The 72,089-nt window shown below is 37.6% G+C and overlaps 1 pseudogene; it reads right to left on the reverse strand.

Moving 5' to 3' along the window:
• Positions 1-31,293: 31,293 nt before the first annotated feature.
• LOC121441624 lies at positions 31,294-32,409 on the reverse strand (annotated as a pseudogene).
• Between the last annotated feature and the right edge of the window lie 39,680 nt (positions 32,410-72,089).

The raw sequence follows: 72,089 nt of genomic DNA on the forward strand, positions 1-72,089 counted from the left end.
ATAGTCTTCCAAATTCTTGAGTTGGAAAAAGTCTACCAGGTCCCTTCAGTTTGTTCTATGTTGAGTGCCATTTTATCTGTTGTTTTTATGTTTTATGCTCTCATTTGCATTGGTCCATTTGTCATGTTAAGTTGTAATTACACATTGGCTTATTTGAAAAAGAACATCACATATAATCTCTAATTCCTTTTCAACATCTTCCATTGGTCAGTTGGTGACTCTTTGTCCCTGGTACTGCATTAAACATTCTTGAAGCACTGAAGATTATTATTGTTTCATTTCTGAAATAATTACTTCTTGCAATAATTTCCCTCCCTTGTTCCTTCTCATTTAGTCAGGTTTTTTCTCTTTGTGCTCTATTAGACAATATGTCTTCATTCCCTTTTACAACTAAAAATGAGTTATTTTGTATTAGTTTTACCCTTTAGTAAAGGGTTGTGGCAGGAGTTATAATGAAATCAGAGAAGAAAACAAACCAAATTATTTATTTATATAGATATATATTATAAATGACTAACTGTATCCTTATATTCTTGTAGAATAAAACAATGGGAGGGACAAACAAGATCTTGTCATGCATATTAAGAGTTCATTAAGTTGAAAAGAACTTCACTGCAGGAAAAACTGGCAAAAGAAATTAGATATATAAAAGAAACGATACTTTAACCATTCTTCAAAACCTTGTAGTTTTAAGTGTATGGATTTCAAGGATTTAATTACATTTCCTTTTTAAAATGATGTCAAAAGTACAAACTATGTCTTAAGGATGTATTTAAAACAGAAGGTCTTATGGGATGAGAAAATAGCTCTACAGCAAATAAGAAAGACAAAGGCTCAAAATTTCATGGTTTGTACATAAAATTCTTTCCTGCTTCATTTTTTTTAAATTATTTTTCTGTATAGTATTCTCCACTTTCTGTAAATATGATAAGTCTTTTACTCAAGACCTCTAAACAGGTACCTTCTTCCAATACAGTCTCAAAATATAATGAGTCATGCAGCATGCACATTTCATGTTCTGCTTCCTCAGAATTGCATTTGTTCATTTTAGGTATTTCAAGTAATAAGTTATATTGCTGCACTATGCAAATGAACAATTACATGCATCATTGTGGATATTATGCTGATTAAACTTTTCTGAAAAAGAAGAGACTTTACGGGGGCTGGAGAGATGGCTCAGCGGTTAAGAGCATTGCCTCCTCTTCCAAAGGTCCTGAGTTCAATTCCTAGCAACCACATGGTGGCTGACAACCATCTGTAATGAGGTCTAGACAGAATATTGTATGTATAATAAATAAATAAATAAAACAAAAACAAAAAAAGAAGAGACTTTACAACTTAATAGCACTGTAGCTTCAAACTGAGTGAATTCTTATTATTTATGAATTCAAACAAACATGGTATTACTTAAAAAAATGGCAAGAACAAAATTGAGCCAATTACTGAAAAAAACTAGTTCTTCTGGCTGCCTAATTTCTGTCATTAATGAAGAAAATGAACTGCTTTATTTTAAAGTGACAGTTTTAAATGCAGCAGTCACAACCAAAATTTTCTTAGGAATTTCTTTGGCATATGTCATGATTTAATTGACTCACATTTCATAATGTATAATATAGCTAGTGTCTAAAATCTTTATTATTCTTCAATAAATATGGAAGCATAAATAATTATGATTCTCTCCAAATAAGAAAGTGCAATTTTTGAAGACTTAAGACCACTGAGATTTGTCAGAAATGGGTAAAGAAAACTTAAGCTAGTGTAGCATTATTTTGCTTTCTAATGCAGAAGTTTACTGAAAATAAGCAAATGCAGAATAGAGATGATTATAAGGCAAATTGTGTTATCTTACGTCACAAGAGAAACAGTTGTGGGATTCCTCTGTAGGCTTTACAGGAGGCAGGGAAGAAGGATCCATGAAGAGGAAGATTGAAACTCAGCCTAGTTTTATTATAATCAGCTGGACTAAGACTTCAGGAGTCTGGTCAGGATTATTTTACTTTAGAAATATTTAAGCACAACACAGTTTTTGATAAAAAGTATTCTAGTAAATATTTATCCCCAAGTATACAATAATCGAGTCATGCTTACACTGAGATTCTTAACAAAGCACATCTGGTTTCTTTCACAAGAATGGATACTGTTGACTCAGAGATAGTGCCCAAGATTTAGGGTCCTGGGTGCTGGACTGAGGTAAATAAAATACCTCTGGGTATCAGAATTGACCTGGTCCTAAAATAGCACAGGAGTCACCTAAACTGTTGTAAAGCAAAAGTGGCATTACTCATAAGAGTGGTGTTTATGGTCCAAAAACAGTTTTGAAGATTTAGGGGAAATGATCTTGGATAAGTGAAAACATAAATTCTTTGAGATATAGGCAGAGTCCATCTCATCAGGCAGCAAAGCATCACGAGGTTTTAAAACTCCACGCTTCCTAGCATTCCAGAAAGAATAGCTGTGCACCTTATTCCATTGAAGTGGTAAGCTGTGTCCTTACAGTTTCTGACTCTCCAGTGCTTAATTTGTGCACAAGGCCTTTTTGCCCCGAATACATCATAATTAAAATCTTTATAATATCTCCATAGTTAATTTACATGTTCCTCCCTGCATCTAAAGCATCCTAATTTTAAATACAAATATAATTGTAGAGAAGACATTTAAATTTATGGTTTTAGAATTGATGACTTATCCACTAATTTAATCTAAAAATACTGTTTTGGTTACAATTGCATATTACATAAGCTATGTGTAGGAAGGGGGTTGAATTTTGAGAAGACATAAACTGATTACTAAGAGGTTACAGCTTAGAACTTTGGAGTTTGGACTGCTTCTTTGTACTTTTGAATGGTGTTCCCAGCTTTTCAGGCTAACAGTTGCCTTTAAGTAAAGGTGTGAGATCTCACTGGAAATAAACTTTTTAAGAGTATCAGTGTCTCTGCATCCACAAATGGATTACAGAGCAGACCAGCATGACTAATATGAAATAAAAGTAATTAAGTTTGAACTTTATTTTCCCTGATTTGCAAAGCAGTATAAGTTGAAATAATCCTAAATTAAACAAAATTACATTTGCATCCTTTCTTCTACACTTGCATTGAAATATGGCTTAATAGGAAAAAATGGACCATAAAGATATACAAATACAGTCATACTGCATTCTTTTAGTAGTAGCTTTTATGATTTATGTAGAATTTGACTAAATTTAAAATATTTTAATGGGTTGCCATTGTAAATGTATCTGTATAAGATAGAAAATTTGATAAGTTTGGGGACACATGTGTTCCACTAAATCCATTAAAACAGTTTAAATAATGGCCACAGTAATAATCTCAAAAATAATTCTAATGCCTGTTAATCAACATTCAAAATCTTGGATTATTCATGCATAAAACTAATAAGCATAATACTTCATCATATAATAAAACCAAGCAAAATTTAGATGGAGAATACAGTATATAGTAGAAGATGAGAGGCTATTAGATGCTTTTCTTCACATTGCATTTAATAAGTATTCCTGAATATTCAAATTTGATTATAACTATGATTTTGTTTTCTTCTTATTCAAATGACTCAATCTCTTCTTTTACTTATAACAAAGAGATAAAAGAATAAGACCGATGCTCAACCAATGTTTGAAGAGCTTCTTAGAGAAGAGAGACAGGTTGTTAGATGTTTGAACTGCTCAGAGACCACCATGCTTTCCTGCCTGAGCACACCTAGCAGACCCTATCCAGCTGCTTGACCAAGTGGGAGTACTGAGAAGCAGGTATGCTGTCAGCTTCTTTACTCCTAACCCCAAGAGGACAAACAAATACTGGACCCAAACTGTGTGCCTGGCCACGTGGGTTAGCTCCAAATGTATGGGCGCTATTTTGTTGAGAAAGAGTGCTCATTTATTTCCCCACTACTCAGATCCAAATAATCACACAGAAACTATATTAATTGCAACACTGTTTGGCCAATGACTCCAGCCTACTTCTACCTAGCTCTTACATCTTAAATTAATCCATTTCTATCAATCTGTGTATCATCACGAGGGTGTGGCCTATCAGTAAGGTTTAAATGTGTTTTTCTCCTTTGACAGGTACTTGGCATCTACTTGACTCTGCCTACTCTCTCTATGTATCTCTTCTAGTCTGGTTATATTCTGCTAAGCCATTGGCCCAAACATCTACTTTATTAAACAATGGTAATAAAACATATTCACAGCATACAGAGGGAACCCCACATCAGATACAGGCCCTGACACTTGCTGAAACACATGCACTTCTCTGTCTAAATTTAGAAGAAGAAGAAGGCACATCAATGCCTTAAATTATCTGAAGATTGTCTGACTTTTTGTCCACAACTGACACTGAGTAATGGAAATTTGAATGGTTATGGCTTCAAAGAAAGTACAATTTGGGGGACAAGAAAGAGGCAGTGAAGCCCTTTCTTCCCAGGGTAATTTGGGTTTATATGAATTTAGGATCTAGTCATAGAAAATCACAATTCCTAACTCATTTATTTATAATAAAAGACACGCAAGCAATGATCATGCTCATACATACCTGTATAACCACAAAACTTTCCAAGATCCTGAAATAATATGTTCATCTTTGATTCCTTTATATCTCAAAAAGATAGGATAATTATTCAATTCATTTTCATTGAATGATAAATGCTAGAAATGGTGCTGATATAAGATTAGAAATGCAGAGATTTTGTTGAATGCATATTTCTGAGCCCTCTTAGAGACATAAAAGAATTAAAATAAGAATGTTTCAGCATAAAATCTTAGAGGAAAAAGTACTATATATGTGGTTTTAAGACCACATTATATACATTTTATATAGTCACACAGTTCAAAATTTATAGCAATTCATGGATATCTATTTTTAAACTCTTAAAGTAAAACAATGAAAATTTAATTATGACAAACCAATTTTCAAATGTGGGATTTAGTCATTGTGTTTCAATGCATCTAAATTTTGTAGTCTGTTAGTTTTTGTACTATGAAAAGTACTTCTGGTTATTCATGGTTGAAGAGTGGTAGCCCTGCTGTGAAAACTCTAGGAACTGAGAAATATTCCATAGGAAAAATTCCTTTAAAGAACATAAGGAATCATTTGGGAAGTTTATTCTTCATGTTGATACTTTGTTAGTTAGAAGTCTCCTCCTGATAGGAAAATTACAACTGTATGATGGGGATGGAACAAATGAAATTTTCCTCAGTTCACAGACAAAATGTAAGAGATTCAATTTTTACATGTAAGTTGTAGAAGATTTATGCCAAGGGCTATGGTGTGTACACATTTTTTCTTTCTCAGATGCCAGGGAACTCCTACACACATCATACATGTACTCTGTAAATGTGATTCCATAGTAGATAAAGAGATGACAGATACTGTTCTAAGAGCAACATGCTTTAGCTACTGAGCTAGGAAAATCTCTGCTCCCCAACTTGTCATCTCTTAACCAGATACTCAACTTTCCCCCAAGGAACTTAAAAAATATGTCAGGGGAATGATTATTTTCAGTTCTTGTGAAGGCATATCCTAAGTAATAATGGTCAGTTGCTGAAGACGAACTTTTCCACCGTTCAGAAGACTGAGAAGCCCATAGCAGACAAAAGCAGAATCAGAAATAATAAAAAAAAATCCAGGAAAAACTTACTACTAGTAGTGTTTAGTAGTTACCACCAAATAGTAGTATATTGTACAGTGCCCATAATACATTTTGTATTTGGAATATGAAATTTTATTTAACACTGCATTTGATAAAGAAAGTTATTGGGTGTCTAATATAAGTCATAATAATCTGGATGTAGGGATTTCATGTAGAGAGAGTACAAAGAATTCTCAATACATAAACATGTATCAACAAGAAAGTTATGCAATTTAAAGATTAAAAGTGCTGTCACTGTACCTGTTTGTGCTTCCATTTATGTGTGTCTGTGCTATAAATGTTCACATAACGTATTTCCATCATTAAAAAATGCTTAATAGATACTAAATGTCAAAAACGTAGTAATTTTGTGAGTTAGTTTGCAATTTTAGCAAGACTTTAGATCTTCTTGAATCTTTGCTTCTCTGTTATACTGTAATTTCAAAATATAACTGCAATAATATTCCCTATTCCTTTCTAATACATAACTCTCCGTAACAACACAGCTTCCTTTAGATTTACATGGAGTCAAGTTCCTTTTTCAACTAATCTGGATAGATTTGTGTCTTTTCTAAAAATTAAATTTATTAATATATTTTACATCCCTACCACATTTCCCCCTCCTTACTCTCCTCCAATTTCTGTACCACACTTCCACTCCACTAAATCCACTCCTCCTCTGTTTCTTTTCATAAAGGGGCAGGCCTCCCAAGGATATCAACAAAGCATGACGTATCAAGTTGCATTAAGACTAAGGGCATCCCTTTGTACAAAGTCTGAGCAAGGCAACACAGTATGAATAATAGGCTCCCAAAAGCCAGCAAATAATTAGGGATGGACTCTGTTATCACTGTTAGGAGTCCAACATGTAGAACAAACCACACTATTGTCACATACATACACACACACACACACACACACGTGTGTGTGTGTGTGTGTGTGTGTGTGTGTAGATAGGGGCTGTGCTAGGTTGGTCCCATGCAGGCTTCTTGGTTGTTTGATCAGAATCTGTGCACTCCCATATGGACTGGTTCATTGATTTTGACGGTTTTTTTGTGATGTCCTTGACCCTTCTGTGCTGTGGGATAATGCTCTTGTACACTGAAAAGATTTGTTACTCTTATTGATTTAAATAAATGCTTTTTGGTCAGTAACCAGTATAGGAAGGGCAACCAGACTAGGAGAATACTGGGAAGAGGAAAGGCAGAGACACAGTCAGCATCCATATGCAAAGGAAGCAAGATAATAATGCTTCATTAAGAAAAGGTTTCAAGTCACATTACTAAATATAGACAAGTATTATGGGTTAATTTAAGTTGCAAGATCTAGTTAATAGTATACATGAGCTAACAGGCCAGACAGTTTATAATTAATATGAGCCTCTGTGTGTTTCTTTGCGAGTGAATAGGTGTGGGAGCAGGCAGGAAAGAAACTTATGTCAGCACCTCTGGTTCCTACAATCCTTCCACCTTCTCTTTAGCAGGATTTTCTTATTTGGATATGGGTCTCTGCATATGATTCCAACAATTACTGGATGGAGACTTTCTGATCATAATTGGGGAATTAACCCATCTTTGGATAGAGCATAATATTATTAGGAATTAGTATGTTGAGAATTTTTTCTCCAATCATATTTGGTTTGATTCTAGGTCTCTGGACCATATACCTTCTTGGTCTTAGCACTCCAGGCAGTGTTAGAGATGGGCTCAATCCCCTGGCATAGGTCTCAAGCTGGTCCAAACATGGGTTAACAACCCCTACAAACTCTGTTCCACATAGTACATCACATAGGCATGACAGACTGTAGGTCAAAGGTTGTGTGGCTGGTTATAGGTCCAATTCCTCCACTGAAAGTCTTGCCTAAATACACAAGAGATGGCCAGTTAAGGCTACACATTCACCATTGCTAGAAGTCTTAACTGTGATCAACCTTGTAGATACCTGGGAGTTTCTCTTGCACAAGGTTTCTACCTGACCCCCAAATGCCCCCACCTTTAAGTTCTTTCTTTCAGTTCTCTGCCCTTCCATCTATGGCCCAACCCAGTCCTCATGTTCCCATGCCTACTTGTGCCCAGTCCACCCATGAGAGCTCTTCTATTTTCCCTTCCCAGGGAGATCCAAGAGGACTCCCTTGGTCCATCTGTGTAACCTAACCATTCTAGGGATTGTATGATGGCTATCCTTTATGTTATAGCTAATATCTACTTATAAATGAATATATACCATGTTTATTTCTCTGTGTCTGAGCAACCACACACAGGATGACTTTTTCTAATTCTATAAATTTGCCTGAAAAATGTCATGATATCACTGTTTTTAACAGCTGAGTAATACTCCATTGTTTAAATGTATCACATTTTCTTTATCTATTCTTCCATTGAGGGGTATTTATGTTCCTTCCAGATTCCAGTTATTACATATAATATTACCATGAACATAGTTGAGCAAGTGTCTTTGTGGTATGATTGAACATCATTTGAGTCTATAACTAAGAGTAGTATAGCTGGGTCTTGAGTTAGATTGATTCCCAGGTTTCAAAGAAACCTGCCATATTGATTTCCAAAGAGGCTATAAAAGTTTGTACTCCCACCAGTAATAGAAAAGTGTTTCCCTTGATCCATATACTCTCTATAATAAGCTTTCATTTTGTGGCCATTTTGCTATGTTAATCCTACTAGTTCATGATGATCAGAGGTATCTCTAAGTTCTGATATCTTCCCCAATTTCTTTATTGAGAAACTTGAAGTTCTTGTCATTCATTTGTTTCACTTGCTTGTCTAGAGTTACTCCAACACGTTTTATATTATTTCTAGTTATTATGAAGGGTGTTTTTTTCCATTGTAACTTAAAGAGTCAAGAAAAATTGATTTTACTTAATTTTTACATCTCTTTTGTGAAAGGTATCATTGTTTCTGTCTTTATCATTGACACATTTGCTTCATCAGCAAGTGGCCCTGATCCAGTACCAGTAGAACCACCCAGAGGGATCCACCACCACAGCCTACTTCAGGGTGGAGAGGATCTAAGAGCCAACTCCAGTGCTGAGGGGACCTCAGACAGGCCATACCAAGAGAAAACCCCAAGTACACAGTTAACCACAGCAAAGATCAGACCAAGCCACTCTCCTAACAGCATTTGAAAGAAGAGATGGGCAGGCGCCAATGCAAGAATTCTTCCAACAATCTGAAAAGCAACATGATAACACCAGACTCCAGTAAACATACAACAGGAAGACTTGACCACCCTAATCCAGAAGAAGTAGAAGAAATAGACTTTAAATGTAACATTATGAAAGTGATAGAGACCATTAAACAGGATGTGAAAATCTCCTTTAAAGAAATGGATGAGAAGACTAACAAAAAGTTAGAAGAAATGAATGAATCCCTCAAAGATATCCAAGAAAACCAAGAAAAAGCAACCAATCAGGTAATGGAAACAGTTCAAGACTTGAAAACTGAAATAGAGACAATAAAGAAAACAAAAATTGAGAGATGGCAGGATATGGAAAATCTGGGCAAACGAGCAGAAACTACAGAGACAAGTATAACCAACAGAATACAAGAGATAGAAGAAAGAATCTCACATTCTGAAAATACTATAGAGGAAATAAACTCACTGATCAAAGAAAACAGCAAATCCAATAAATTCTTAACACAGAACATCCAGGAAATCTGGGACACCATGAAAAGACCAAACATAAGAATAATAAGGGTAGAAAAAAAAAGAGAAGAATTACAGCTCAAAGGCCCAGAAAATATATTCAACAAAATAATAGAAGAAAACTTTCCCAATCTAGACATGGATATTCCTATGAAGGTACAAGAAGCTTACAGAACACCAAATAGACTGGACCAAAAATAAATAATAATCCCCACATCATATAATAATCAAAACACAAAACTTACAGAATAAAGAAAGAATATTAAGAGCTGCAAAGGAAAAAGGTCAAGTAACATATAAAGGTAAGCCTATCAGAATTACATCTGACTTCTCTATGGAAACCATGAAAGCCAGAAGGTCTTGGATAGATGTGCTATAGAAACTAAAAGACCATGAATGTAAGCCCATACTACTACACCCAGCCAAGCTTTCTTTCATCATCAATGGAGAAAACAAGATATTCCAGGATAAAAACAAATTTAAACAATACCATTGACACCTTTTTCCTATGCTTTCTCATTAGAAATCCAAGCAAAGCCTGGAGCTGCAATTACATTATGAATGTATTCTGTGAGAGTGATCATGTTCCTTCCATGAGAAGTATTAGTCTTACAGTCTTGCCAAATTAAGCAGGACTTACATGTTAGTATAATTGTTTTCATAATGATGTAGTGAAGACATTGAGCCATGTTGACTACAAGAGAGAAAATGTGACATAGTGACAGCCTCTATTTGCTGTCAGTTCATCCTGGGCTTCATATTATTAAAGGGTTCTATCTGCACTGTGTATCAGAACAAGTATTTTCTGTTTAACTTTCAAAATTTCTGATCCACGAATTAAAGTACAAGCAAAGGAAAAATATTTTTCTAATATAACACTAACTTTGGAGTATTGTGTGTATTAAAGTAATCAGCTACACATAATATATAGGTGTACAATAAGTTCATTTATAAGAAATTGACAAAGAAGCAAGTGTAAATCTTTTTTTTAATTTTTTTTTCTTTTCTTATGTTTTTTGAGACAAGGTTCTTTGTAGCTTTGCAGCCTGCTTTGGAACTTGTTCTGTAGACCAGGCTGGCTTTAAAATCACAGAGATCTGCCTGCTTCTGTCTCAAAAGTGCTGGGATTAATGGCATACATTAACACCTCCCTGCTGCAAGTGTACATCCTATGTTTGAACACATTTCTGGTTTTATATATAATACCTCAAAGTAAGCTATCATCATAGGACTCCACTTCCTCAGAAACTACTCAAAAAACACAAATTCTTTTATAAATTATATGTATTTGCACATCTATATAGCAGTATAATCTGTTTTCTCTTTAACCAGAATCTCACTCTGGAGACCAGAATTGTGCAGAACTCCCTGTACTGGCATATTTTGCCTCAAAAGTATGGTGATCTTTATGCTTCAGCTTTCTGAGAGTTGGGATTATAGAAATTAACTACCTACCATGCCTTATTTAACACAAGTCTTCTAGAATTTTAGAATCCCTCATCAGATTTTATCAATGAGTTGATTTTCTTTCTGATTTGATCTCATACTTTTTTCTTAACAATGATGTGTCTTTTCCACATCCAGAATCCATGATCACATATAGTAGCTAAGAAAATTTTGTTAGCATTGTTTCTTCAGTATAGAAAATTCCTGGGCTTCTTATTATAATGATGCTATGTGGGTAACCTTTAACAACAATATAAATTCAATTTTGATATTTAATATAATGCAAATGTGTCTCTTATCTCTGCTTCAATTTTAGAATAGAAATATTTTTATTTGAATGGGTTTTTTTTAACAAATTTATCACATAAAGCCAATTGGGATCATTAGAAATGGTTGAAGAATTTAAGAATTTAATGCCTTAAAAAGGGGGCATCTAAAGATGGAGAGAACCAATTACACAAAGTTGTGTTTCAACCTCTACAAAATAATATAAACACACACACAATCATATACACATATACATACATAATCATGATAAAAAATAGAGTTACAAAGAAAAAAAAAGAAAACATCAATCCCTGGAAGGGCTTACTCTAATTACATAATCTCCCCTATGAGACACATTTTCCCCACTCTCTAACAAGATGTTAAGGAAAGATTTGAGCAGCTGTAAAAGATATTTTCTCATTTTATTTAGATGAAACTTATTGCATAGTCTGAGTATATTAAAATAATAATTGAAATTAAAGATACTTTAATGTGCAAAAATACCTTTTTATTAAGATTTTGGCATCATTCCTTACATATTAAATTAATCAGATTAAAAATGGAATAGAAATGATATTTACCTTAGAAAATGTAGAAAATTATTGGAGTGGATTTTCCCCTTTTACTGCTAAAACTCTACATTTGTATCATCAGCTTTTATTCGTTATTTTCTTTTGATTGACATTTTTGTAACACAGTAATCATTCAATGCCGATATTTTGTCTGGAACTCACTATGTAGAACAAGCTGCACTTACACTCATGGCTGTTCTGTTTTGCCTGAGTGCTGGGAGGGGTTACAGGTGTGGGTCACTCCAACCTTTTTTCTCTTTTGTAGCTAGTGTATGTATATTTGTGTACCATATGGGTGTTCATGCATGGCTATGTGTGTTAACGCAGGCAAGTGTGTTCTATGGTATGTGTATCTGTGCACTTGCTTATCTGTAGGTCACCAGTCTTGGTTATCAGTCCCTAGTTTCCACCTTTTTTTGAGACAGTTTGTCTTCTTTTGTTCACTACTACAAATTCCAGAGTAACTGGCCTGAAACTTTTAGAAATTCTCCTGTGTCTGTCTGCAATCTTACTAACACTAGGATTATATAGATGCACACTACTATGTCTAGGTTCTGAGGACTCAAATTCATTTCCTCACGATCATACCACTACTGTTTTATCAAATAAGCTATCTCCTCTGCTACAGTTTCCCTTATTCTTTACTTTTATTTCTCAAATTATTGAGCTCAGCCAGTAAGCTTTGGTTCATATGTACTTTGCATTTCTAATTGGTATTTTGAGACAGGATTTCTCTGTGTAGGTTTGGAGCTGGTCCTCAAACAATGAGCTATATCCTCTGCTACAACTTCCCTTGTTCTTTACTTTTATTTTTTCAGATAAGTGAGCTCAGCCAATGAGCTCTGGTCCATATATACTTTGCATTTTTAATTTTTTTTTGTTTTGTTTTTTGGAGACAGGGTTTCTCTATATAGCTTTGGAACCTGTCCTGGAACTTCCTCTATAGACAGGACTAGTCACAAACTCAAAGAGATCTATTTGCCTCTGCTTCCCAAGTGCTGACATGCACCACCAATACATGGTTATACTTTGTAATTAATCTAGCTTCTGAATTTCATGATAACTGTATTATGAAACTTTTTACTTTTATTTCTTAATAACACCATATTATTCATCCCTTCTTAGAAGACACACTCCTCCCCCATGGTTCTTTACTAACTACTTAACTTTGTGTTCTTTCTAATTGAAACACACTCAGTTATAAATGGCAGGTATTTATCAAACTTCTCCCTTTGAAGCTCAGAGATGTATGGGGGAAGAGGAAAAGAAAGATTGTAAGAACCAGAGGTGGTTGTTTACTCCAAGGAAGCAGTATCTTCTCTTTGCTTGTTGATTTTTTCTGGGCTATCTTTTTATCTTTAGGCATCTAGATGTCCAAGGTCTCTCCACTCTTTAAAGATGAATATTTTCTGCAAAGACAAGAAAGAACAGAATCCTGCACCAATCCTTATGAGATTTTCTTACCACCTACCTATACGATTGTTACCTCTGTGGATGAGCCATCATTTCTCTTTCTCAAGAGGTTTCTCTTTTTTAAACCCAATCTTTATCCATTTTGATGGTATCCACAGCTTTTTCTCCAGTGGAAACAAGAGTGAAACCCCTTCCCCAACAAACCACATCTCCTGGTTTCCATTGTGAGGTTAACACATCCTTGAAATATACTTGCTGATTTATTCAGATTTTTTTCTATTATCTAGTGTCTCTCTGCTGCTGTTGTTCATTTCTCATTAGCATTAAGAAAATTCATGGTTAATAAAGCATTATGCAATCTATTTTGGGTGGTATTTTTCCATCCCTTTCTGTTTGTTTAGCATATCCTTTATAGTTAGTTTGATCTTTTTATAACTGACTGACCTGTAGGATGGTGTGGTTTATCTGTAATATGCTTAATATTATAATAAGAAAAAAAACTGTTTCATTTTCTTAGAGAGATATACTGGACCATTGTCTATCTTTATTTGTGTAGGTATAAACATGATGGCTTGAAGCAGTTTAGAGAAGAACTATGCCCATATTCCCATATATTGTTTATAAATGTTTCTTTACATTTAAAGGGGGATGTTCTATAGAGATCTTGGTTTATTAATACAAATTTAAGGACAGTTTTATTATATGTGTATTACTCCTTTTGGTTAAGGTATTGTGCTTTTCTAGCTCCTTTAAAATGTAATGTCTAATTATAAAATATAGGTTAATAGATAATCATCTATAATGGTCATGCTTGTAGTCATGTTAGCTAGGTTTTCTTGATGTACAGAGATGTATTTCAGACGGATAGGCATTCTTCAAACCTTTCAAAGACTACAGAATATGACAATTACTTAAAATGTTTTAAGAGTTTAAGATTTTTCATAACAATAAGACACATCTGCTCCTGGCAGCACCAATTACTCCAAGAGGAAGATGAGCATCAAAGATGCTCCTTATGGAGTTGGCTAGCTATTGGGGCAATGCACTTCTCTTGCCTGGACGTCTTGATGAACTGGGCATGCAGGACCCACAGAAAATGACTGCTGAACTTTCATAAAGATGAAATGATCCTTTGGAGTTCCTGCTTCATGAAAGAATCTGCTAAACATTCTGCAGTACATGGAATAATGTGACTGACAAACTGCCATTATAGATGAAACTGTCTTTGAAATTTCCTACTTCATGGAAAAGTCTGCTGGATATTATGGGCCTATAGACAGAAGATTGTCTGCCCCAACAATACAGAAGAACTTTGGGTAACTGTCCAGGCAGCAAGATGTCTGTCAATTCTAGAGTTTTGGAAGTTGCTTACAATGGACTTATTATTTACTGAGGTACTATTATATCCTTCTGGTGTTTTTAATGGAGCTGAGGATTGATAGTTATAGTTTTCCTTAGTTATGATAAAAGATGAAGGAGATATAAATGTTGTAACTTCAATTCTTGATTGATACCCGTTTTTGTTATATGTAATTTTACTATGTTAAAACCTTCCTTTTCATTTAAACAGAATGAAATTAAACATCCCCTTGGGGGTGATGTGGGATCCCCCTCTGTATGCTGTGAATACCATTGGCTAATAAAGAAACTGTCTTGGGCCTGTGCAGGGAACAGATCTAAGTGGGGGAAACTATTCTGAATACTGGGAGAAAGAAGGGCAGAGTCAGAGAGAAGCCATGGAGTTGCTGCCAGAAACAGACATGCTAAAACTGTGCTGGTCGGCCATGTCACCATATTGATGTACAGATTAATGGAGATATGTTAAATTAAGATGTAAGTGTTAGCAAATAAGAAGCTAGAGCTAATGGACCCAGCAGTGATTTAAATAATGTGGTTTATGTATGATTATTTAGGTTCTGGGTGGCCAGGAGCCAACAAGTGGCCCATTATAACTTGTGTCTAGTAATCCCTCAATTACAATGTCATTTATACACACTCATAGCTTTGGTCTTTGATCATTTATAGAAGTCTTCCAAAATATAAAAGTTTCCTCTTTCTTACTGGAGTTTTTGACTAATCCTCCAGGTGCATTCCATCATCAAACAACAGTATGTTTTTTTGTTTTTTGTTTGTTTTTTTTTTTTTTACAGTAGGCACTGGACTGCTTAATTTTTCTATTAAGACATGCTGTCCATAGTGACAGGGAATTACTGGGCCTTGTTTGACATTGGGGCCTGTGCAAGGCTCCCCCAAGGTGTTTCCTGGTAGTCTCAGGTTGCCTTGTCTGTTTCTTGTCAACCTACATTTATTAATCCAATGTTGGTCTTTGCCACACTTCCTACATATACCAGAAGGCTGAGTCCTCCTATTCTTGACATTCCTAGAGGAGACATTATTCCTAGGAATTCCTTGTCTACAGTTTCTTCTTAGATGTCCTATTCTTCCACATTTAAAACATTTGACATTTTTGTGTCTCCTCATACCACTGGAAATCGCTTCTCCTACACAAGCTTCAGTACTATAGTCAATTGTTTCAACATTAATTAAATACAAGATCCATTCATCTATGGGTGCTGATCTACCCTTTAAAGGCCCAAGGATCTTCTTACATTCTAAGTTGGCATTTTTAAAAGCCAAAGATTCAATAAGTACACATCTAGTTTTAGGGTCTATTACTCCTAATTCTATAGCTTTAGTAAATCTTTATAAGAAGTCAGTAAAGGGTTCTCTCTGGCCCTTTTTAGCCCTAATATATGATTCGGTTATTTTACCTAGTTCCTGAATCCTGTCCCAAGGAATTAAAGTTGCTTTATGGAGGCAAGGTGCATTCGTCGTAATGAGCCTGTTCCTAAGGATAAGAGAAATGACCCTTGCCAAGAATTTGATCTTGGGAAGTCTCAAATCATTTTGCATTCCCAGGTTGCTCTAAAAGTTTAGTCTCTTCTCTCAAACAACACTTCCAAAGCAGCTGATGTCCATTTTCTAGGACTGCTGAGATTAACTGAAGCCAATCATGTGGGGTTGCCTTAGTGCTTGAAGCCCAGGTTTATACCATTTCCCTGGCAAATGGTGAATGTAGCCCAAAAGAAATCATTGCTTGCCTTATTTCTTTTAGATTTCTCATATGTATTGGTTCCCATGCATATTCTTTGATTACCTTAGGGTACTTGGTGCCAAATGATTGTTTCAAGGAAATTACTGGACAGGCAGTTGCAACTCTATGTAAGTCATCCTAGGTTCTGGCATGTATCGATGAGGCTAAATCTCATTCTTGTACCTTCCATCCCTGCTCATCAATTTCAATAAATTCTACAATCTTTTCAAATCTTTTTACTGCTACCTTTTTAAAAGTCTGAATCTCCTGACCTAATGTCCTCACTGTCTATTCTAATGTCCTTACTGAGGATTCCAAGGTATGAAATTTGTCCAGCAAAGGTAATGTCTCATCCTTGAACATGTCATAAATTTTTAAAAGATTTCCATAGTTAGATTCTACAGCACAAATTCTTTCTGATATTTTTGTCAAATTGATGCTGTCCCTCTCCATAGCACTGTCCTATTTATAATGAGATAATATTGATAACAAAGCTAATTCCTAGAATCATATAAAGATGTAGAAGAAAAATCATATAAGCCTAGCAGAATACCTTCCATACTATTAGCAAAATAATTATTGAACCTCTGGATGTTATCAGTTATTTATTGTAATTTCTTAGATCTTACCTGTCATAAGGCAATTACAATGAATTAGAGTAGGTGTAATAATTGTTATAGGCTAGCAGGTGTATCAGTTGCAGCCATGTGGCTGATAGATACTAGCAGTCGTGAACAGCACATGTTGCTTACTTAGGTACTGAAAATAAGCTATGTTTAAAAAAATTAAGAGCAGCTATTAAGGTGATCAAACAATTTTGAGAGTTGGGGGCAATGAAAAAGAGAAAACCCAAAGTTTTTATCAGTGCTAGTTGTAGACTGTGTGCACCACAGAAATCGCAGGCAACAGTGTGTGTTGGCATGTAATGCACAGAGAGGCACAGTGAGGGTTGTGAGCCAGGGAGCACTGAGCTACAGCCTGCTGCATCTGAGGGCCAGCTAGAGTCATGTGTAGGAGAATCAGTGGCCAATGTGCCATGTGGCTGACAGACAGATCCCAAAAAGTGTGGATTGGCCCCATGTTGGGGCATCAGAAGACTATCGAAGTTACAAAAAATTCCAACACTAGTTCAGAATTATATAAAATAATAGGTTAGTTATTTACGGGAAACTCACAGATCACTGTCCTAGATCAAACTCCTCTGCACGAACTAGCAGCTGGAAGCAGGAAAGTGAGCACAGACTTTATAGTTGCATTTATAGTATAATAGACCATGCCCACGTGGGTTAATGTCTTAAAGGCTATTGGCTAAAGGAGTAGAAGGAGCTCCGACAGCAAGCTCCCATTAGTTCAGTTAAACTGTTTCAGTGAATATACCCATCATGGTCTTTCCCTCTTTGTTTATATTCTCATTCCTCCCACTTTTCAACTGGACTATGGGAGCTCAGTCCAGTACACTGATGCTGGTCTCTGTCTCTCCATCAATTGATGGATGAAGATTATATGGTAATATTTAAGATATTCTCAGTCTGACTTCAGAGCAAGGTCAATTTGGGCATGCTCTCCTCTATTGCTTAAGGTCTTAGCTGGGGTCATCCTTGTGGATTCTTGGGAATTCAGAGATACTTCTTAAGCTGTAAAACAATTCTGTGTGACCCTTAGATACATAGATATCCCTTAAGCCTTTGCTTAGTACTCCAATGGAATTATGTAAATAGAAAGTAAATAGAGATTAATTTGAGAGAAAAAAAATCTTTGTCTCGGGTGGGCTTCCATTATGAGTTGAAAACAATACTAATTTACAATAATATTATTCACAGAAGGAAGAGATGCCTCTTAAGCTTTAATTAAAGTAAATTCCTATTAGTTTTGTTTCTCCAGTGTGTTTTAAATCAAGGAATAAATGGGGCTTATGGAATGAATAATCAATGTCCATAGTATTTGCTGTTATTAGAAATGTTATTGATTCATCAAATCATCTATGAGAAGAATAACTTGAGGAGAATTTCTAATATATGATAAATTTTAGAACCTCAATAATCTCAGTTTATCTCACACTACAATTTGAAGAAGAGATTTTTTTGAGGTAAATACTTGACCAGATTGAAGTTACTATTTTAAGATAATACTTGGATCAAGAATGAATCCACATTGGCAGCAATTACAATTGAAGCAAATGCTACATTGACATTTGATATTATATGTTTACTTTAAGAAGCCACAGGACTCTGTGACTTGGTTTTTTTCCTCTGATATCATGGATTGTTAAAATTTAGTAAAATAAAGTTCATTAATAAGACATAAATTTAAAAAAAATCTTTGGTTTTCATATCTCATCTAATCTAAATATTTGTTTAAAAGATATTCCATAGTTGTCTAAATAACATCCGTTGGATTAAAATGACAGTTTCTAGAACTTCTGAGAGAATAAATATATGGGTCAGAGAAGAGATATCATATAACCAAGGCCAAAAAAGTTCTTACTGAATGAAATGTTTGTGAAATTGAAAATCAACCAAATATATTGGTTTAAATTATATCCTGAGTTTAGAATATTAAGTGAAAAAAATCATGCAGAAAAAGAATTAAAAAGAAAGTTGTTAATGCCAGACTGTGGTGGCACATGCCTTTAATCCCAGCACTCGGGAGGTAGAGGTGGGCAGATCTACCCTGATTAGTTCAAGGTCAGCCTGGTCTAAAAGAGCAAGATCCATGACAGGACAGGCTCCAAAGCTACAGAGAAACCATGGTCTCAAAAAAACAAAACAAAACAAAACAAACAAAAAAAAGAAGAAAAGAAAGAAAAGAAAGAAAGAAAGAAAGAAAGAAAGAAAGAAAGAAAGAAAGAAAGAAAGAAAAAAGTTGTTAAGAAAATAAGACAGTGCCACAACACTGGTACACACCTTTAATCCCAGCCCTCAGGAGGCAAAGGCAGGGAGGTCTCTTTGAGTTTGAGGCCAATCTGTCCTACAGAGTGAGTTTCAGGGCAAACACCAAAGCTACACAGAAAATACCTGTTTCAAAAAACAACAAAAAATCGGATGTGAAAAATCTTCTTCTCAATAATGCCTAGTGCCAACAACAGTTTATTATTAACTAAAAGTGTTTAGTAAATGTTTTCATATAAGAGAGGGAAATGAAACATCAAAATTTGCATGTATGTGTTGCAGTATTGAGAATATATGTAGCCTAGGTAATAAACACAAATAAAACACTAAAAATGACCTTAAAGATTCACAGGAAATTGGTGACCTTTCAAAATTGGTTTCTTTAGTGCAAAAATATGTTACCATTGAGAAAAAGCAACAGAGATTTTGTTCTTACTGTCTACCAAGAGCTCAGACGTTCATCACCTGTGGTAGTATAAGATAAAAAAAAAAAAAACATGAATTTTTTTTATTCTTGCAATATCTCACTGAATCCAAGCAAACATTGAATCACACACACACACACACACACACACACACACACACACACACACGCACACACACACACACCACACACTCAGACATATGGACATCATTCACATTCTATGGATTCAAAACCCATTTAATGATGGTCATATAGTTAATAAGGGGGAGACTTGGGGTGTTGGCTAGCAGAGCATGTATGATATTGAACACATAAAAAAGGACATGAGATAATCACATACCTAATAAGTAAATTCAGACAATTATGCTACTGATTAGAATAAATAAGAACTCAAACATGATATCGTATATTTTCTTTCATTTCTGGTTCAATGAAATGAAAAGGTTCACATAAAAGCATGAGCTGATAATTACTGCTATCATTTATTGTTGAGATTAATGTTGGCCTGAAAAGTTTCCTAAGTTTCAAAAGCTTATTTTTTTTTAAATCAGAATTACAAAAAGGTTCTGGTGAGTTGGATGATCTTGATTTTCTTTCTTGTCTGAATTTTTATGAATTACAAGGTAACTAAGTTTTTTTTTCTTTTTCTTTTTTTATTATTAAATTATTTTTTATTGAGAAAAGGAAAAAAAAAACATAAACAAAAAACAAGTTTCCACCTCCTCCCAGCCTCCCATTTCCCTCCCCCTCCTCCCACCCTTCTCCCCCTCTTCCCACCCTTCTCCCCCTCCCCCCACTCCTCTCCACCTCCCTCTCCAGTCCACAGAGCAGTCCGGGTTCCCTGCCCTGTGGTAAGTCCTAGGTCCTCCCCCCTCCGTCCATATCTAGGAAGGTGAACATCCAAACTGGCTAGGCTCCCACAAAGCCAGTACATTAAGTAGGATCAAAACCCCCTGTCATTGTCTTTGGCGTCTCATCAGCCCTCATTGTTCGCCATGTTCAGAGAGTCCGGTTTTATCCCAAGCTTTTTCGGTCACAGTCCAGCTGGCCTTGGTGAGCTCCCAGTAGATCAGCTCCACTGTCTCAGTGAGTGGGTGCACCCCTCATGGTCCCGACTTCTTTGCTTATGTTCTCCCTCCTTCTGCTCCTCATTGGGACCTTGGGAGCTCAGTCCAGTGCTCCAGTGTGCGTCTCTGTCTCTATCTCAATCCATCACCAGATGAAGGTTCTATGATGATATGCAAGATATTCGTCAGTATTGCTCTAGGATAGGGTCATTTCAGGTTCCCAATCCTCAGCTGCCCAAGGAACTAACTGGGAACATCATCTTGGGCACTTGGGAGCCCCTCTAGGGTCAAGTCTCTTGCCCACCCTAAAGTGGCTCCAAGATCCCATCAAAATTCTTCACAGATCTGGAGAGGACAATAATCAACTTTATATGGAAAAAACAAAAAAACCCAGGATAGCCAAAACAATCCTATACAATAAAGGATCTTCTGGAGGCTTTACCATCCCTGACTTCAAACTCTATTACAGAGCTACAGTAATGAAAACAGTGTGATACTGGCATAAAAACAGAGAAGTCGCCCAATGGAATCGTATAGAAGACCCGGATTTTATCCCACAAACTTATGAAGACCTCACTTTCGATAAAGGAGCTAAAAGTATACAATGGAAGAAAGAAAGCATCTTCAACAAATGGTGCTGGCACAACTGGATGTCAACCTGTAGAAGAATGAAAATAGACCCATATCTATCACCGTGCACAAAACTCAAGTCCAAATGGATTAAAGACCTCAATATCAGTCAGAACACACTGAACCTGATAGAAGAGAAAGTGGGAAATACCCTACAACAGATGGGCACAGGAGATTGCTTCCTATGTATAACCCCAGAAGCACAGACATTAAGGGCAACATCGAATAAATGGGACCACCTTAAACTGAGAAGCTTCTGTAAAGCAAAGGACACTGTCACTAAGACACAAAGGCAACCTACTGACTGGGAGAAGATCTTCACCAACCCCGCAACAGACAAAGGTCTGATCTCAAAAATATATAGAGAACTCAAGAAACTAGACTTTAAAATGCTAATTAACCCAATTAAAAAATGGGGCACTGAACTGAACAGAGAATTCTCAGCAGAGGAAGGTCAAATGGCCAAAAGACACTTAAGGTCGTGCTCAACTTCCTTAGCAATCAGGGAAATGCAAATCAAAACAACTTTGAGATATCATCTTACACCTGTCAGAATGGCTAAACTCAAAAACACCAAGGATAACCTTTGCTGGAGAGGCTGCGGAGGAACGGGTACCCTCATCCATTGCTGGTGGAAATGCAATCTTGTGCAACCACTGCGGAAGTCAGTGTTTTGGTTTCTCAGGAAATTCGGGATCAACCTACCCCTGGACCCAGCAATACCACTCCTGGGAATATACCCAAGAGATGCTCTATCATATGACAAAAGCATTTGTTCAACCATGTTCATAGCAGTATTATTTGTAATAGCCAGAACCTGGAAACAACCTAGATGCCCTTCAATGGAAGAATGGATGAAGAAAGTATGGAATATATACACACTAGTGTACTACGCTGCGGTAAAAAACAATGACTTCTCGAATTTTGCATGCAAATGGATGGAAATAGAAAACACTATCCTGAGTGAGATGTCCCAGACCCAAAAAGATGAACATGGGATGTACTCACTCTTAATTGGTTTCTAGCCATAAATAAGGGCCATGGAGTCTACAATAGGTGAACCTAAAGAAGCTAAGTAAGAAGGTGAACCCAAGGAAAAACATATAGTTATCCTCTTGGCTAAGGGAAGTAGACAAAATTGCCGGGGAGAAAATTGGAATCTTGGGGGTGGGGTAGGATGGGGGTAAGGGGAGATGGGGAGAGAAAAGGTAGAAGGGAAAGAGGGGGGACTTGGGGAAACAGGAGGATTTTGATAAAGGAAGGGTGGATAGGGGAGCACGGTACCTACGTTTTAAAGTGAAGAAAGAATCATTTGTAGGACCAGTAGCACTGGAAAAGTCACATATTAACAAGTTACTAGATTTGTTTTTAGCTAAAACTAGAAAGAGAGGATCATCACTCCATGGGCCATGACTTTATGAACAGTTGCTCCCTGTTTCCATGGTAACCAGAGTATCCTGACTTCCCTGAGATGCAACATCAAGTAAAATCTATAAAATTCATGTGGGAAAATGCTTTCAATCCATCAAAAGTCTCTAGTAACACTAGTATAGTCATTATGTCAAGCTGTTTTTGTGAGACACAGGACATTTTAATATTTGGTTAAAATATTTACAATGGTAAGACAAGAAATACTTTTGATTTAGAGGGCATGGCAAGGAAGAACTTCAGATACTTTACCTCGGGCTAATATCATCCAGCTATGGGAATTTGGACAATTTATCTGATCTCTGTGAATTTTGATTTCATCATACTTAACACAAGGAAAATTCCTATAATGAATATTGTTTTAAGGACTCAGGCTTAGTATTGCTAAGTTCCCAAATAATAACAAATAAGATTGGCATTATTACGGAGTTCATTTATTTTATCTTTTCATTAGCTGAATGACCATTGTTTACCAATACCATGTCAGGTCTACTCTAGACATTCAAAGTGCATTCAAAGAGAGAAGAAATAATTATTGAAATGCTTATCAATTAGTAGAGTAAAACACACAAAAACAACAAATATGAAATGTCATCATAGAAAGAAAAATTTTCATTTTAAATACAGAAAGTAAGGGAACTAGAAGGCACGCAAGTATCCAGCTGCAGAGTATTGCTCATAAATTGAGCAGATAAAAGAAAATTCCAGCTCTATCCTGGAAAACTATTATATTAATTACTTCCCAACTGCTGTGATAAAACACCATGGCCAAAAGCAACATACCGAAGAGTTTATTTTCTCTACAGTTTCAGATGGATAAGAGACCATCATGGTGGGGAGGTGTGGAAATAAATATCAGGCATGCTGTCAGGAGAAGGAAGTCAAGAGATCATATCTTTAAACAAAAGTATGAGGCAGAGAGTGAACTGGAAGGCAAACAGCATTTTAAACTTTCAGAACATGCTCCCAGTAATGTACTTTCTCTAGCAAACCTGAATTTACCAAAACCAAATCTTCCAAAGGTTGAAGACAATCAGGAGAAAATGAGTTCAAATGACTGAACATATCAGGGAAATCCTTTATTCAAATAACCACAGCTGTCACAGTACAGCAAGTACAAAGAAACAGGAAGAAGTAAGAATCTCATTTTCAAGTACAAATGTGTCAGAAAAATATTTAACTACCAGATAGAGGTGGATATGCTAAGAAGTTGTCCTGTTCTGGGACAACTGATGAGATATTTGATAGAGTAACTAAATCATGAAGAACTTAAAATTAATGTTCACTGCTAATTTGAATGCATAAAAAATGAAAACAATTCTTTGATGGATAAAATCATAATGTTTAATTTCATTGGATTGAGAAATACCTAGGAGACTAGCAAAGTTATTTTAGAGTTTGTGCGATTATATTTCAAGAGATGTTAAGATGAGGATTTTGACCTAATCAATGGATTAATCTCTTTCATGGGTTCATAATATGGTGATATTTTTTGAAAGTTGTAAAGGTAAGAGGTATGGCCTAGTTGGAGGATGTGAATCCATGTGGAAATGTCCTTGGTGACGATATCTTGTTCTGGCTCCATCTAAATTATCATTTCTATACTTGTCTATTATAATATGAGCTACTACAAATACATTCCCTAGAATGATGAACTTAACACTCTAACACTGTGAGTCAAAAATCCATCCATTTAGATTATTTTTGACAGGTATTCTGTCATAAAGCAATAATTTATGTGCTTTAATACTTCCTTAAGGGAGTTAAGGAAGCTCTGAGCAAATTGTTTGATATGGACTTGGCCAGATCAAGGACTAATACCTCAGACCCATGGAAATACCAAAATCTTCTCCCAGTATGAGGCTCGGATAGGTAGAAAAGCCTTCTTCTGGTCCATGTGTGAATGTTGCCAGAGGTTTAAAAACTAACAAGTAAAGTTTTTTCATTCCAGATTTTAATTAAATGATATTCCCTGCCTATAGTCCTATTCACTGTACTATAAAAGTTAATGTGCTGAATTTCCTGAATGCTGAGTAACAATTGAATACCGAGTAGCTGCTACAGCTCCATGAAAGAACGTACAGACCACTTGATCCTAACTCTAATGTGCATGTATCCGTGTATCTGCCATTTATTCATTCCCTCAAACCCCTAGGCATGTTTTCTGGACTTAGCCATGCAGGTTGTAGAGCCATGCAGGTTGTAGGTATTAATAAATAAAAACATGAACATGCCTATGTTCATTGTATGTTTCTAACACAAAGGAATTAGTTGTCATCAGTAAGCTAAACACAAAATTAATTATTAAAACATCAGATTAATAGCTTACACACTGTCATATAGTTTTGGCTCACCAACCTTACTGATATCTACAGTGAAAAATAGCAAAAAGTAAGGGAGAAACACATATTAAAGATACATAGTTTTGGGGCTGGAGAGATGGCTCAGTGGTTAAGAGCATTGCCTGCTCTTCCAAAGGTCCTGAGTTCAGTTCCCGGCAACCACATGGTGGCTCACAACCATCTGTAATGAGGTCTGATGCCCTCTTCTGACCTGCAGGCATACACGCAGACAGAATATGGTATACATAATAAATAAATTAAAAAAGGTACTTAAAAAAAAGATACATAATTTGTCAAGAAAAAGACCATGATTTTGAATAAGTACACAGTTCAAGCTGAAATGAATGAGACTATAACCGTTGAAGTGATGTGCACTGGGGCAACATAGAAGGTACCCTGATGTGTTATGGCAAATACTGCTTACTCTACAATGGTCCAACTTGACAAAATGTAAATTTATGTGGAAATGGAGTCTATACTCTTAATAAAACCGATAGGTTTCCTTATTCGTGGAAAGAAACTGCCTGAATAAATGTTTCCTCAGGATCAGCACTAGAGACTTCTTTAACTGTACTCCAAGGTTACCAGTTTCTATCATGAGGTGACAGTAATACTCAGTGGCATCATTCACATAGGGTACTGGTACAGTAGGTATTAAAGATACATTACTGAAAATTTATGACTTTAGAGAGTGTCTGAATACATATAGTGTTGGCCATAGACATAAGCCCTCCAAGGACACATTCAGAGGGAACTTTAAGAATGAGTGAATGTCCCCCTCCCCCCACTCCATTCCCCCTCCCTCTTGAGACTGAAGAGCAGTCCAGATTCCCTGCCCTGCAGCAAGTCCAAGGTCCTCCCACTTCTATCCAGGTCCAGGAAGGTGAGCACCCAAACAAAGCCAGGGAGAGGAGTGGGGAGAGGGGGAGGAGAGTGGAGGGAGGGGGCGATGTGTGGGAGAAGGGGGAGGGAAATGGGAAATGGGGAGGAGGCGGAAATTTTTTTCAACAACTAAAAAAAAATAAATAACAACAAAAAAACAAGGCCAGCTGGACTGGGTCTGAAAAGCATGGGATAAAACCGGACTTGCTAAACATAGCCGACAATGAGGACTGCTGAGAAGTCAAGGTCAATGACTCTGGGTTTTGATCCTACTGCACATACGGGCTTTGTAGGAACCTAGGCAGTATGGATGCTCACCTTACTAGACCTGGAAGGAGGTGGGAAGACCTTGGACTTCCCACAAGGCAGGGAACCAGGACTTCTCTTCAGGCTGATGAGGGAGGGGAACTTGATTGGGGGAGGGGGAGGGATATAGGAGGTGGTGGAGGGGAAGAGGCAGAAATCTTTAATAATTAAATAAATAAAAAAAAAGAAATATACAAAATATATTTCTCAGAAAAAAAATAAATACAAAATAAAAATAAATAAATAAAGAATGAGTGAATGTGAAGCCTAGTTCCAGTAGAAATCCCATGATGCTTTATGAACTTTGTCCTTCTATAATTAATAGCTCTTTATACTAGTAATCGCCTTCTAAATTATCTTTCTCTATTTGATCTTTAATAGTTTGAGCATAAAATTGACTAGGCGTGTGCATAAATATTTTAATGTTTGTTTTATCATTTGTCTAAATCCTTGGATTCATATTCATTAGGCTGTTTGGAAACACAAGGGGACATTATTTCCTTAAACATTTTTTCTAGTCTACTTCATTTGTATATGTGAAATACTATTAACGTTCATAAAATGGCCCAATATTGTTACATAGCTCTGGTCCTTCTTATTATCTTTTCATATTGTTCCTAATTTAAATTTGAGAACTTTTATTCAGGTTCATGGCTTTTCTTCCTTCTATATGTAGAGTCTACTAGTGAACACATTGACGTGTTTTATTTGTCATGATGGTAAATGAATTGAGGTCAGAAGACAACTTTCATGATTAGGTTCTGTTCTTTTAGATTTTGATCTCTAATGATGGGACCCATGTCATTAGGTATAATGGCAAGCATCTTTGCTGCTGAGCTATCTGTCTGGCCCTCCACCTTAATTTAATGACAAGTTCTCTTCTTAAACCAGGAACTCACAGATTTGGCTAGACTACCTGCCCAATAAGCAACAGGAGTCTTCCCTCCTTTTTCTGCCTCACATGGCTGATACTACATGTACAAAATTCTGCAAACAGCATTTTATCTGAGTGTTGTTTTTCCAAACCAAGGTCTCCATGCTTGTGGGGTAAAGCACCTTACCAACTAGGTCATTTAAGAAAAGCATGAAATAATTTTATCATCACGTCCACTGTTTTCTATCTCCTATTTTCATTCTCTTATTTCTTGCTATTTTCTTCTTCCAGTGAAATAGTACATATTGTCCACATTTTTTCCCTTTTTCATACTGTAGATCTTAATTACTTTAATATCTCTGTGAGATCACTATGTTATCTTTACCTTGTGTTTTGTGTAATGGTTAAAATATTACATCTCATTTTAAATCATGTTTCTGTAAAATGTAGTTTTGTATATGAGTTTTATTTTTGGTTTTGTGAGACAGGGTCTCTCTGTCTAACAGCCCTAGCTCTCCTGGAACTAGCTCTTTAGGTCAGGATGGCCTAAAGCTCATAGAGATCTGCCTGACTCTGCATCCCAAGTGCATGGATTAAAGGTGACTGCCACTACTACCCAGCTACAATTGTTTTGTGTCTTTTACACTTGACACCTGGATGCTTTGTGGAGGATGGTAGAACTAATGTAAAAACTATTTCATTTAAACTTACTATTGAAAATAAGTATTTTTCTCTAGGCCTTTGTGCAAGAAAAAAGGGAGACTATTTTTACTTGATGTGTGCTTGGTATTTATTCCTAGAACCACATAGGTTCCACATTCTTCTACTGTACTGTGGTCAGTATTGGGTTTGCTTATCCACTGCTTTGCTTTATGTATTCCTTGTATTTTGTCACAAAGTGGTAATCACTCTATATTTTTATCCCTTAATCAGTAGTATACTCGTGTTATTTGTTAATTGTATTTTTACCCTTGTGATGTGTAGAGAACATTAAAGAAGCCATTCCTTTATTTGTATTTTTCCAAATAAACCCAGTCCTGCATAGGTATTAACCCCTTGTTATAACGATTCTCTCATATTTTTTAGCAAATCTAATATACATTCCTGCATTTCTTTTGAGAGACAGATTTTATCTATTTTTCATCCCTTCTTTTCACTACAAATAATTATGTCAATGCCCATGAATTACAAGGTTGTTGCTTTTACTTCAGAGTATTAATGACTCTCTTTTCTATAAAAGAAGGAATACAGAAGAATCAGGTAAGGCTTCTGTGCTTTTTCCATTGCAGTTAATGTTTCCCTTTTCAAGAAGTGTATAATGAGTGACATTTTGGGGAACCTTAATTCTGCCTATTATCTGTACTTCATTATATCAAGGGTCAAGCACAAGTGAGTATTAGTTTCATTGCCATTGTACACACTTGAAGGCTTTAATTTACATAGACAATACATGGTCTTAAGCAATTTTTTAAATTTATTTATTTATTAAAGATTTCTGTCTCTTCCCCGCCATCTCCTCCCATTTCCCTCCCCCTCCCCCAATCAAGCCCCCCTCCCTCGTCAGCCCGAAGAGCAATCAGGGTTCCCTGACCTGTGGTAAGTCCAAGGACCACCCACCTCCATCCAGGTCTAGTAAGTTGAGCATCCAAACTGCCTAGGCTCCCCCAAAGCCAGTACGTGCAGTAGGATCAAAAACCCATTGCCATTTTTCTTGAGTTCTCAGTAGTCCTCATTGTCCTCTATGTTCAGCGAGTCTGGTTTTATCCCAGGCTTTTTCAGAACCAGGCCAGTTGGCCTTGGTGAGTTTCCCATAGAACATCCCCATTGTCTCAAATTTTTAAATGTGCATGCTGACTTGCTCAGTCATATTGACTAATGAGGTATTCACAATAGCCATTAAATAAAACTATCCCAGAAATGTATTAACAAGTGAAGTGAACTGTTGAAGGAAAGAAGTCTATTCTTTATCACCATTGTGACTAGTAGGTTTTCCATGCCCACATTCATAAAACAACATTAATTGGACTAAGGGGGTTAAAATAAATCAACAATTAGAAATTACATAAAATGACATAAATTTTGGAGGTATATGTCATGTTAGAGTACTGATGAAGTTGGATGGGGTATTGACAGATGAATATAATTAGCATATATTACATATATATATATGATATTGTCAAATACAAAATATAAAACCTTAAATAAAAATAATGTGATTGCTGAGATCTACTTACTGGTACTTTGTGAAGATTCTTTTGTTAGTTCCTGATCTTGAGACTGAAGGCTTCACTGTTATAGCAATAAAAATTAAATGCTCATATGTACAACATTCATTGAAATCACAGGAAAACACTCTACCAGTTTTCTGAATCTGAACTAGTAGAAAATTAGATACACTGAACAGGCAGAATTTTTCATTTTTAAGATTACTATCCTCACAATCATAAAAATATCTGGATGTTTAAATGATGTTATGATCTGTGAGATACAGCTAACCTAATTTTTTATTTATTGCATTATATAATAGAAATTAAAAGTACTTATCTTGAGTCTTCTAAGCTTTTCTGATTTCAGAAATTTTGCTAAAATATTTTTTTTAATTTTGAAGTAATATTGTTTTTTTTTCAAGTTTTTGATATGCATTTATTTGTACATGGGAAAAAATACATTTAACATAAACCAAGTATGAGTGCCTTACGGCCAACAGTCTGTAGCCTCGCCTCGGATTGGACCCACACTGCACTGTCTCATTCCAACCAGTGTTCATTCGGTGGCAGTCACACAAAGCCAGCCCTCTCTCTGCACCTTACAAGTTTGTAATTGAGCTCAGGAATTTCGGGCACCCAAATAAAACGATATGTATGTACAATTCTGCTTTATTGCACAGGGTCACCAAAGACAGCAAGTGATTACACGGCCAACCACAGGACGGACGCTGATAGGCACGGATGTGTCTCTAACCACAAATGAAATAAGACACCGATCTTACTTCACCATGCAAAGGCTGTGTCGGCGGCGCCAGTGAAGTCCTGAAGGCTCACGGCACTCATGCTGTTTCTGACGGCATCAGATGAGACGCGAGGGACACAAGGGTCCCGTGGTCACGAGCCACCTGGACCACACGTGTAGCAGAAGGGCCACTTTAAAGCTTTTCAGAGAGTTCTTTAATCAGGGATGCCTAGGATGTGCAAGGTCCTAGGTTCAATCCCAGCACCATGGAAGGAGACACGCTGGCTTTCAGGACAGATCCTGGGAAAGAAATGTAACTATTTAAGATCTGTAAGTGACCTCTCCAGAACGGTGTGACTCAGCTGGACCCTGAGTCTTGTCACGCCCTTTACCCAAAATACAACTGCGGATTCCTCGGCCTCCCTGCGCTCCAGGTGTTAGTGCTGTTGCTCAGACCACACCTCTCACACTCTCTAGGGGCACAGGTAAGCCGGCTCCTAGAAAGCCAGGCCGCTGAGGAACTCTTTCCAGAGAAAGAAGGAGAGCGAGACCTGGGCAAAACCGCCCTCTGCTCTCGCCTCACTCTGCAGCACTGAGAAACCAAGGAAAAGACCTGGAATTGTATTAACAGACTCCCAAAATAAAACTTTATGGAAGTGTTTATTTTAAAGTCTAGTACCAGAGAACAGGATAGACGAACATGGCAGGTACTACTCACAAGGGACAATGTCCCCACTGGTCACCCTATATTTTGGCAATGAATTCAGTAAAAAAGCACAAGAACATTCTAGAAGGGCTTAAAAGTCACATTCTGAATTAAACAGAAAATGTTCAAAGCTAAACAGTGAAATGGAAGCTTTCATTGGCTGCACAATCCTACCAAATCTAAATAAAAAGTGTGGCTAATGGCCATCTCAACAGCACTTAGTCTCAAATCCAACAATTCATCATGGAACTACACAGCTAAGATGCTCGCCCACCGTGCAATGCTGGAGTTTAGTGAAGATCACCCCCGAGGGCGGAGAAGCAATGAAGGTGAGAGGTGGGCCTGAGAAGCCCTAGGGCAGAGCGCACGTGCTGGCTGCTGATGCCACTGTTTCTACGCCAAAGGCCTAGCAAGGCTTGCTTCCGGGAGGAAAAGGAATCTATCTGGCTGACAGCTGCCCTGAAAAGGTCATCAGACACATGGCTAGTTACCAGGTAACAGCCTAAAGCTCTTGAGTAATGATCAAACCAAAACCCTGACACCTGCCCACTGAAACCTTTTATGTTTCTGTCAATGCTTTGTTCGTAACTTATTATGGCCTGGACTTATGCCAACCGGTATTTAAGCCAATTAGGAACAAAGACAAATTGCACTCTCTTTAGGTCTAGTTGGTGGAGAATAACATTTCCTGTAGTGACCGTATCATACAATCTTTAACAAAAACTCATAGGTGGCATTGATTATTCCCCAGGAGATGAGAGAGCGATGATAATTGAGATGGGCGCCTCTGAAGAGATTGATCAGCTTCCTGTCCCGCTCGAGCCAGATTGTCTTGAAAACCATGGGGAAAGACTGGAACGGTCCGCCAATCTGAGACTGGATCCGAGCCTTCACAACATTAATTGGGAAGCTCAGGAAGCCCAGCATGGCACCCAGCACACCTCCACAGATAAAGTCGTTGACCAAATGCTCACTATTCGTGGTGGCAGTAGGCAGATGCTCTTTAATGGGCCCTCGAAGGCCAAAAAAAAAGGATATTGCTGAATCCATTTCGGAAAAGGATAGGCACAAAGCCTCGGTAATACTCTGCAATTTCGTGGCATCTCAGGGCCCAGAAGGCCTGGTAAGTGTTTGTGAACTTATCGTGATGCTTGTGGTCCTGAAGCAAAGTCTGAACCCTTTCGAATGGAGTGAGAATGGCTTCTGTTGTCCCTGCAAGCAGCGCCGCCACACTTCTGGTGGCAAACTCGGGAGCACCGCTCACGTGCTTGCGGAGCAGGCGTGACAGGTTCTCTTACAGACCAAACATAAGCGCCAGCGTGGTTGTCTTCTGCATCAGCCGGGGGAGGATCCCACGATACAAGTTTCGAAACCCATCCCTCCTCAGCTGGAGTATCGCATCCCGGGTTTTGAGGCCGTACAGCTGCTGCCGAAAGAGGATCTTCTGAACGGGGTACGTGATGGCCACGTTGTTGAACGCTGCGCAGCAGCCACAGAAATAATGCTTTATCTCACCCACGTCTGCAATGTGAGGAGACAGATCCTGGTTTGAAGAGGTCAACATTGGGGGCCTCTTATCATGCGCTTCTGAGTCCATCATGGTGGTTACGGTCTTTCTTCTCTGGGGAAACGTTTTAACCTGTGACATCGACCGAGCCTGGCACTGATGACGACATCTTTCTGGTAACCTTCCCAACGTCCTCCATTGTTAGCCTTCTCTCTTCTGGAGTCAATACTGACAGCTGCATTCCCCACGGCCAAGGGCGCCCGCCCGCAGGACGGCCGGCGAGGGAGCGAGCCCGCGCCCGTGCAGGCGCAGACCAGCTGAAGTAAATACTGTTACAATTAGGTGGTATTAGTATTTAACACAAATTCATTGTGTATAGGAAATAATTTGTCATAAATATGTTAGAATGAGCAGTGTTTTCCTATTGAAAACATTACAATTTACTATGCTTTAGTGCTTTCAAATATTTTATCTCACAACTTTGCTACTTTTCTCATTAATGTGATAACATTTTTGATAAAAGAAAATAAACAATGTAATGGTTTGTTTTGACTCATAATGTGAGGGAATAAAGTTCATCATTTTATAGATGACATGGTGCTAGGAGTATAATGTGAATGTTATGTGCCTAGAATCAGGAAAAAATGATTAACAGTGGTACCTATCTTGCTTTTTTCTGTCTTTATGCTTAACTTTCTCAGAACTCAGCCCATATTTCGCCCGTTCACAGTGAGTTTCCTCTTCTCAGATAAACCTTCATATATTCTAAATCTTGTCAAATTGACAATCAAGATTAATCATCATGGATCAGGGCAGGTAGCTCAGTGGACAAAGTATGCGTTGTATGTTCACAAGTGCCTGAGTTGAAATCCTGGCACCAAAATAAAAGCCAGCCACTCTTGCTGAAATGGCAAGGTCCAAGGTCCAGACTTTGTCAAAATATGCAGTGGAGAGCAGTAGAGTAGAAAACAACCAATGTTGACATCAGTTCTCCACATAACAACACATAGGAAAGTATATAAAAGGAGAAAGAGGGAGAGAGAGCAAGAGAGCGAGACTATCCATTACAATTATATACTCTGTCAAGTTAATACTCAAACACATTGCTTTAAATTATAGTGGATTCTACTTCTTGTTCTCAAATACAAACGGTCATTTAAAAATGAAAAATAAATTTAATATATTTCCATCTATGTCCAAGATTCACAAAAGTCATTCAATAGTTCAAAAACTAAAGCTTCTTCTGAGATTCAAAATCACAGTAAAATAAAAAAAGTTGCATATGCTCAATAAATAATGGTATAGAATAAATTAAAAAACAAAACAACCAAAATGAGTGGGGGGTTAAATAGAAAATCTCAAACTAAAACTCAGCTTGTCAAAAAACTAATTTTCACATTGAGCCAGCAGCCTGGTCCAGTGCAGACCTGAGACAGCAAACTCCAAGGGAGTGGAGCAAAGCCCACGAGTGCTGAGCTATCTCCAGGAACACAAAGTAACCTACAGAGTAACTAGAACTGTGACACTGACTATGCCACGAGGAACAATCTTCTGATATTTGGATTCACTGGCACCTAAAAGATTAATCAACAGAATCTCAGATAGCCCCAACCACATCTATTAGAGAAAAAGATAAGTAGAAAAGGTAAGAACATATGTAACACCATAAAGAACAACCCAAAACCAGTAAAACCTAAAGACCCTATAACAGCAAGACTTGAACAACCAAATACATATAAAGCAGAAGAAAATGACCTAAAAATAACTTCAAGTAATTCCCTCAAAGAAATGAAGGAAACGCCAAACAAAAAATTGGAAGACACCAGCAAATCCCTTAAAGAAAACCAAGAAAAAGCAAACAAACATATGAAGAATAATTATTTAAGATGTGAAAACTGAAATAGAGACAATAAAGAAAATACAAGCTGAGAGAATTATAGAAAAAGAAATCATGAGAAAATGATCAGGAACCACAAACACAAGCTTGAATAGCAGAATACAAGAGATGGAAGAGAGAATCTCAAGTGCTGAAGATACAGTAGAAGAAATAAACTCATCAATTAAAGAAAAAATAAATCCAACAAAAGTGTAACCCAAAATATCCAAAAAAATATGGGACACCATGAAAAGGCCAAATCTAAAAATAATAGATATAGAAGAATGAGAAGTTTAACTCAAAAGCACACAAAATACATTTAACAAAATCATAGAAGAAAACTTTCCCAACCTAAAGAAAGAAATGCCTATGAAGATACAAGAAGCTAACAGAACAACAAATTGACTGGATCAAAAAAAAAAAAGACCCCTTGCCACATAATAATCAAAACACTAAACATACAGAGTAAAGAAAGAATATAAACAGCCTGGCTTGGTTACTGAAGATGGCTTGTTCAGGCTCCCTATCCTCCATTACTTAAAGTCTTTGCTAGGATCACTCTTATAGATTCAAGGATGTTTCCCTTGCACCAGGTTTCTACTTCATCCTCTAAATGTCCCTAGATCCAGTCCTCTTTTCATTAGTTACTCTATTTATTGTTGTGACAAAACACTGGACAAAAACAATTTAAGAACGGAAAAGTTTGTCTTGGTTCCCAGTTTGAGGAGATCAAATCAATCATGATGGAGAAAGGGTGTTAGGAACAAAACATGACTCATTATGTCCTGTTAGGAAATGGGAAAAGGTGAATAATGATATGTGACTTACTTCACTCTCCTTTTTTCTTCATCCAAGACCTAAGTTCACAGGATTGTATCACCCACATCATGGTAAGTCTTCATTTTCACTTAAATCTCCAGAATATACCACACAGACAGTCCCAGACACATCTCCTAGGTGGATTCAAATCATATCAAATTGACAGTCAAAACTGACCATCACAATAAATTTGGGTGTAATCTTCTGATATCTTTTCTCAGGAACCAAAAAACCACATCAAATTGTTGACTATTGAGCATAAATTAAGAACTTTATAGATAATATAGTAAACATTTACGTTAATCGAGTTAGTAAACATAATTGCTTCTGTATTGTCTCTTATGTTCGTATTTAGAAAAGCATTTGATTAAGTAATCCGAGGATGAAAATTTTAGCCAGAGTATCTTTAAAATTTTGTCTTCTGTAATATTTGATTTTAAGTGACTAGGTACATTAAAATAAAATTATAAAAATGATGAGACAGTTTGAACACACTGAACAAACATGGGCTGGAGAGAATAATTTTTGAGATTATAATCAAATGCATTAATAAATTATTTCTGGCAAAGAACTATCATCATAGAAACATCACAAAAGTAGGTCAAAAACTTCTAGTAGCAGATTTTTTGGTTTTTCTACAAATTTTTTTCTATGTAACAGTCCTAACTGTTCTGGAACTAGTTCTGTATGCCAGGCTGGCCTTTAATTTACAGAGGTCCAACTGTCTCAGCCTCACAAATGCTGGAATTCAAGGTGAGCACCACCACCACTGGCTTCTAGTAGCAAATTTTTATTTACTAAGTCTTCTCTGTGAAAATTATTTGTTAAATAGAAAATTAAAATGTAATGCATGGGTTGATGAATGTTTTTTTTGTAATTTGTTATCTTAATATCAACTCACCTCATCTTACTCTTCTTAAAGAAAAAACATTTCAGAATTTTTCTTTTATTTTACTTTGTATTACTCAATAACTATAATCATTATAATATTAATTTATCTGATAATCTTCCTAAATTATCATTTCACTTTATTATTGGGCCCTTCTGTTATCTTTAGTACTTATAAATTTGCATGCCTGGTATTCTTTTCATAAAGTTGATGCAAAACATTAAATCTAACAATATGCTAATTGATACAATTTCCATGACAGAGAGGAAACCATTATTTCTGTATAAATTGTTCCCATAATACATTTTAATAAGTTAAATCACTTTTCCTTGAACCTGGACTTTCCTGTATGTTTTAGGATGAGATTGAATGTATTCTTCAGATACAGAAGATACTAAAGTGAAATTCCCAGTACAACATTGACCTAAATTTTTCTCTTAAAATCACACTTTCTTTTGAATAAGGTTAGAACTAAACAGTGTCAAAATGCTGTGGGACTTGCTCTCATAACTTTAATTAGTGATGGTAATGATAAAAAATGTCATGAAATAGAATGCATGGATATTTTGCAGGAGTCAATATAAGTGTACGTGAGCAGAATACTAGGACAAAAATCCATTGACCACCCCCATAATTATTTCTGTTGTTCATACAACACTTTCTCAATGGCCAGCCATGTGAATGATGTTGTGGTCCCAATGCTTCAACTTCACAGGATTACCAGACATAGCAAAACTCTAAGTACTTCTTGTCCAAACCATTAATTTGCCGATTGTAGGTTAAAATTTCTGTTTCTCTTGGTGTGATTTTTTTGTCTTTTCAAAATGCCTCATGTGGCTCAGGTGTACTTGAAAATGCTATGCATTTGAGGATAGCTTTGAATTGCTGATTCTTCTGACCTTGCTTCTTACATGCTGTGATTTTGAGTACTTAAAACCATTATTAGATTTGTAATACTTCTTGATTTTGCATATTTTCACTCAGAAACTTTATCCTAATTCCTCAAGCCAAATATCAAGCTAGAATCTTCCTTTGAAGGATATAGATGCCATATTACTCATTAAAGTGGACTCTACCTTGGTTTTACAAATTTGGAAGGGATTTTCAAAATAGCTTCAACAAGAACAGAGGAACACGACTCTGCTTCTATAATCACATTCTCAGTTAAGCAACCATGACCTAGTTCTCTCTTTCCCAGTCAAGTTAGAGTAGGCTTCACTGAGGTCAAAGAAGCTGATTTGATTCAAGAATGCTTACCTCTGTTGCAAGCACTTTTATCTCCTTCGTAATAATTAGTTGAGTTGCTGACTTCTGCTGGGACATACGTTGTTAGATATTGAGAAACTCAGCTATACATTCTTCATTAAAAATACATTCTTCATTAAATCTCCACTTTGCCAAATCAAAACATTTTTTTCCAAATCTGAAATATAAAGCTTTATCCTTTCCAAATCGCAAAAACTTGCGTTTTTCATAAGGGTATTTCTAGTTTTTGAAATGCCTACAAATCCTCCAGGACTATTGTCCTCTCAATTCAAAATGAATGAAAAAAATTTGCCATTTAAATATTTTTTTATCACCAGTATAAAACACGAAACAAGATTATATTCTGAGAATAGTGTGACCTTTAATTATGGAGATGAAATTTAAAAGAAGTCAAATATCAATTTAGTTAATGCATTATAGTGCTCCAGTACTGTTACAAACATAACTTTCTGCCTTCTGTATTCCTTGTTACAGGGATATTTCTCTTCTCTCTAGCTTTTAGATGCAATCCGTGATTCATAATCTTGGCTGCCTTCTAAATTCAGAGGTGAAAAGAACTGGATTACTGCACTGCATTCTGTGATACTCAAAACACTTATTTAATTCCTCTGAATATAGGCTATACCTGTAAATGTGGTAAGTTATGATTTCTGTTTTCTGGTTACATTATGTGGCAAAAGTAAAGATAATTTATAGAAGAAATACAGCTCCTAATTAGTGAAATTTTAATTAATAAATTAAATAAGATAGAGAGCCAAAATCTTAGGAAATCTTTGAAAATGTCTATTAGTAGGATTAAAGGACACATGCATCCTGTCCTATTGGACATGAAAAACAAGCTGACATGTTATAAAAAAGAGGTGTATATAGAATACTAGATGACCTATAGAACATGTAGAACCATGTCAAACAATCACTCATAATTTAGTTAGGTCAACAATTAGTAAGCAAATAAGTGTCAATGAGGATTGAAATCTTCAGATGAGGCAAAGTCTCTGGCAGGTATATTTCTTTTAGTCTGTCACGACCCTGAGCATTGAAAGCATCTAGCCCATTAATAACATGACATCTTGTGAATTTTGAACTCTAATCTTGTAGTAACTTCTTATATGATAAAGCCAAATTGAATTAATATGGAATGAGACAAAAGATCCACATTGTAAATTGCCTCATTTATTACAATATGCACACAAAGTTGTGACCACTGTCTTAGACTTTATATATAGTCCTTTTTGAATAACACACAAAAAATGATTTTCTCAGATCCTTTCACATACAGCTTAACTGTGTTTTGAATTTCTTCAAAGCAAAACACACAACTCTAAGTATTGTAATTTGTTATTTAAGGAGAAATATTTCAAATTCTCTAAAATAGATTCCAAAAAAAGATTATATTTATTTATTTTTCCAAGCTCTTAAATATAGCAATGAACTCAATAATTTCATTCCAAAGAGTCTCATATTTTTTAAGTAAGCCTAAAACATAAAATGGAAACTGCAGCATGCTGGGGTAACCCATTGGTAGCTGGGTTTTGATCAGAATGACTGTGTTTTTTCAGGTCATCTAGCATCATCTGATTTTCTATCAGAGATCTGTTGCATCAGTAGCTGTATGCCATTTTATTTTCTAGGGGCATTATAATTTTGTTAGCTCTAGTTTTGAGAACTTGCTAAAACTTTGAAGGAATGAAGTTTCCTGATATATGTGAGGACTTGCCATAATTCCATACCACAGGAAGTAGGAGGCAGACAAGGAAGGGTAGCAAGAGGAGTTTAGGAGATGCAGAGACAGAGTGAGGGCAGAAGGGGAAAGGGGGAGCAAAGATGAAACCATGAAGCTTCAAAGTTTAGAAAAGAATCACAGTGGCTTGAATTTCAAAAAGTAAACTCTAGACTTTGTGAATAAATGTCTATTTAACAAACTGTGTAACTTCTTTCAGTGCAGAAAAGAACTTGACTTTCTTTTGAAAGTATGCTATTTCTCAACTATGTTTCCATTTCTAAAGAATATTTTTAGAGAGCAGCAGAGTACCTTTAAAGCAAGATTTGTATTTTTTTGCTACAAACTGATAAGAATAATATAGATAAGACCCAATTTCATCGGCTTTGAAACAACAAACAGATACATTCATAGATTGTCGCAATTTTATCCTCAAGTATAAAGAGAATATTTCAGATAATATTAAAGATAAATTAAAATGAAGCAGGTCAATTTTTGAAATTTACGCTATAGTGTGTGCCATTCAATTAGGAAAACATAAATAGGCACAACATGATAAATATTAATGGTCTCAGCTATTGTGACATTCAAAAGAAAAATTCTTGATGGCCCAGTTTTTAATCTTACAAATCATGTATCTGATTAGACCTGATCTTCCATCTATGAGTTTCAGGTGGATAGCATGTCCAGAGAGAGGTTTATACCAAAGGGGAACCATGGTTTTCTTTTATTGAAAAAAACATAACAACAAGCTATGTGAGTAAGAGATCACATGCATGTCTTCAAAGCACAGAACTGTACTAAGAATGTGTTTTTGTGCTCCCCCCAAGTATAGCTGATAGGAGCAAGTTTACTTCAGATTATTCATTGCAACTGGCTATTGATATCTGTTTATATGCTTCTATGCACCAGCATGTTTTGATGTGTGTGGTTTTGCCAACACAAGCAGCTTGTCTGCCTTGTGAAACTTACCATTGTGATTATATACATATTCATGTGACTTTTCTTAACCCTCTCAATATAAATTGTCTGATGCTCTGAATAAAATTTTCTATTGCAAGAATCTTTAGTCTGCCTTATTTATAGTCCCCATTTTCCTAGGTCCCACCACTTCTGGAGAAGAAACAAGTAAATCCATGAACAGGGACCTGAAGTCAGCCATGAGATAAAAGAGTGGGAACCCTCACTGAAGGAGGTGAATAAGAATAACTGGATAGCAACCATGGAATACAAGTACTAACATCACAAGTGGGGATTACTAAACTCACGTAAAACCTGAGAAATCTTGGAAAGGAATCCTAGACACAAAAGAACAGAGTTAAGCATGGCTTTTTGGTAGCAGCATTTTCTTGGGTGGGAAAATGCTCTGGAAACTTGCTGGTAAGCCAAAGGCAAAGCTGCCTTATATCTATCTATGCCCATTTAGAATTTCAAAAAGAGTACTGCTGGTCAGAAAATAATTACAGATACACATTCAATAAAAACAAATACAGTTGGAAAAGACCTCTAAATGGATGACAATGTTAGATAAATGTACATTGGCTTGGGAAAGAGAGAAAAAGAACAAAGACAGTTATAAAAGGAAGTAAATGGTTTTAAAAAATAAAACAAAGTATTTAAAGGGACAGTACAAATAGTCATAGATTAAAGGAATAGAAAAAATAAGCCATGTAAAGATGGAATATATACAGAGAGTCTGGATTATGTATACTATTGTGTTTTCGTTAAATTATTTGACTGTGAATGAGTCAAGTACTAAGAGACATTTCATTGTATGGGCTGCTCACTTACACCAACATATATATTTTAAAGGTATCTTGATTTCAAAATTTGGGTCTAATGATTTGTTGATTTGGAAAAGAGGTTCTTTATTTGTTTCCACAAAGGATGAAAATCTGTGGATTGCTACCTGAAAAATATGGTTTGATGGACCAAGTCTACCCAAAAGGTCTTTGTGAGCATGCCCTAAAATTACTTCACCCAACAAAGCAGGAAGAAGTTTGGAGAGAACTATGCCCAAATTACTAAAAAAAAATTGTTTATAAATGTTTGTTTACATTTAAAGCAGATATGTGATAAAGATTTGTATTTGTGTATATCTTGGCTTATTGATAAATTTAAGGTCTTGATTAAGGAATTGTGTTTTTGCAGCTCATTTTAAAATGTAATGTGTATATGTGTCACACTTTCTTTATCCATTCTTCCATTGAGAGGCATCATCTAGGTTGTTTCTAGGTTCTGGCTATTACAAATAAAGCTGCTATAAACATAGTTGAACAAATGCTTTTGTAGTATGATTGGGCATCTCTTGGGTGTATTCCCAAGAGTGGTATATCTGGATCCTGAGGTAGGTTGACTCCCAATTTTCTGAGAAACCACAACACTGATTTCCAAAGTGGTTGCACAACTTGACATTCCTGCCAGCAATGGATGAGTGTTCCCCTTACTCCAAATTCTCTCCAGCATAGGTTATCATTGGTGTTTTTGATTTAAACATTATGACAGGTGTAAAATGGTATCTTAAAGCTGTTTGATTTGCATTTCCCTGATCGCTGAAGAAGTTGAACATGACCTTAAGTATCTTTTGTCCATTTGAACTTCTTCTGTTGAGAATTCTTTTCAGTTCAGTTCCCCATTTTTTAATTGAGTTATTTAAAATTTTTTATGTCTAATTTCTTGAGTTCCTTATATAATTTGAAGATCAGGCCTTTGTTTGATGTGGGGTTGGTGAAGATGTTCTCCCATTCTGTAGGTTGTGTTTTTGTTTTAATGACTGTGTCCTTTGCTTTAAAGAAGCTTCTCAGTTTCAGGAGGTTCCATTTATTCATAGTTGCTCTATTGTCTGTGCTACTGAAATTATATGTAGGAAGTGGTCTCCTGTGCACATATATTGCAGGCTACTTCCCACTTTCTCTTCTATGAGATTCAGTGTGGTCAGATTTATATTGAGGTCTTTACTCCATTTGGACTTGGGTTTTCTGCATGGTGATAGATGTGGATCTATTTTCATTCTTCTTCAGGGTAACATCTAGGTATGCCAGCACCATTTGTTGAAGATGTTTTCTTTCTTCCATTGTATAATTTTAGCTCCTTTGTCAAAAAACAGTTGTTGAAAGGTGTGAGGATTAATATCTGTGTCTTCGCTTCAATTCCATTGGTCAATGTCTCTGTTTTTATGCCAATACCAAGCTGTTTTCATTACTGTACCTCTGTAATAGAGTTTGTAGTCAGAGATAGTAATGACTCCAAAAGTTCCTTTATTATATAGGATTGTTTTGGCTATCCCGTTTTTTTTTGTTTTTTGTTTGTTTGTTTGTTTTTTGCTTTTCCTATAAAGTTGATTCTTTTTCTTTCTTTCTTTTCTTTTTTCTTTTTTTATTGAGAAAAGGAAAAAAAAAGTATCCACCTCCTCCCAGCCTCCCATTACCCTCCCCCTCCTACCATCCTTCTCCCCCTCCCACAAACTCCTCTTCCCCTCCCTCTCCAGTCCAAGAGCAGTCAGGGTTCCCTGATCTGTGGAAAGTCCAAGGTCCGCCCCCCTCCGTCCATGTCTAGGAAGGTGAACATCCTAACTGGCTAGGCTCCCACAAAGCCAGAACATGAAGTAGGGTCAAAACTCCGTGCCATTGTCCTTGACTTCTCATCGGTCCTCATTGATCGCCATGTTCAGAGAGTCCGGTTTTATCCCATGCTTTTTCACCACAGTCCAGCTGGCATTGGTGAGATCCCAATAGATAAGCCACATTGTCTCAGTGGGTGGGTTAACCCCTCATGGTCCTGACTTCCTTGCTCATCTTCTTCCTCCTTCCGTTCCTCATTGGGACCTTGTGAGCTCAGTCCATTGCGCCAGTGTGCGTCTCTGTCTCTATCTCCATCCATGACCAGATGAAGGTTCTATGGTGATATGCAAGATATTCGTCAGTATTGCTATAGGATAGGGGCATTTCAGGTTCCCTATCCTCAGCTGCCCAAGGGACTAACTGGGGACATCGCCTTGGGCTCCTGGGAGATACACTATGTTCAAGTCTCTTGCCAACCCTAAGGTGGCTCCCTTAACTAAGAATTGTGCTTCCATGCTCCCCATCCAACCTTCCTTTATCCCAATCATCCTGTTTCCCCAAGTTCCCCCCATCCTCCCCTTCTCTCTTTTCTCTCCCCATCTCCCCTTACCCCCATCCCACCCCACCCCCAAGATCCCAATTTTCTCCCTGGCAATTTTGTCTACTTCCCCTAGCCAAGAGGATAACTATATGATTTTCCTTGGGTTCACCTTCTTATTTAGCTTCTTTAGGTTCTCCAAATATAGACTCAGTGAACTTTATTTATGGCTAGAAACTAACTATGAGTGATTACATCCCATGTTCATCTTTTTGGGTCTGGGTTACCTCACTCAGGATAGTGTTTTCTATTTCCATCCATTTGCATGCAAAATTTGAGAAGTCATTGTTTTTTACCGCAGCATAGTATTCGACACTTTCTTCATCCATTCTTCCATTGAAGGTCATCTAGGTTGTTGCCAGTTTCTGGCTATTACAAATAATACTGCTATGAACATAGTTGAACAAATGTTTTTGTCATATGATAGGGCATCTCTTGGGTATATTCCCAGGAGTGGTATTGTTGGGTCCAGGGGTAGGTTTATCCCGAATTTCCTGAGAAACTGCCACACTGTTTTCCAAAATGGTTACAAAATTTGCATTCCCACCAGCAGTGGATGTGGGTACCACTTCCTCCACAGCCTCTCCAGCAAAGGCTATCATTGGTGTTTTTGACTTTAGCCATTCTGACAGTTGTAAGATGATATCTCAAAGTTGTTTTGATTTGCATTTCCCTGATTGCTGAGGAGGTTGAGCATGACCTTAAGTGTCTTTTGGCCATTTGAACTTCTTCTGTTGAGAATTCTCTGTTCAGTTCACTGCCCCATTTTTTAATTGGGTTAATTAGCATTTTAAAGTCTAGTTTCTTGAGTTCTCTATACCTTTTGGAGATCAGACCTTTGTCTGTTGCGGGGTTGGTGAAGATCTTCTCCCAGTCAATAGGTTGCCTTTTTGTCTTAGTGACAGTGTCCTTTGCTTTACAGAAGTTTCTCAGTTTTAGTAGGTCCCATTTTTCAATGTTGCCCTTAATGTCTGTGCTGCAGGGAATATACATAGGAAGCGATCTCCTGTGCCCATCTGTTGTAGGGGACTTCCCACCTTCTCTTCTATCAGGTTCAGTGTGTTCAGGCTGATATTGAGGTCTTTAATCCATTTGGACTTGAGTTTTGTGTATGGTGATAAATATGGGTCTATTTCCATTCTTCCAACCTAACTCTGTTAGGTTACTGTCTGATTGACCTGTCCATTGGTGAGAGAGGAGTGCTGGAGTCTCCTACTATTAATGTGTGCAGTTTGATGGCAGTCTTGAGTTTTAGTAATGTTTCTTTTATGTATGTGGGTGCTTTTATATTAGGGGCATAGATATTCAGGATTGAGTCTTCATCCTGATGAATTGTTCCTGTTTTGAGTATAAAATGACCCTCTCCATCTCTTCTGATTGATTTAAGTTTGAAGTCACCTTTGTTCGAAATTAGTATGGCAACACCTGCTTGTTTCTTAGATCCATTTGCTTGATAAGCCTTTTCCCAGCCCTTTACTCTGAGTAGGTGCCTGTCTTTGTGGTTGAGGTGTGTTTCTTGTAAACAGTAGAATGTTGGATCCTGTTTTCTTATCCAATCTCTTAGCCTGTGCCTTTTTATGGGTTAGTTGAGCCCATTGACATTAAGTGATATTAATGACCAGTGGTTGTTAACTCTGGTCACTTTTTTAGAAATAGGGTTTGTGTGTTTACTTTCTTTGAGTTGCGCTCGTGAAGGGTCTCTAGATGTCTGAGTTATTTTGATCATTGTTTGACTCCTAGATTAGTGATTTTCCTTCTATTATTTTCTGTAAGGCTGGATTTGTGGCTACGTATTGTTTAAATTTGTTTTTATCTTGGAAAATTTTGTTTTCTCCATTTATAGTGAACAAAAGCTTGGCTGGGCATAGTAGTTTGGGCTTGCATCCATGGTCTCTAAGTTTTTGCACTACATCATCTATCCAGGATCTTCTGGCTTTCATGGTTTCCATAGAGAAGTCAGGTGTAAGTCTGATAGGTTTATCTTTATAAGTTACTTGGCCTTTTTTCTTTTGTGACTCTTAATATTCTTTCTTCATTCTGTATGCTTTGTGTTTTGATTATTATATGGCGAGGGGATGTTTTATTTGATCCAGCCTATTTGGTGTTCTGTATCCTTCCTGAACCTTCATAGGTTCATCTCTCTTCAGGTTGGGAAAGTTTTCTTCTATAATTTTATTAAGTATATTTTCTAGTCCGTTGAGCTGCACTTCTTCTTCTTCTACTCCAATTATTGTTAGGTTTGGTCTTTTTATTGTGTCCCATATTTCCTGAATGTTTTGTGTTGAGAGTTTTTTGACTTGCTGTTTTCTTTGATCAGTGTGTTTATTTTCTCTATGTTATCTTCAGAATCTGAGAGTCTTTCTTCCATCTCTTGTATTCTGCTGGTTTTGCTTGTTTCTGTAGTCTCTATTCATTTACCTAGATTTTCCATGTCCTGCCAGCCCGCTGTTTGTGTTTTCTTCTTTGCCTCCATATCAGTTTTCAAGTCTTGAACTGTTTCAATTATCTGCTTGATTGTTTTTCCTTTGTTTCCTAGGGTATCATTCACTGATTTACTCAATTCCTCAAACTTTCTGTTATACTTCTCATCCATTTCTATAAGGGCATTTTTATATGCTGTTTAAGTGCCTCTATCACTGTCATAAAGTCAGTTTTTTCTACTTCTTCTTGATTAAGGTGTTCATGTCCTCCTGTTGTGAGGTCGCTGTGTTCTGATGGTTTCAAGTTGTTTTTCAGATTGTTGGGTTATTCTTGCATTGGTGCCTGCCCATCTCTTCCTCTGAATACTTCCTGATGGATCTTCTTTTACAGGATCAGGTCTTCTTGCCCACTCATGTACCTTCCCAGTGATGTCACTCCCCAGTGATGGTTCTCCTGGTGTCCAGATCGGATCTCCGTGCTGCTTGGTTACCTAGTAAACAAAGGGCGCACCCTGCTTACTGCAGGCAGGCTATGGAGACAAAGGAACTACCGCCCTCCCTTTTGCCTTCCAGATTCGGGTTCGGTCCCAGTGCTCAAGCAGGCTGAGCTGGGAGGTGCTATGCCGCCAAAGATGGAAGGGAGGGAGGGAGACAGGGGGTAGGGGGTTCTGGATGTAAGCTGGGTGGGATAGGAAGAGAGAGGAGGTATCGGGCATTATAGCCCCTGCAGGATGACCAGGAAGTGGAGGAGGGATGAGGAATGTCTGAGTTCCCTGATCCCCGATGCTGCAGCACTCACTCACCCCAATGATGGCTCTCCCGGTGCCCAGATCGAAACTCCTTGCTGCTTGGGTAGCTCGCAAACAAAGGGCACACCCTGCTTGCTGCAGGCAGGCTATGGAGACAAAGGAACTACCGCCCTCCCTTTTGCCCTCCCGATTTGGGTTTGGTCCCAGCGCCCAAGCAGGCTGAGCTGGGAGTTGCTATGCCACCAAAGAGTTATAAAGTTGATTCTTGTTCTCTCAAGGTCTGTGAAGAAATTTGCTGGGATTATGATGGGGACTGCACTGAATCTATAGATTGCCTTTGGTAGGATTGCCATTTTTACTAGGTTGATCCTACCAATCCAAGAGCATGGGAGATGTTTCCATTTTCAGGTATCCTCTTCAATTTATTTTTTCAAAGACTTAAAGTTCTTGTCAAATAGATCTTACACTTCCCTGGTTAGTATTACCCCAAGATACTTTATGCTATTTATAGCTATTTTGAGAGGTGATCTTTCTCTGATTTCCCTCTCAGCTTCTTTGTCCTTTGTGTATAGGAGAGCTACTCATTTTTTGAGTTGATCTTGTATCAGCAGTAATAAACAATGATATCTTGAATTTTGCATGCAAATGGATGGGAATAGAAAACAATTTACTTAGTGAGATAACTCAGACTCAAAAAGATGAATATGGTATGTACTCACTCATAAGAGGATTCTAGCCATAAACAAAGGACATTAAACCTATAATTCGTGATTCTAGAGAAGCCAAATAAGAAGGTGAACCCAAAGAAAAACATATATAGATCCTCCTGGAAATTGGAAGCAGACAAGATTGTCATGCAAAAGTTGAGAGCATGAGGGTGGCATGTGGGTAAGGGGAGAGGGGAAGAAGAAGGGAGAAGGGGAGAATTGGGGAGAGCTTCGGGAGTGGGATGGTTGAGATGGAGGAGGGCTGGATATGGGAGCAGAGAAAAAGATATCTTAATTAAAGGAGCCATCTTGGGGTTGGCAAGAGGCTTGGCTCTAGAGGGGTTTTCAGGTGTCCATGGTGATGTCCCTTCTAGGTCCTTGGTCATCAGGGGAGAGGGTGCCTGTGCTGGCCTTGTCCAATAGTCAGACTGATGACTATCTTGAATATCACTATAGAACTTTCATCTGGTGACAGAAGGAGATAGAGACAGAGACCTACATTGGAGTACTGGACTGAGCTCTCAAGGTCCAGTTGAAGAGCAGAAGGAGGGAGAATATGAACAAGGAAGTCAGGCTTACGTAGGGTTGTTCCACCCACTGGGACAGTGTGCCTGATCTAATGTGAGCACACCAAAGCCAGCTGGACTGGGGCTGAATAAGCATGTGAACAAACTGGACTCTCTGAATGTGGCTCACAATTGGGGGATGACTGAAAAGTCAATGATAATAGCACTGTGATCTGTCTCTACTGCATGTACTTACTTTTTGGGATCCTAGTCTGTTTGGATGCACACCTTCCTAGGCCTGGATGGAGGGGAGAGGGCCTTGGACTTCCACAGTCCAGGATACCCTGCCCTCTCTTAGGACTGGAGGGGGAGGAGAGAGGGAATGTGGTGGAGCAGGAAGGAAATAGGAGGAGTGGAGGAAGTGGAAATTTTGAATGATATTATTTATAAAGCAATAAAGAAATAAAAATGTAATATATAATTAAGAAATATAGGTTAATTGATGATCATCTATAATAGTCAAGATTGTAGTCATGTTAGATTTTCTAGATATAGAGACATATTTCAGTTAGATAGATAATCTTCAAAGCTTTCAAAAAATATGGCATTTAGAGACACATCTGCTCCTGGCAGTACCAATGTACTTCAAGAGGATGATGGGCATCAAAGAGGCTCCTCATGGAGTTTGTTCATCATTTGGGCAAAAAATTGCTTTTGCCTGGACTGCATGATGGTATGCTGTATGAACCAAATATGCAGGACCCACAGAAAAATGACTTCTGAACTTGCCTAAAGGTCAGATGGTCGTTCAGGGTTCATGATTCATGAAAGAGTCTGCCAGACATTCTGCAGGACACAGAGGAAAGTGACTAACAAACTGCCAATATTGGGGGAACTCTCTTTGAAACTTCCTGCTTCATCAAAAAGTCTGCTAGATTATACGGGTCAGTAAGTTGAAGATGGTTGCCCACAATGTTAAAGAAGAACATTGAGTGACTATCTAGACAGTGAGATGTCTCTGTCAATTCTAGAGTTTTGGAAGTTGCTTTCAATGTACTTCCTGTTTACTTAGTAATATTATAAAGACCTAATGTGGTCTTTGATGGAGTTGAAGAATAGAGAGTTAAAATTATAGTTTTCATTAGTTATGATAAAAGGTAAAGTAGATATAAATATTGTAACTGTAATTCTTGGTTGATACCTGTTTTGTTATATGTAATTTTGCTATGTTAAAGATAGAACCTTCCTTTTTATTTAGACAGAAAAGGGGAGATGAAGCTGGGCGGTGTGGCACACACCTTTAATCCCAGCACTTGGGAGGCAGAGGCAGGCGGATCTCTGTGAGTTCGAGACCAGCCTGGTCTACAAGAGCTAGTTCCAGGACAGGCTCCAAAGCCACAGAGAAACCCTGTCTCGAAAAACCAAAAAAAAAAAAAAAAGAAAAAAAAAAGAAAAGGGGAGATGTCATGAAACGTCCTTCTATATATGTATTGCTTTTATTGGTTAATGAATAACGCTGTTCAGCCAGGGGCTTAGCAGAATAAAGCTATGCAGAAAAACTAAACTGAATGCTGGGATAAAGGAGGCAGAGTCACTGAGAAGCCATGTAACTGCTGCCAGATACAGAATATTCAACTGGAGCCCACCAAAATTTTGCCAGTAGGCCACAATCTTGTGGTGATGCACAGATTAATGGAGATGGGATAGTTTAGGATACAAGAGTTAGTTAAAAATATGCTTAAGCTATTGGCCAAATGTTAGTATAAATAATATAGTGTCTGATTTATTATTTTGGGTCTAAGCAGCTGGAAATGATCTAGTGGCTTCCCAGCAACAGAAAAGGATATTAAAAAGGCATATAAAAAAGACCCATTTATTTTGGGTCACTTTGGTAAGAAACTGAGCTGTGATTAAAGTACTTAAGGAGGATAAGAATATTAATCAAGAGAAAGAAATTCATTGAATGATTATAAACTGGGTGATCAAACCTTAAAATTTGTTTAAAATGGGCAACAGAAAGAGAGAGGGAAGAAGAAGGGAAGTGGAGGGGGACTTTTCCCTGTTCAGGCAAAGTTGAAAGTAAAAAGAGCACCACAGATAACTATGGTGGTTACAACTTGAAATCTGTTATGAAATACTAGTTGCAGGCCGGGCGGTGGTGGCGCACGCCTTTAATCCCAGCACTCGGGAGGCAGAGGTAGGCGGATCTCTGTGAGTTCGAGACCAGCCTGGTCTACAGAGCAAGTTCCAGGAGAGGCTCCAAAGCCACAGAGAAACCCTGTCTCGAAAAAAAAAAAAAAAAAAGAAAAAAAGAAATACTAGTTGCAGATGTGTTACATTCATTTATTCTGTGGAATGTTTGCTTAATGATGCAAAGATATGGTGCATATGTTTAACTCTGTGAAACTGTGTTACTTTGCCTACCTAAAAACCTGATTGTTCTAAGAAAGTACTGAACAGCCAATAGCTAGGCAGTAGAAAGAATAGGTGGGACTGGCAAGCAGAGAGAATAAATGGAGAGAAAAAATTGAAGGAGAAAAGCAAGAGAAGATGATATTAAAAGTCAGGCACCCAGCCCCATAGCTGGACACAGAATAAGAAGAAAAGAAATGATATACATATTACATAAATAGAGAAAGGTAAAAGCCCAGAAGCAAAAGGTAGACAGGTTAATTTTAAATTAGGAAAATATGGCTAGAAATAAGCCAAGTTAATGGTGGATATTCATATGTAAGAATAATATTCCAAGTATTTATATAGGAGGTGGGTGGCATTCCCCCCAAAGACTAAAAGAAGTATTTATGTATTATGTGGAAGGTGATGTATGCTGTGAAAATGTTTTATTGCTATTGGTTAATAAAGAAACTGCTTTCAACCAGTAGCTTAACAGAGTAAAGCCAGGCTGAAAGAGGTATATATAGAGAGTAGGCAGAGTCAGGAAGAAGCCATATAGCTGCCCACAGGGGACATATACATCTGCCAGGGCCCACCAGAACCTTGCCGGTAAATGACATCAGTGTGGCCACACACAGATTAATATAAATTTGTTAATTTAAGATATAAGGGTTAACCAGAAATACGCTTAAGCTATTGGTCAACCAGTATTGCAAATAATATAATTTATGTCTGTTTATTGTGGGACCACGTGGGATCAAATCTTCTGCCAACATATGTATCATATGGCTCCATCATTTCTTTTAAACTTACTTACTTTCTCCCACTAAATTCTCTCCTGCAGGTATTATAACACAAGATAATTATGCTTTCGAATGGCTTTATTACAAAATAAAGCAAGGAAATACTAACTGCTTACCTTACTTTTATTGGTCAATTTGTATTCAGGGCATAGCAAGATGTTAACAGTTATATGGATTTGATCATTGCTCTACTATATTACCTTTAACTAGAATGCAGGTGGTATGCAGGGGAAAATTGAATCATGGAACAGTGTATTTAGGTGGGCTTGGTAATGGTGGGAAAAGGAAAGAATTGAAAATAACTAACACTAAAGACACCACATGTAATTCTGCTACTATAGAAGTTTCCTTAAATATATATGTGTGTGCATGTGTGTGCTTATACATATATGTGTTTATATGGCAAATAACAGAGTCCAACAACTGGTCAAATTGCAGAGAATAAGAGAATGTGGGGAGAACAACTCTAAATGGGACATTTATATCACACCCCAATCCTCCAACACTCAGAAATCATGATGAAAGAGAAGGAAGAAAGATTTTAAGAGGCAGAGAAAGGGAACTCCTGCAACAAAACAGTATTTTCCAAGCATGACAGGGCCACTGTACACAAGAAATCAATAGTGGCTATACTATGTACACAAAACCTGCACAAAATAAAAGCAGCAAAATTTCAAGCAGGGACTGAAGAGGATCTTGTAAAGTCAATTACTGTGAAGCTATTGAAACTTGAAGGCTTCTGAAAGAAGGGAAGGCAGTTTTTTTTTCCCAAGAATATGGTTCTTAAAACCTCACCCAAGCTCTGGTAGATGACCCTAATATAGACACACATAACAACATCAAGTGGATTCAGTGAGTTTAAAAATATGTTTTTACACTCTAAAAACAATGTTGAGAGACAAAAGTAATGAGTGTTAGGTGAGGTAGGAAAGGAAGTAGAAAAGAGTAATTAGGAGTGAATTTGTCTCCATCTGCTCCTGATTTGGACCTTGAGATTTCAGTCCGGTGCTCCAATGTGGGTCTCTGTCTCTGTCTCCTTTCACCGCCTGATGAAGGTTAATATTCAGAAGGATGCCTATATGTTTTTGTTTGGGTTCACATTCTTATTTAGCTTCTCTAGGATCATGAATTATGGGCTCAATGTCCTTTATTTATGGTTTGAAACCAAATATGAGTGAGTACATCCCATGTTCCTCTTTTTGGGTCTGGCTTACCTCACTCAGGATAGTGTTTTCTATTTCCGTCCATTTGTATGCAAAATTCTAAGGATTGCAAGGGGTGCACCCAACACTGAGACAATGGGGATTTTCTATCAGGAACTCACCAAGGCAAGCTGATCCTGGTCTGAAAAATCATGGGATAAATCCAGACTCACTGAATATCGCGGACAATGAGGACTACTGTGAACTCAAGAACAATGGCAATGGGTTTTTGATCCTACTGCACGTACTGGCTTTCTAGGAGCCTAGGCAGTTTGGATGCTCACCTTACTAGACCTGGGTGGAGGTGGGTGGTCCTTGGACTTCCCACAGGGCAGGGAACCCTGATTGCTCTTTGGGCTGACATGGGAGGTGGACTTGGTTGGGGGGGGGGGAGGGAAATGGGAGGCGGTGGTGGGGAGGAGGCAGACATCTTTAATAAATTAATTAAAAAAAGGAGTGAATTTGATCAAAATACATTCAATGAGTATATAAAATTCTCAAACAACAAAATGTAAATGCAAAATGTGGAAACAAGTAAGGTGGGTGATTTCTATGGCATGTAAATCACATGAAAAATTAAGCAATATACAATCACAGATGTATTGAAAAAAACTCAGAAAGAAATACACTAAGTGAAAAAATCCTAGCATATTCTTCTAGTTTACAGAATGAATTAGGAGTACAGAGGAAATATGGACAGTACTGCAGATTAAGGAAATTTAGCTTTCATTCTTAATGAAATAAGCAGATATTTCTGCCTGAGTCTTATTTTTTGTTATTATTGTTTCTTTTTTCCTGTTGTTGGATTATTGGGTATGGAACTCTTTAATCATTTATAGGCAAACCCTCTCAATTTGAAGATGAGACAAACTGTTTTTTCAAGGGAAAGTTTACAGTATGTCTAACATGTTTTTCCTGTGTTCGCACCTCCTTCAATTTCAGTTACTCCTGTATCCCATATCATAGTGATTCTAACACTTGATGATTACTAAACAAACAAATTTTGACCATTTATTTGAGTTTAAATACCAGAGCCAAAAAAGAAGGTCCCTGCACTCCTTTCTCCAGAAACCCCCAAGTCATAGTAACCATCACATGCTTAACTACTAATAGCTGTCCTGCTACAAGAGTGGTACATGCCTCTAATCTCACATGCTTGAGAGGGTAAGAGAGAAAGATCACCAATTTGGAGATTGACTAGATTACATTATGACCCTACTTAAAATTTCAAAGTACCCAATAAACTCAGAATACAGGGATCATATCTCAGAATGACAAAACTTACACATAACAAATACATAGCTGATATCATACTAAATAAGAAAAACCTAAATGTATTTTGTCTTAGGTGAAGAACAACACAAAAGTGTTCACTTTAAACACTTTTATTCAATATAGTGTTAGAAATTTCAGATAGAGTAATTCATGCAGCAGTGGAAAAAGACAGAAATTATGCTTCTTCCTCACAATAAGGTGCTATACTTATCTCACTCAATCTCATTGAATTGATAAATTTAGCATAAAAGCAGTCAATACAGAAAATAATTATATTTTATAGAATGGCAATAAATTCCCTAAGAAAAGAGGAGGGAATCATCTTACTAACAATAGCTTCAAATATCCAGGAATAAATTCAGTCAAGTAGGAGAAAGATCTCTCAGTGAAAATTACAGGCAACTAAATGAATTAATTGAAGAAGGCACTAAAAGTTAGAAAGACTGTGACTACAAGCTGAACACCTGTGTAATATCAAATTTGCTAAACACTATCATGGAAGACGGAAGTGTTCATAAGGCCCAACGCTTTCTGCAGGAATGTGATCCCCAAGAGGCTATGCATTTTCCAGTAGGAAGTCACAAACAAATGCCCACACCTGTAGCACTGAGGATACTCAGCAAATATGAAAACAAAGCAGATTTAGTTGGGAGGGGAAAAGGGTAGGGGAATAAGGCAAAAATGTTAGGGGACTAATTAGGAGATGGTTTTGAACAAAATAATGTATATGAATGTATAAAATTAACCAAATTAGAATTTTCAAGAGACCAAACCCAGATAAAACTTTGTGACCTATGATCTTATTATATATTTGCTTGTTTGTTTATCATCATTATTGTAGGTGATATTTTTTCTGAATTTATTCTAAAATTTCACATTTATATGTAACACATTTTAATCATATTCATACCCTCTTGGCTATTATGCCCTCACCTTTGTAAACTCTTCTTCACTAAAAGTCCCTTTCTCAGTTAGAATTATTTTGATGCTGTTTTACTGTGAAGAGACAGAATGACCACAGCAACACTTATACAAGAAAATCTTTAATTGGTGTGGCTTATAGTTCAGAGGTATAGTCCATTATCATCATTCTAGGACTTGGACTGCAGGCAGACAGGGTGCTAGAGAAGAAACTGAGAGGCCTACATCTTGATCCTCAGGCACAGGAAGTGAAATGGGTTATAAGACCTCAAAGCCCAACCCACAGTGACACACTTCCTCCAACAAGGTCATATCTATAGCAACAGAGCAACCTCTCCAAATAATGTCACTCTCTATAAGCTTAAGAGGGCCAATTACATTTAAATTTCCCCAGTCTCCTATCCAATTTCATATTTCTGTTTTGATTAATGACCCACTGGGTATAAGCAGGGCTATCCAGACGAATATTTGGGAGCATGGGAGACTCACAAAATTCAGCTATATAAAATGATTTTAAAATACAGAAAAGTTACTTTTTTAGGTGCTGAGGAGTTCCATCTGGATGTGTGAGTGTTTGCTATCCATGGACGAATTGTCCTGGACGAGAGCACAGACTCCCCTCCCCCAGCTCCTTCTGCAGGGCTGTCTTTCTAAAGCACGATCCAGCCCCCCCAGCATCCCCCTACAACCCTGCCCTGCTGTATGCTAGGACCAGTTCTCAAGAACAGTTTTAAGCTCCTACACTAAGGCTACCCACCCAGAGCTGTGAGTGACTGCCTACCGGGCAGGCCTCAAGGTCCCCTGTAAGGAAGCCCGGGCACCTTCAGCTTGTGGTCCAGGGTCTCCTGTGCTCTTCTGGACCCCGACCTGCCTGTCAAGTTCTTCCTTTTGTCCCTGGATCATTGGGCTACCAGGTGGCCCTGTTATGGTGCTGAGGAGTTCCATCTGTGCTAGTGAGTGTGTGCTATCCAGGGGCAGATTGTCCCGGAACAGAGCGCAAACCCCCTTCCCCCAGCTCCTTCTGCAGGGCTATCTTTCTTACACATGACCCTCCCCCTAAGCCTGCATTTTCTGCAAGGTCCTTTGCTCAGGAACAGTTTTCTGCTCCTACACTAAGACAACCCACAAAGAGAAGTGAGTGCCTGCCTACCGGGCAAGACTCAAGGACCCCCCAAAAGGGAACATGTGCACCTTCAGCTTGTCAGCAGGGTGTCCTGTGTTCTACTCGTCCCCGCCCTGCCCCCCAAGTTCCCCCTTTTGTCCTCAGGTCATTGGACTACCAGGCGTCCATGTTTTTGTACTGATGAGTTCCATCTGGATGGGACGGTTTCTTCTTAAACACTGAAGAGATACACCGAGAGAGTCAGTCAAAGCAAAGACTGGACCAAGACACCAGGCCTCTCCTGGCTCCATTTGAAGGAAGAGATGGGAAGGCGCCAATGCAAGAATTCCTCCAACAACCTGAAAGGCAACATGACATCACTAGAATCCAGGGATCCCGAAATAAGAAGAATTGTACACCCTACTCCAGAAGAATTAGAAGAAATCGACTCAAAAGTGAATTATATAAAAATAGAAGACCTTAAACAGGAGGTGAAAAACTGCCATAAACAATTAAAGATTACAAACAAAAAGGTAGAGGAAATGAATAAATCGCTCAAAGATACCCAAGAAAACCAAAAGAAACAAGAAAAAGCAATCAAACAGGTAAGGGAAACTGTTCAAGACTTGAAGAATGAAATGGAAGTAATGAAGAAAACACAAACCGAGGAAAGGATGGAGATGGAAAATCTGGGTAAACGAACAGGAACAGCAGAGACAAGTACTACCAACAGATTAAAAGAGAAAGAAGAAAGAATGTCAGACACTGAAGATACCATAGAAAAATAAACACACTGATCAAAGAAAACAACAAAACCAACAAATTCTCATAACAAAACATTCAGGAAATCTGGGACACTATAAAAAGACCAAACCTAAGAATAATTGGGATAGAAGAAGGGGAAGAAGTACAGCTCAATGGTCCAGAAAATGTATTTAATAAAATTATAGAAGAAAACTTTCCCAACCTAAAGAAAGAGATTTCTTTGAAGGTTCAAGAAGCATACAGAACACCAAATAGACTGGACCAAAAAAAAAATCTCGCCATATAATAATCAAAACACAAAACATACAGAATAAAGAGAGAATATAAAGGGTTTCAAAGGAAAAAGGTCAAGTTACTTATAAAGGTAAACCTATCAGAATTACACCTGACTTCTCTATGGAAACAATGAAAGCCAGAAGGTCCTGGATAGATGTACTTCAGAAAATAAGAGAACATGGATGCAAGCCCAGACTACTATACCCAGCCAAGTTTTCGTTTACTATAAATGGAGAAAACAAAATTTTCCAAGATAAAAACAAATTTAAACAATACGTAGCCACAAATCCAACGTTATAGAAAGTAAGAGAAGGAAAATCACAAACCAAGGATTCCAACAATAACTCAGACATCTAAAGACCCTTCACCAGTGCAACTCAAAGAAGGGAAACATGCAAACTCTACTAATAAAATAGTGACCGGAGTAAACAACAACTGGTCATTAATATCACTTAATGACAATGGATTCAACTCTCCTATAAAAAGGCACAGGTTAAGAGATTGGATAAGAAAACAGGATCCAACATTCTGCTGTTTACAAGAAACCACACATCAACCACAAAGACAGGCACCTACTCAGAGTAAAGGGCTGGGAAAAGGTTTATCAAGCAAATGGCCCTAAGAAACAAGCGGGTGTGGCCATACTAATTTCTAACAAAGTTGACTTCAAACTAAAATCAATCAGAAGAGATGGAGAGGGACATTTTATACTCAAAACATGAACATTTCATCAGGATGAATTCTCAATCCTGAATATCTGTGCCCCTAATATAAAAGCACCCACGTATGTAAAAGAAACATTACTAAAACTCAAGACTGCCATCAAACTGCACACACTAATAGTAGGAGACTTCAACACTCCTCTCTCAACAATGGACAGGTCAAACAGACAGAAACCTAATAGAGAAATAAGAGAATTAATGGAGGTAATGAATCAAATAGACTTAACAGACATCTATAGAACATTCCACCCAAATAGGAAAGAATATACCTTCTTCTCTGCAGCTCATGGAACCTTCTCGAAAATTGACCACATACTCGTTAACAAAGCAAACTTCCACAGTTAGAAAAATATATTCGTAACCCCCTGTGTCTTTTCAGATCACCATGGATTAAGGTTAGAATTCAACAACAAAGTTAACCCCAGAAAGCCCACAAACTCATGGAAACTGAACAGTCAACTACTGAACCACACTTGGATCAAGGAAGAAATAAGGAAAAAAATTAAAGTCTTCCTTGAATTCAATGAAAATAAAGAAACAACATACTCAAACTTAAGGGACACTATGAAAGCAGTCCTAAGAGGAAAGTTCACAGCACTAAGTGCCCACTTAAAAAAAAACAGAGAAAGCATACATTGGAGAATTAACAGCCCACCTGAAAGCTCTAGAAAAAAAAGGAGCAGACTCACCTAGGAGGAGTAGAAGACTGGAAATAATCAAATTTATTGCTGAAATCAACAAAATAGAAACACAGAAAACAGTCCAAAGAATCAATGAAACAAAAAATGGTTCCTGGAGAAAATCAACAAGATTGATAAACCCCTATCCAAACTAATCAAATGACAGAGAGAATACACAAATTAATAAGATCAGAAATGAAAAGGGGGACATAATCACAGACACAGAGGAAATTCAGAGAATCATTAGATCTTACTACAAAAGCCTGTATACCACAAAACTGGAAAATGTAAAAGAAATGGACACGTTTTTAGATAAATACCATATACCAAAGTTAAACCAGGACCAGGTGAACAATCTAAATAGACCTTTTAGTTGCGAGGAATTAGAAGCTGTTATCAAAAACCTCCCTACCAAAAAAAGCCCAGGACCAGATGGTTTCAGTCCAGAATTCTTCCAGAACTTCCAAGAAGACCTAATACCTATACTCCTTAATGTATTTCACAATATAGAAACAGAAGAGTCATTACCAAATTCCTTTTATGAAGCTACAGTTACTCTGATACCAAAACCACACAAAGACTCAACCAGGAAAGAGCATTACAGGCCAATCTCACTCATAAACATTGACGCACAAATCCTCAACAAAATACTGGCAAACCGAATCCAAGAACACATTAGAAAAATTATCCATTATGATCAAGTAGGCTTCATCCCAAAGATGCAGGGCTGGTTCAACAGACAAAAATCTATCAATGTAATCCATCATATAAATAAACTGAAAAGAAACCCATATGATCATTTCATTAGATGCTGAAAAAGTATTCGACAAAATTCAACATCACTTTATGATAAAAGTCTTGGAGAGATTAGGGATACAAGGGTCATACCTAAATATAATAAAAGCTATATACAGCAAGCCGACAGCTAACATCAAATTAAACAGAGAGAAACTCAAAGCCATCCAACTAAACTCAGGAACACGACAAGGCTGTCCACTCTCACCGTACCTCTTCAATATAGTGCTTGAAGTTCTAGCAATAGCAATAAGACAACATAAGGGGATCAAGGGAATTAGAATTGGAAAGGAAGAAGTTAAACTTTCATTATTTGCAGATGATATGATAGTGTACATAAGCAACGCCGAAAACTCCACCAAAGAACTTTTACAGCTATTAAACACCTTTAGTAATGAGGCAGGATACAAGATCAACGCCAAAAAAATCAGTCGCCCTCTTATACCCAAAGGAAATAAAGCAGAGAGGGAAATCAGAGAAGCTTCACCTTTCACAAGAGCCACAAACAGCATAAAATATCTTGGGGTAACTTTGACAAAGGAAGTGAAAGATCAATTTGACAAGAACTTTAAGGCATTGAAGAAAGAAATTGAGGAGTATACCAGAAAATGGAAGGACCTCCCTTGCTCTTGGATTGGGAGGATCAACATAGTAAAAATGGCAATTCTACCAAAGGCAATTTATAGATTCAATGCAATGCCCATCAAGGATCCATCAAAATTCTTCACAGATCTTGAGAGGACAATAATCAACATTATATGGAAAAACAGAAAACCCAGGATATCCAAAACAATCCTATACAATAAAGGATCTTCTGGAGGCATTACCATACCTGACATCAAACTCTATTACAGAGTTACAGTAATAAAGACAGTGTGGTACTGGCATAAAAACAGAGAAGTCGACCAATGGAATCACATAGAAGACCTAAATTTTAACCCAAAAAGCTATGATCACCTCATTTTTGATAAAGGATCTAAAAGTATACAACGGAAGAAAGAAAGAGTCTTCAACAAATGGTGGTGGCACAATTGGATATCAACCTGTATAAGAATGAAAATAGACCCATATCTATCACCATGCACAAAACTCAAGTCCAAATGGATCATAGACCTCAATATCATTCCGAAAACAATGAACCTGATAGAAGAGAAAGTGGGAAGTACCCTACAACAGATGGGCACAGGAGATCGCTTCCTGTGTATAACCCCAGCAGCACAGACATTAAGGGCATCATTGAATAAATGGGACCTAAAAAAACTGAGAAACTTCTGTAAAGCAAAGGACACTGTCACTATGACAAAAAGACAACCTACTGACTGGGAGAAGATCTTCACCAACCCCACAACAGACAAAGGTCTGATCTCCAAAATGTATAGAGAACTCAAGAAACTAGACTTTAAAATGCTAATTAACCCAATTAAAAAATGGGGCACTGAACTGAACAGAGAATTCTCAACAGAAGAAGTTCAAATGGCCAAAAGACACTTAAGGTCATGCTCAACCTCCTCAGCAATCAGGGGAATACAAATCAAAACAGCTTTGAGATATCATCTTACAACTGTCAGAATGGCTAAAGTCAAAAACACCAATGATAGCCTTTGCTGGAGAGGCTGTGGAGGAAGTGGTACCCACATCCACTGCTGGTGGGAATGCAAACTTTTGTAACCACTTTGGAAAACAGTGTGGCAGTTTCTCAGGAAATTCGGGATAAACCTACCCCTGGACCCAGCAATACCACTCCTGGGAATATACCCAAGAGATGCCCTATCATATGACAAAAGCATTTGTTCAACTATGTTCATTGCAGTATTATTTGTAATAGCCAGAAACTGGCAACAACCTAGATGACCTTCAATGGAAGAATGGATGAAGAAAGTGTGGAATACTACGCTGCGGTAAAAAACAATGACTTCTCAAATTTTGCATGCAAATGGATGGAAATAGAAAACACTATCCTGAGTGAGGTAACCCAGACCCAAAAAGATGAACATGGGATGTAATCACTCATAATTAGTTTCTAGGCATAAATAAACGTCACCGAGTCTATATTTGGAGAACCTAAAGAAGCTAAATAAGAAGGTGAACCGAAGGAAAATCATATAGTTATCCTCTTGGCTAGGGTAAGTAGACAAAATTGCCAGGGAGAAAATTGGGATCTTGGGCGTGTGATGAGATGGGGGTAAGGGGAGATGGGGAGAGTAAAGAGAGAAGGGGAGGATGGGGGGAACTTGGGGAAACAGGATGATTGGGATAAAGGAAGGTTGGATAGGGGAGCATGGAAGCACAATTCTTAGTTAAGGGAGCCACCTTAGGGTTGGCAAGAGACTTGAACCTAGTGTATCTCCCAGGAGCCCAAGGCGATGTCCCCAGTTAGTTCCTTGGGCAGCTGAGGATAGGGAACCTTAAATGCCCCTATCCTATAGCAATACTGACGAATATCTTGCATATCACCATAGAACCTTTATCTGGTGATGGATGGAGATAGAGACAGAGACCCACACTGGAGCACTGGACTGATCTCCCTAGGTCCCAATGGGGAGCGGAAGGAGGGAGAAGATGAGCAAGGAAGTCAGGACCACGAGGGTTGTACCCACCCACTGAGACAGTGGGGCTGATTTATTGTGAGCTCACCAAGGCCAGCTGGACTGTGCCTGAAAAAGCATGGGAGAAAACCGTACTCTCTGAACATGGCGAACAATGAGGGCTGATGAGAAGCCAAGGACAATGGCACTGGGTTTTGATCCTACTTCATGTTCTGGCTTTGTGGGAGCCTAGCCAGTTTGGATGTTCACCTTCCTAGATATGGACGGAGGGGGAAGGACCTTGGACTTTCCACAAGGCAGGGAACCCTGACTGCTCTTTGGACTGGAGAGGGAGAGGGAGAGGAGTTGGGGGAGGGGGAGAATGGTAGGAGGAGGGGGAGGGAAATGAGATACTAGGAGGAATCGGAAACTTTTTTTTTCCTTTTCTCAATAAAAAATCAATTTGAAAAAAAACAAAAAAAGAAATGTTTGCAATAAAAAAATCTTCCTAATTTTAACCCTTATAATTATAAATTGCAGATAACTGTAGCAAATATGTAGAAAGTAAATTTTATCAAATTTGATAGCAAATCACATTGAATTTAGAATATAAAAATACATATTTTATTTGTATATGAAAATTAGTCCTAAAACTTTATTAAAATAATAACAAAAATAAACAACTAAAAATACTCCACTTATGAGCAATACTAATAATAAAAATTGATGTAATTTTTTTTTAAATTTTGTTTTAGTTAGCTACACATTTTTCTCTTTCCCCCCTTCAACCCTCTCCCCATGATCCCCATGCTCCCAGTTTACTTAGGAGGTCTTGTCTTTTTCTACTTCCCATGTAGATTAGATTCGTGTATGTCTCTCTTAGGGTCCTCATTATTGTCTAGGTTCTATGAGATTTTGATTTGTAAGCTGGCTGTCTTTGTTTTATGTTTAAAAACCACTTATAAGTGAGTAAATATTATATTTGTCTTTCTGGGTCTGGGTTACCTCACTCAGTATGATATTTTCTAGCTCCATCCATTTGCCTGCATATTTCAGGATTTCATTTTTTTTTGCTATGTAGTACTCCATTATGTAAATATACCACATTTTCCTTATCCATTATTTTTCAAGGGTCATTTAGGTTGTTTCCAGTTTTTGGCTATGACAAACAATGCTATTATGAACATAGTTGGGCACATGTCCTTCTGGCACGATTGAGCATCCTTTGGATATATACCCAAAAATGGTATTGCTGGGTATTGAGGTAGGTTGTTTCCTAATTTTCTTATAAATCGCCACACTGATTCAAAGGGGCTTTACTAGCTTGCACTCCCACCAGCAATGCAGGAGTGTTCCCTTTACCTCACAACCTCTCCAGCATAAGTTGTCACCAGTGTTTTTTATCTTGGCCATTCTTATAGGTGTAAGATGAAATCTCAGATTTGTTCTGATTTGCATTTCGCTGATTGCTATGGATGTTGAGCATTTTCTTAAGTGTCTTTCAGCCATTTTAGATTCCTCTGTTAAGAGTTCTCTGTTTAGGTCTGTACTCCATTTTTGTTGGATTATTTGTTCTTTTGATGACCAAGTTCTTGACTTTGTATATTTTGGAGATCAAGCCTCTGTCTGATGTGGGGTTGGTGAAAAACTTTTCTCATTCTGAAGATTGTTGTTTTGTCTTGTTGACCATGTCCTTTGCTTTACAGAGGCTTTTCAGTTTCAGAAGGTCCCATTTATTGTTTCTCTCACTGTCTGGGATACTATGGTTATATTTATGAAGTGGTCTCCTGTTCCAATGCATTCAAATATACTTCCCACATTCTCTTCTATGAGGTTCAATGTGGCTGGCTTTATGTTGAGGTCTTTGATCCATTTGGACTTGAGTTTTGTGCATGGTCATAGATATGGATCCATTTTCATTTTTTTACATGGTGATACTCAGTTATACCAGCACCATTTGTTATATATACTTTCTTTTTTCCATTTGATATCTTTTGCTTCTTTGTAAAAAAAATCTATTCAAAGGTGTGTGGATTAATATCTGGGACTTTTATTCAGTTTCGTTGGTCCTCCTGTCTTTTTTTATGCCAACACCAGGCTGTTTTCAGTACTGTAGCTCTGTAATAGAGTTTGAATGTAAGACCCTCCAAGAGTGTCTTTCCTCTGGGGAGACCCTTCCCAAGGAACAGCAAGACCACTTGTATGGATGTAAACAGCAAGAGGTTTACTTAGATACACAGGTACCTGGGGTGACAAAGTCTCTCAGAGGACTTGTGCACCTCCAGGTCGGGGTAATGGGTTTATATATGTTTTGGCGAGCAAAAAGCGTGGTACAGAAGCGAGAAGCGTAGTTACAGGGTTTTTATTGGTTAGTTTGAATGTGGCTGAGTTCAGGTTGGGACAAGGTCCCTAGTTTCTGAGAATTCAGATATGGGCTGCCTTGACTCTTATCTAGGGCAGACAGGGTGTCTTCTCGGTGTTCCTCCCCGCCTGGGACAAATGAAGCCCAGCCACATTCTCGGTATTCCCTGTTCCTCCCCTTGGCCCAGCCACAGGTGTCTCTATCTCGTTTTGGCAGCTTCTAAACTGCCCTTTGTTCAAACCCTGAATATTCAGTACAAGCCTTATAAAATGGCATTACCAGTGCTAAGTCGTTTAACAAGCTGGGCGGGGGTCTTTTATCTGGTGCTAAGCCGCTTAGCAAGCTGGACTGGGGGGGGGGTCTTTCATTGAAGTTAGGGTTTGTGATTCCTCCAGAAATTCTTTTATTGTATAGGATTGTTTTGGCTATCCTGAGGTTTTTGCTTTTCCATATAAAGGTGAGCACTGTTCTTTTAAGGTCTGTGAAGAATTTTGCTGGGATTTTTATGGGCACTGCATTGAATCTGTAGATGGATTTTGGTAAGATTGTCATTCTTACTATGTTAATTCTACCTACCCAAGAGCCTGGGAGATTATTCCACATTCTGGTGTCTTCTTTAGCTTCTTTCTTCAAAGATTTAATGTTCTTGTCATATAAATCTTCCACTTGTTTGGTTAGAATTCCACCATGACATCTTATGCTATTTGAGGCTATTATGAAGGGTGATTTTTCTCTGATTTCTTTCTCGGCCCATTTATCATCTGTATAAGGGAGGGCTACTGATTTTTATTTTTGAGTTAATCTTGTATTCTACAACATTACTAAAAATGTTTATGAGTTGTAGAAGTTGCTTGGTAGAATTTTTGGTGTCTCTTATGTAAACTAACATATCATCAGCAAATAATGAGAGTCTGACTACTTTTCCAATTTGTATTCCTTGATCTCCTTTATTTTTTTTATCTTATTAGGACCTAAAAAACTATATTGAATAGATATGGAGAGATTGGACAACCTTGTCAAGTGGGGTCGCTGTGAGTTTCTATTTAGTTTGATGCTGGCTGTTGGCTTGCTGTATATTGCTTATTTTTAGGTATGCACCTTGTTTCCATTCTCTCTCCAAGATCATTATCATGAAGGGGTATTGGATTTTTCGAATGCATTTTCAGCATCTAATGAGATTATCATGTGGCTTTTATTTTTCAGTTTTTTTTTTTTTTAATATAGTGGACCACATTGACAGATAACTTGTACGTTGAACCCTTCCTGCATCTCTGGTATGTAGCCAACTTTATCATGGTGGATGATGATTCTGATGTGTTCTTGGATTTGATTTGCCAGTATTTTATTGACTATTTTTGCATCAATGTTCATGAGTGAGATTGGTCTTTACTTCTCTTTCTTAGTAATGTCTTTCTGTGGATTGGGTAGCAGAGTAGTTGTAGCCTCATGAAAAGAGTTTGGCAATGTTACTTCTGTTTCTATTGTGTGGAACAATTTGAGAAGTATTGGTATTAGTCCTTCTTTGAATATACTGTAGAATTCTGTACTATAATCATCTGGTCCTGGAATTTATATTGTTGGAAGATTTTAAAGAAATTTTATATTTACTCAGTGGTAATAAGTCAATTTAATTTGCTTATCTTGTCTTGATTTGATTCTGGTAAGTGATATTTATCCAGAAAGTTGTCCATTTCCTTTAAGTTTTCCAATTGTGTGGAGTAAAGGTTTTTGAAGTATTACCTGGTAATTCTATGTTTTTCCTCTGTCTCTGTTGTTGTGTCTCCCTTTTCATTTCTGATTTTGTTAATTTGGATATTCTTCCTCTTCCTTCTGGTTAGTTTGGATAAAGATTTGTCTACTTTGTTAGTTTTCTCAAAGAACCAACTCTTTGTCTCATTGATTCTTTGTATTGTTTTCTTTGTTTGTATTTTGTTGATTTCAGCTCTCAATTTGATTATTTCCTGCCATCTCGTTCTCTTGAGTGAGTTTGCTTTTTTTTTGTTGTTGTTGTTCTAAAGTTTTCAAATGTTCCTCTAATTTACTAATGTGGGATTTTCCCAGCTTATTTAGTGCTATGAACTTTCCTCTTAACACTGCTTTCATAGTTTTCCATAAATTTGTGTATGTTGTGTGGTCATTTTCTTTGAATTTTAGTAAGTCTTTAATTTCTCCTTTTATTTCTTCCTTGGCCCATTAATGATTCAGATGAGCACTGTTTAATTTTCACATGTTTGTGGGCTTTATGGAAGTAGTGTTGCTGTTGAATTCTAGTTTTAAGCCATGTTAATCTGATAAAATACGTGGGGTTATTCCAAAGTTTTGTATTTGTCGAGGTTTGTTTTGTTACCGAGTATGTGGCCAGTTTTTGAGATGGTTCCATGAAGTCCTGAAAAGAAGGTATGTCCTTTTATGTTTGGATGGAATATTCTATAGATGTCTATATAGTCTATTTGAGTCATAACATCTCTTAGTTCCCTTATTTCTTTTGTTTGTTTTTTGTCTGACTGACCTGTCTAGAGGTGAGAGTGGAGTCTTGACATCCCCCACTATTAGTGTATGGGGTTTAATGTATGATTTAAGCTTTAGAAGTGTTTTCTTTACATATGAGGGTACCCTTGTATTTGTGGCATAGATGTTCAGTATTGAGATTTCCTCTGGATGAATTTTTCCTATGACTTATATGAAATGTATTCCTTTGTCTCTTTTGATGATTTTAGTTTGAAGTCTATTTTGTTAGATATTAGGCTAGCTTTACCAGTTTGTTTCTTGGGTCTATTTAATTGGAAAAAAATTTCCCAACCCTTTACTCTGAGGTAATGTCTGTATTTGAGGTTGAAGTGTGTGTCTTATAAGCAGCAGAAGGTTGGATTCAGTTTTTGTATCTAATCTGTTAGCCTGTGTATCTTTATAGATGAGGTGAGTCCATTTATATTAAGGGATATTGGTGACCAGTGATTGTTATCTCCTGTTAATTTAGTTTTCGTTGTTGGTGATGTTAATCTGTGTGTTTTCCCCTTCTTTGGGATTTGCTGCTGTGAGATCAATTGTCTGTGTTTTTATTGATGCAGTCAACTTCCTTGGGTTGGAGTTTTTTCTAGTACTTTGTGTAGTGCTGGATTTGTGGCTAGGTACTGTTTAAATCAGGTGTTGTCACAGAATATCTTGTTTTGTTTTTCTATGGTGATTGAAAGTTTTGCTGTGTATAGTATTCTGGGCTGGCATCTGTGGTCTCTTAATGTCTGCATAATGCTTGACCAGGACCTTCTGCTTTCACTGTCCCCATTGAGAAGTCAGGTATAACTCTGATTAGTCTGCCTTTATATATTACTTGGCCTTTTTCCTTTACAGGTCTTAATATTCTTTCTTTATTCTATATTTTAGTGTTATTTTTTAGGTCATTTTCTTCTCCTTTATCTATATTTGTTTGTTCAATTCTCGCTGTTGTAGGGTCACCAGATTTTACTGGTGTCTTGTTTCTCTTTGTGGTGTTGCGTGTGTTATTACCTTGTCTACCCATCTTTTTCTCTAATTTGTGTAGTTGGGGCTATCTGTGACTCTGGTGATCAATCTTCCTGGTGCCAGTAGATCCAAGGCTCAGATTTTTGCTCCTCGTGGTGTAGTCAGTGCCACAATTCCACTCACCCTGTTGGTCACTCCATGTTCCTGGAGGTTGCTTGGCACTCCCAGGGTTTGCTCTACATGGTGCAGTTCGCTATCTCAGGCCTGCTCTGGTCTAGGTTGCCAGCTCAGAACTGTTTCTGTAAATATCACTGGTCTGGATCTGCTCCTGCAGAGATCCCGGCCTTAGGGTGGGTCCCACAGAGGCTCTAGCCTCCTCCCTCAGAGGTCCCTGACTCACACTCAGACCAGCAGAGGTCTCTGTTTCCTGCCCACTCCTTTAAAGTCCCAGAATCACACCTGGACCCTCAGAAGTCCTGGCTTAGGTCTAGTTACTCAAAGTTCCCAGACTCAACACTTGGAACCACAGGGGTCCTGGCTCAGGTCTACTCCCTCAAAGGTCCCAGACTCATGCCCAGACTCACCAAAGTCTCTGGTTACTGTCCCAGACTCTTGTCTGAATCCACAGAGGTCTCTAGCTTTGGCTCACTCCCTTGGGGGTTTCTCCCCTGTACCTGCTCCCGTGGAATTTGCTGTCTCAGGTCTGCTCTGGCCTAGGTTGTAGGCTCAGTTCTGTTTCTGTAAATGTCTCTGGTCTGGATCTTCTCCCTCTGCCACTCCTGCAGAACTCACTGTCTCAGGTCCACTACAGACTATGTCCCCAGCTCAATCCCATTCCAATGGAGCTCGCTGCCTTGGGCCTGCTCTGGCCTAGTTCACTGGCCCAATCCTGCTTCTGCAATGTCCCTGGTATGGATCCACTCTTGCTCCTGTGGAGTTCACTGTCCCATGCCTGCTCCAGCCCAGGTCGCTGGCTCAATCCTGCTCCTGTGGAATTTACTGTCACAGGCCCGCTCCAACCCAGGTCAGTGACTCAGTCCTGTTCTTATGGAGGTTACTTAATCTAAAGTTTTAACCAAAGGAAAATTAAATGAATATTCTGTATTATGGATACAAAATATTTAAAAACTGATTTGGAGGATGTGGTATCCCATCTAAATTTCATGGGAGAGTATAATGGTGGTGCACACATTTAATTCCAGCACTCAGAAAGCAGAGGCAGGCAGATCTCTGTGACTAGCCTGGTCTACAGAGTGAGTTACAGGACAGTCTCCAAAGAGCTACACAGAGGAACCCTGTCTCAAAAACCAAAAAAGGAAAAAAAAATACAACCACAACTAAATATGCAACTCAAGCCCATTTTTTTTTAAAAAAAAGTACGGATATACAGTTCACAAGATGGGTATTGAAATAGATTTGGGGGAGTTTACAGAGAATATTTGTGATAAACTTGAATGATCTTGAGAATTGTAAACTTTAAAATTAGCTGTTTGTTTATCCTTTCCTACAAAAGCTATGATTCATTTGAAAGACAAGTATTGCGATTTCAATTGTACATCTGTTAGGATTCTATGAGAACATCTGTTTTTTGAGGGCTCTGAGGCAGGATGATGGAAAAAAGTGCTTGGAAAAGCTTCTATGCTGTCCTGTAGTTGGCAGTCCCTCTCTGGTCCCTTGGTGAACAAAAAAGTTAGCCTCAAGGTGGGTCCCATGTGTGTGCATTAAAAGAGGTATTCATTACAGAGGTAGAACCTGTTTTTTTGCTACCCTGTCCTGTCAAGGAAAGCGGCTTGGTGAACTGGTGATGTACTTTTCATGTGTCTCCTAATCCCATAACCCTTACAAACTTTTAGACACCATAACTACTCCACAGCCTTGGATGTTGAGTCCTAGAGCCAGGTCTCCAGATGCACAGCAGAAGCACAAAGTGGCCTGGGCCAGAATTCTATAACCCTTGAAAAAATGTTGCTGCATTTAACTCCAGAGAAGTGGGATATCCTAAACCTTCAGAAACTCTTATACGTTGACGTGGTGACAAACATTTCTATGATGTAATCTCCCAAGGATTTCCTGTGTCCAGATTCGGTCCAGGTTTCCGGTCCAAGACATCATACAAGTTTCCACGGGACTTGTGATTCAGCAGTCTTCTAATGGAGAAGATGGGGACTAGGAAGGGATGAACCCACTTTAGTCCCTTCCACAATAGGAAACATTGCTGATGAACCATCTAAGCAGAGTATTTTGGTACCATTGGCAATGGAGAGGTTTCTTCATATAAATCCTTGCATTCCCGAAGACCAGCTATGTCAAATCTCGGAGACAATCATGAAAGAGTTGCTGCCTCTGGCTGTGTTGCAGGGAATGCCCCCTGAGTGGCAGTGGCACTATACATGTAAGACATGTCATTTTGCATCAGAATGATGCTGAATTGAATGGCAGGGTAGGGGGCAAATGCTTATCTGTGACAAGTGGTGAATTACAAGGGCCAGAGAAGGTATTGATTTGCAGCACACTTGTCCATTACCAGACCACTCAAAACACTAACGTGGGACTCAGAGGCACTGAGTGTTAGGAGGGCGTTTAAACTGAAACAAGGAACAGATGCGGGATATGTTAGATGTTTTCATCAAGGAAGATAGTTTCATCAAGCATGAGATATTACACAAACAGGGAATGTGGGAAGGCCCCTCTATTTGAAAATCCACTGGCTAGAACACAAACTTCCACAGTGGAGGAAGGCCTCCTGAATCAAAGAGTTCTGGGGCCAGTTTTACCAGTCAAGTTACAGTTAATGCAGGCAAGAAACTCCCTACTGCAAGAAAAAATCCATAGGTGCAATGAGTGTAGGAAATTTTTAACTAGGAAAACTCCCCTTACAGTACAAAAATAATCCACAGTGGTGAGAGGCCTTCTTTGTGTAGTGTAGGAAAAGTCTCTATCTTTTTGTTCAAAATGAATACACTCCAAAAAGCTCACACCAAGGTTACACTGGTCTGAGAAGAAAATTTTCCAGTCTAGTCACATCCACCACAGGGATCACACTTGACTGGGACTGCATGTGTTTAGTAAATGTGGGACTCAGCAGCAAACACCCAGTTTGATTATCACATGAAAGGTTATCCTAACTGAAGATCTCCTGGTTAGAGCAGCTTGGAGACTGTGGCATCCTTTAAGCCTCTTTCAATTCAGAAACATTACAGTAGAGAACTTCCCGAGGGAAGGGAAATTATTACATTCTTTAGAATATACTGTGTCTTCGGGAATTGTTTGTAAATATTTTTTGAGTTTTCTAAACCTACTGAGGGTGCCTTGTTCCTTCTCCTTTGTTGGCGTTAATGTAGACATACCTGCTAGAAATACTTGAGCTGGGATCTGTTGCAAGTCAAGTGTCATATGCTACCTTTTTCATGGGCTTTTGACTCTATTTGATAGACAAGATAGATTTCTCCAGCCTTCAAACTATCCTGCCTGTGAATTTCTTTTTTATGCTAGCCTGACTTGTGAAATGGCTTGCTCTATTCTTTGCTGTTTTTAATCTTTCTTAATATTTTTTCACTATGTAGAGGTTGGGAAAAAATTCTGCTTTCTCATCTTTATGGTTTGGGATCATTGGTGTGAGGGCATCTTTAAATATGTGTTAGAGTGAATAATAAGAGGGAAGAGAATATTCTAAATACGATTTGGCATGACTGTTAATGATGTGTAAGTTTTCTTATCAAAAGTATAGTTTTTGTGAACATCTTGTGATATAAACTTAGATAGCATGATTTTTATTCTATATTTCTAAGATGTTCTTAGTAGTGAAAAATAGTTTTCTCCTTATTCTCCCCAAAAGTTATTTTACCTGTAGGCCAAAATTATAATACATATTGAACTCATGAAGCTGATGTGGAAACCACAGTTGATCTATTTCAGGTTTTCATGCATTAAATACTTTCAGGGCTTTCTACTTTCAAACTTGTTAAGTTTAAGATGAAAGTAAAAGTTTTCTGCCTTTAAAAACTCAAAGTTTTAGTTCTTGAAGAAGATAACTGATAATTGTCATTTATTTAAATTTCCCAAAAGAGATTGGGCATATCTTGTTTAGAATTGTCATCTATTGAAAAGTACAAGTGAAAGAATAGCACAATTTAAATTCCAGGGAAAGGTAGTAAGGGGCTTGGAATACAAGTTAGTATTCCATGATTTGTCTTGAGTATATGAGACACTGACTTCAACCAAATACTATGAAAACAAAACAAAGCTAAATTTTGTATAGAAATTGCTTACACTGTCAATATTTTAGAGGATTTTTGCACCAGAGAATATATCTGTAGGATCCAGCCATGACAAGCTCCATAGAGGCCTGAGTCTCAGTAGCTTACTCTGGTTCCAAGAAAAACCATAAATTGAGACCACTAAAGTACCACCCAAAAACAGGCCATTCAAAGGAAATGCCTAATACTCCAACCATCACAGATAGGATCACCTGCTAGCACACACCCATCATTTTTCACCAGGACATCCTTAGACAAGTGTCAGTCAATCAGGGGTCCTGAACTTTAGAAATCCCTAAACCCTATCTTTGCTTCTATAAAAACCCAACCCCAGCTGAGCATGGGGCTCTCAAACCACTCAAATATCATGGACAAATGGAGAGTCCAAGTTTGCAAACTTGTGTAAAAATAAAGGTGCTTTGCTTTTCCTTATAGGACTCGGGCTCCTAGTTGGTTTGGGCGGTACTCTGTGATCTGGGCATAACAATATTCCAACTCTCAAAGGGGATACATTCAAATATCTTAGGGCAGTACATCTCTGAGGACATATGTAAGTTGCTTGTTACAAGAAATGATGTATTCTTATATTTTTGATTGTGAGCCTAGCCTTTAATGGCTAAGCCTGGGTCAAAAAAGCCTGGGATAAAACCGGACTCGCTGAAAATAGCGGACAATGAGGACTACTGAGAACTAAAGAACAACGGCAATGGGTTTTTGATCCTACTGCATGTACTGGCTTTGTGGGAGCCTAGGCAGTTTGGATGCTCACCTTACTAGACCTGGATGGAGGTGGGTGGTCCTTGGACTTCCCACAGGGCAGGGAACCCTGATTGCTCTTTGGGCTGACCAGAGAGGGGGACTTGATTGGGGGAGGGGGAGGGAAATGGGAGGCGGTGGCAGGGAAGAGACAGAAATCTTTAATAAATAAATTAATTAATTAATTAATAAAAAAGAAATGATGTATTTTGAACTTTTCTTACTTCCTTGACTATTTACATTATAGCTATAACTACATATACAAAAACTTCTGGAATGAGAGTCTATCACCCTGAGATGAGTCCTCTGTTACTTAGCATCTGTTCAAAGGGATATTGTCTTCTTTGTTTTCCTTTGATTTTTTTTCACATAAGCACATACCTCTTCTTTATCTGTGAAGTTGGGTATACATAAATGAGTATAGAATTTATTGGTTTTCTAAGAGAAAATAAATTCATGTTCTGATGTCACATTATTTGATCTCAACATTTTTCTTAGCATATAAGTGAGAAATATTGAATTGGTAAGTTTTAGATTGCACCATTTATAGTTTTATTTTTTTTATTATTCTCTCATACAATGCATCCC

This window comes from Microtus oregoni, unplaced genomic scaffold (assembly GCF_018167655.1).
Source record: "Microtus oregoni isolate MIOR12 unplaced genomic scaffold, Mior012 000079F_ref0000094, whole genome shotgun sequence".
Lineage (NCBI taxonomy): Eukaryota > Metazoa > Chordata > Mammalia > Rodentia > Cricetidae > Microtus > Microtus oregoni.